The 68,209-nt window shown below is 37.9% G+C and overlaps 8 protein-coding genes across 17 annotated transcripts in view; 5 read left to right on the top strand and 3 right to left on the bottom strand.

Moving 5' to 3' along the window:
* LOC133717519 (uncharacterized) overlaps positions 1-128 on the top strand; it is a 2,800-nt gene extending 2,672 nt beyond the window's left edge. For all 3 annotated transcript variants that reach the window (XM_062144235.1, XM_062144234.1, XM_062144236.1), the window contains one exon: positions 1-128. This exon is cut by the window's left edge and continues 198 nt beyond it. The gene's annotated coding sequence lies outside the window, so the exon portion shown is untranslated.
* Positions 129-3,166: 3,038 nt separating this feature from the next.
* LOC133717808 (nifU-like protein 2, chloroplastic) lies at positions 3,167-6,360 on the top strand. Of its 3 annotated transcripts, none has more exons than XM_062144549.1 (5): positions 3,167-3,323; positions 3,880-4,030; positions 4,146-4,251; positions 5,069-5,379; positions 6,020-6,360. In XM_062144549.1, exons 2-5 carry the CDS (start codon positions 3,968-3,970, stop codon positions 6,206-6,208), a joined length of 669 nt encoding a protein of 222 aa, XP_062000533.1. In that variant the 5' UTR covers positions 3,167-3,323; positions 3,880-3,967; the 3' UTR covers positions 6,209-6,360. The 3 variants fall into 3 exon arrangements, with proteins under 3 accessions (XP_062000533.1, XP_062000535.1, XP_062000534.1); XM_062144551.1 differs by having other exon boundaries at positions 3,190-3,323; positions 3,862-4,030; XM_062144550.1 differs by having other exon boundaries at positions 3,197-3,323; positions 3,871-4,030.
* A 7,879-nt stretch (positions 6,361-14,239) lies between these two features.
* Positions 14,240-17,029, top strand: LOC133714630 (protein TEEBE). The gene is made up of 3 exons (XM_062140790.1): positions 14,240-14,465; positions 15,338-15,835; positions 16,201-17,029. Exons 1-3 carry the CDS (start codon positions 14,378-14,380, stop codon positions 16,719-16,721), a joined length of 1,107 nt encoding a protein of 368 aa, XP_061996774.1. The 5' UTR covers positions 14,240-14,377; the 3' UTR covers positions 16,722-17,029.
* Positions 17,030-17,184: 155 nt separating this feature from the next.
* LOC133714631 (cytochrome b5 domain-containing protein RLF) lies at positions 17,185-21,986 on the bottom strand. 4 transcript variants are annotated; one of them, XM_062140791.1, is made up of 6 exons: positions 21,853-21,986; positions 21,267-21,343; positions 20,721-21,081; positions 18,995-19,129; positions 18,232-18,282; positions 17,185-17,560 (listed from the first exon to the last, which is right to left on the bottom strand). In XM_062140791.1, exons 2-6 carry the CDS (start codon positions 21,297-21,299, stop codon positions 17,463-17,465), a joined length of 678 nt encoding a protein of 225 aa, XP_061996775.1. In that variant the 5' UTR covers positions 21,300-21,343; positions 21,853-21,986; the 3' UTR covers positions 17,185-17,462. The 4 variants fall into 4 exon arrangements, with proteins under 4 accessions (XP_061996775.1, XP_061996777.1, XP_061996776.1 ...); XM_062140793.1 differs by having other exon boundaries at positions 21,267-21,338; positions 21,853-21,924; XM_062140792.1 differs by lacking the exon at positions 21,853-21,986 and adding an exon at positions 21,629-21,810.
* Positions 21,987-27,698: 5,712 nt separating this feature from the next.
* Positions 27,699-35,031, top strand: LOC133715976 (DNA topoisomerase 2). 2 transcript variants are annotated; one of them, XM_062142699.1, is made up of 19 exons: positions 27,699-28,340; positions 29,166-29,458; positions 29,539-29,605; positions 29,693-29,963; positions 30,050-30,249; positions 30,330-30,539; positions 30,624-30,737; positions 30,821-30,931; positions 31,028-31,192; positions 31,308-31,649; positions 31,760-31,893; positions 31,981-32,335; positions 32,429-32,615; positions 32,707-32,756; positions 32,844-33,272; positions 33,358-33,547; positions 33,666-33,730; positions 33,844-33,940; positions 34,264-35,031. In XM_062142699.1, exons 1-19 carry the CDS (start codon positions 27,765-27,767, stop codon positions 34,824-34,826), a joined length of 4,419 nt encoding a protein of 1,472 aa, XP_061998683.1. In that variant the 5' UTR covers positions 27,699-27,764; the 3' UTR covers positions 34,827-35,031. The 2 variants fall into 2 exon arrangements, with proteins under 2 accessions (XP_061998683.1, XP_061998682.1); XM_062142698.1 differs by having other exon boundaries at positions 33,666-33,733.
* Positions 35,032-40,729: 5,698 nt separating this feature from the next.
* On the top strand, positions 40,730-45,762 carry LOC133717666 (protein OBERON 4). Its single transcript, XM_062144374.1, has 2 exons — positions 40,730-44,044; positions 44,833-45,762. Exons 1-2 carry the CDS (start codon positions 40,987-40,989, stop codon positions 45,390-45,392), a joined length of 3,618 nt encoding a protein of 1,205 aa, XP_062000358.1. The 5' UTR covers positions 40,730-40,986; the 3' UTR covers positions 45,393-45,762.
* A 1,236-nt stretch (positions 45,763-46,998) lies between these two features.
* LOC133717942 (peptidyl-prolyl cis-trans isomerase FKBP42) lies at positions 46,999-50,967 on the bottom strand. 2 transcript variants are annotated; one of them, XM_062144712.1, is made up of 8 exons: positions 50,815-50,967; positions 50,617-50,680; positions 49,482-49,664; positions 49,028-49,117; positions 48,573-48,757; positions 48,335-48,457; positions 48,059-48,211; positions 46,999-47,586 (listed from the first exon to the last, which is right to left on the bottom strand). In XM_062144712.1, the coding sequence occupies exons 2-8, from the start codon at positions 50,651-50,653 to the stop codon at positions 47,260-47,262; spliced, it is 1,098 nt and encodes a 365-aa protein (XP_062000696.1). In that variant the 5' UTR covers positions 50,654-50,680; positions 50,815-50,967; the 3' UTR covers positions 46,999-47,259. The 2 variants fall into 2 exon arrangements, with proteins under 2 accessions (XP_062000696.1, XP_062000697.1); XM_062144713.1 differs by having other exon boundaries at positions 50,787-50,876.
* A 1,143-nt stretch (positions 50,968-52,110) lies between these two features.
* LOC133713327 (protein SEMI-ROLLED LEAF 2) lies at positions 52,111-64,739 on the bottom strand. Its single transcript, XM_062139330.1, has 19 exons — positions 64,299-64,739; positions 63,785-63,859; positions 62,955-63,070; positions 61,763-61,877; positions 61,505-61,633; positions 60,551-60,598; positions 60,245-60,387; positions 59,940-60,136; positions 59,536-59,828; positions 59,113-59,262; positions 58,459-58,986; positions 58,220-58,366; positions 56,608-56,680; positions 56,039-56,163; positions 55,631-55,834; positions 55,412-55,549; positions 55,181-55,309; positions 52,628-52,855; positions 52,111-52,469 (listed from the first exon to the last, which is right to left on the bottom strand). The coding sequence occupies exons 1-19, from the start codon at positions 64,431-64,433 to the stop codon at positions 52,314-52,316; spliced, it is 3,129 nt and encodes a 1,042-aa protein (XP_061995314.1). The 5' UTR covers positions 64,434-64,739; the 3' UTR covers positions 52,111-52,313.
* Between the last annotated feature and the right edge of the window lie 3,470 nt (positions 64,740-68,209).

The following is a 68,209-nucleotide window of genomic DNA, read 5'->3' as shown; positions in this document are numbered from 1 at the left end:
CCTACTCTGTTTATTGCTGTGGATGAGTCTGCTTTACATTGTGAGACATGTGTTTTGGCCAAGAGTCATCGTGCTACTTATTCTCCAAGTGTTTCTAATAAAAGTGTTATTCCTTTTGAGTTGATTCATTTTGATGTTTGGGGACTTTCTAGAGAACTGACTGTGTCCGGTATGAGATATTTTGTATTGTTTATCGATGATTGTACGAGATTGTCATGGGTTGCTCTTCTTAAAACCAAAGATGAAGTTTTTCTAGCTTTTCAAACTTTTCATACTATTGTTCAAACACAATACCATAGCACCATTAAAGTCCTCCGTTCTGACAATGGGGGAGAATATGTTAATCATGTTTTTCAAGAGTTTTTCAAAACTCATGGGATTTTTCACCAAACCACATGTCCACAAACACCAGAACAAAATGGAGTGTCCGAAATAAAAAACCGTCATTTACTTGATATGGCTCGTGCCCTTCTCTTTAGTGCCCATATGCCTAAGTATCTTTGGGGTGATGCTATACACGCTTCCTCCCATCTTATCAATCGTCTTCCATCCAGTGTCCTTCAGGGAAGAATTCCATTTGAGGTTCTTGCATCTCATGTCTCCCTACCTTCATTTCATAATCTTTTAGCTCGTGTCTTTGGTTGTGTTGCTTTTGTCCATATTCCTAAAAACTAGAGGTCTAAGTTGGATGCCCGGGCGCTTAATTTGTTGTTCCCGCTGGTGTAGTTGTTATTTCCTGGTGTGGGGTTGGTCTTTTCTTATCAGCTTGCTGGCATCTGTTGTTCTTACTTTCATGGTAAGCATTTTGCTTCCAGGCTTATTAATCAGATTCTTTTATTTACCGAAAAGAAAAAAGGATTTCTTTTTCTATGCTTTTTCAGTTTCTGTCAGGGTGCTGATCATTGCTGTTACAGCCATTGTGTGTGCCATTATCAACTGTTTGAAATATTGTGCAAGTTCTGTTCTAGTTTCTGCCCGGATAATAAGCAGTAACAGTACCAATATCGTCTCCAAAAAAGTAGCAATGGACTTACGAATTGATTAATTTTCAGTAGTTTGTGACACATAAGTTGAGTTTCCGACAATCAAGTGGTTCCTGAGCAACATGCCAGGAGTGAAGCCTATAACTTTTGCTGCTAAGAAAATTGCAGAACTCACACATAACTATAGCTACTCCAACAATTTTAGGTTTAGGTGGTTTTGGAGTAGTATAAAAGAAGCTAGGCTTATCAAAAATGGAATACAAGTGGTTGCCAAGGTCCTTAGCAACAACAATTGATAGGGCCAAGATATTTGGAAGCAGTTTATGGCAGAAGTTGGGACCTTGGGAACAACTTTCCATATGTGATCTAGTTAGACTCTACCTTCACCCTGCAATTAAAGCCCTTTAAACTGCTACGATTCTACGAGTACATGAAGAATGATTCTCTTAATGAGTTCTTGGAGAAGTACAATTAGGGAAGACATACGCATATGCATACATACGAACATGAATTCAACAATTGTTGGAAGAAAAGACACTAGGACACTATTACTGTAAGTGAGTCATTGACTGGCTACCAAAGTGGACATGCATGGAACATGTTTAACAAAAAAAAGACTTGGCAGTAATGTCATTTGCTTCGTGTGATCGAAGAGGGAGATGAGAAAAGCACAGAGGATGATGCTACTGGTAGCTCTGTCGTGCATTCGTCATTCACCAGAAGCAATTGATCCCTCACGTAGTGCAGTTGTTGGGGGGCACAAGGAAATCACTCAAGCTTTCCATTTTGAACATGCATTTGCAATCTCCGGCACTCAGCAACAAATTTCACTCAACATAGTGGAACAGATGAAGAAACTAGTACTTCATGCACGCCAACGCCTTTTCTTATAGTGATGGGCATGAAATTGAGCTAGCCGTTAAGTCTAATAGGTAAAGAGACAGGGCTTCTTGGGTGCGGACGGTACGGATTTCCCGTTTTCCCCCACTTTCCGGCCACATTTTCACATCTTAACCGTTCAGTTTTTAGGTCATAATGTATAGATCACCTCTACAAAATTTCAGCCAATTTGGTGATCGTTAAGGCATCCAAAACTGCAATTACCATTATAAATACAAACGGTTCCGGTTCGACAGATTCGGTCCGTTCGTGTAAATTGCAATTTTGAATGCCTTAACGATCACCAAATTGGCTGAAATTTTGCAGAGGTGATCTATACATTAGGACCTAAAAACTTAACGGTTAAGATGTAAAAATATGGCCGGAAAGTGGTCAAAAACTACAATTTACCATTATAAATACGAACGGTTCCGGTTCGACAGATTCAGTCCGTTCGTGTAAATTGCAATTTTGAATGCCTTAACGATCACCAAATTGGCTAAAATTTTGCAGAGGTGATCTATACATTATGACCTAAAAACTGAACGGTTAAAATGTAAAAATATGGCCGGAAAGTGGTCGAAAACAGGAAATCCGTACCAAAATTTCGGTACGGACGTCCGCACCTGAGAAATATCCGGTAAAGAGATTGTTGTATTTCTTTTAGTTCACATATTGTCTTCATATTACTGTCATAGAAGCTACTAAAATCCTGCTAAAATAGGCGAATTTCAGTACTATATTTATGTCCAATATATGAGATACAAAGCCCATATTATCTAAACAACATTAGCAATAACGCCCATAAAATGGAGATCATATCCATAAGTTGTGATAACATTGTTGAACATGAGTAACAAGGTTTAGTCCATCTAACGCTCGAGGGTCAATCTTGATTACTTTACCTTATAATTCTAGATTTTGGTTAACAAACTCTCTTCTCTTAATATTAGATAAAACATCTAATCAAAAATAAATATTTTTTACACTTGTTCAAAAAAATATATATACATAATAACTTTTTACAATGTTAAAGTATGTTGATAATAACTTTGGGTGCGTTATTAGTTCCGTCAAGTGATGAGTTAATTTCGCATTCAATCATGCTTAACTGTTATTGGACCGTGAAAAATACGGATAGTTTTAAATGAAATTTATTATTTTATTTACATTACTATTCTCAATTCAAGAATTTAAATGAAAAATTTTAAAAATTGAGCACCAATGGGTCAAAGCCAGATTCCTCTTAATCGATGCTTCAAGTGTTCAACAGTTAGAGACTTGTGTCGTTTGGTTACTGTGAAAAGACGTATAAATAGGAAACAAAATTACAAGTAGAAACTAGAAACACAAAGACGTGGTGTATAAATCATCTCCAGCTTAAAGCTAGCCGACTCGCTTCCGTGTTCCAATTTCAGGCCAATCTCCCTCAAGCCCCCCCTCTTCTAATCTCATCAAATTGTAAGCTATCTACTTCCAATTAATTCGCTCATAATTTTAGGGTTAAACGCTGTTTTTAGTTAAATCTATTCTTACTGTTATATTCATCTAATTTGTTCTTAGTTTGGTCTCAAAAGATGAATACTTGATGCCTTGCTTCTGGGCATCTGGGCTTCTTTAATTAATCTTCAGTTCATTGAACCGGGGTCTAAAGCTCTAAACTTGATTTAAACCGGCGGCTGTTTTAATGTTTTGGTGGTTTTGGCTTTAGTATAAACAGAATCAGGAATCAGTTTCATGTTGAATTAGCTTATAAGAATATTAATTTCTAAGTATTAATGCTGAAAACCAAGCACCCAGAAACCGTGATTCAGTAATCAAAGAGTTTCAAGTTTTTAGGGACTTGTAGAGTTGGGTTTATTTTGTTTTCTAAATGTTGTATTGCATTTGAGGGGTAAGGTGCACTGCATCCCCCCCCTGACTAGGTGTATCTTTCTTTTTGAAATTAATAAATTTCTCTGGCACCGTAGAGGTTAATGTTTTTTTTTTTTTAACTAAGAAGTTTTAGCTCACCCAGGTTTGCATTCCTGGATTGCCGGTGGTGAAAGGCCACAAAAGTCCATTCGTCCTCTCGTCATCAATTTCAACTTGCATTTGAAGCAGGGATGAAAGCTATTCTTCAAAATCCGCCGTCGTACTACATGGCCCAACAAGCACTTCGGCAACCGGTATCCACAGTTTTCATTCATTTCCCATTCATTTGAAAGAAAGAAGGAAAGAAGAAAAAAACAGTTTCCCTCTTCTTGTTAGTCTGTAATTTTTAAAAATTTTGTTTCTTTGCAGAGTTGGAGCTTATTATCAGGAGGCTCCCTTGTTTCATTCACTAGAGGGCATAATTTGGTGCGGCAGAGCTCACGGCTTCAGTTACCTTCACCTTCACGCAATCTAGGTTGGTTCCTCTTAATTGAAATATATTATAGTATTTTCTTTGTTATATTACCCTCCGATGTAACCCCAAAAAAAAAAAAATTACATTCGGTGAAACTGATTGCTCTATCATTGATTTGAAAGCTTCAATTTGATGCACTGAAATTATTCAAACTTTTCTCATTTATTATTGAATTCAAAGAGTATTGAAAGGAATCAGGAAACAGAATATGCATGAAAATCTTCTAAAACCATCAGATACCAAAATTGGTTCTACTACTATATATTTAGAAGACATACTTCGTATATTCTTAGTACTTTTCACAACCATGAGTGTGTTTACCTTTGTTCACTATTTTCTAATAGTTATCTTCTATAAATTTCTTTTGGGTAGGAAAACTTCTCAAGCTGAAATTTGTGGTCTTAAAGGCTCTTTTATTTTGTGCTGTCTGGTCTATGCTTTTATAACTTGTTGCTCTCTTATATGTGTTTCTCCTCATTTCAGCATTAGTTTTGTTTGTCCTTCATGTAATTTACGCAAGTATATATCTTACCCGTGTAAAGGCTACCTAAGTGAAATTAGTGGAAACTCATATTATTATAGTTTCATATTCCAAAATTAACATATTCATACTCGCTAGTCCAAACAATGGTTGTTTAAAAGCCATTTGCAGCCTTTCATTACATCACAAGAGCATGTCCTTTTGTGAAAAAGCTTACTATTCAATATAGAAATATTCTTTTTACTGTAAAGGGGATGATGTTATTCATGTAGTATGTGCGGCTTGAGTCTGTTTTTACTTTAGTTTGGATAATGATCTGATCTATGAACTGCACAGTTGTTAAGGCGGTTGCTACTCCAGATTCAGCCGTGGAATTACCATTGACTGCAGAAAATGTGGAAAGTGTATTAGATGAAATCCGCCCATATCTCATTTCTGATGGGGGGAATGTGGCATTACATGAAATTGATGGCAATATAGTGCGGTTAAAGCTACAAGGAGCATGTGGATCATGTCCGAGCTCTGTTATGACAATGAAAATGGGTATTGAGCGTCGTTTAATGGAAAAAATCCCTGAAATAGTTGCTGTGGAACCAATAGCAGATGAAGAAACAGGCCTTGAGCTGAATGAAGAAAATATAGAGAAGGTAATGTCTTCATTTGACTATATGAGGCCTTTATAACTATTAAATTAGATGTACTTTTCTGTGAATGGTCCATGTAGATACTATATAGTATTGCACTACTGCTACTAAGAAGATTTTAGTTTGGAATTAGGTTGCCTATGTTTTGATTTTGTTTCTAGTGCCTCTGATGTCCTTGCATTTTTTGTTTAATTGAAAGCTTACTTGGAGTGAAATCTATGTCCCCTGCTTGTATTATCATTATTTCTCTCCCTCATCTGTTCTTAGGTGCCAAGCACTTCTTGAGTAGGTTGTTGGTGCTACAGTATTTTGGAATAATTGTAATTGAATAATGCCAAGTGAACAAATATTATGAGAATTTAAGAGGGGATGAATTGCACAGCTTGTGGGGTGGAGTTTGTTTTTGGGCTTCTCTATGGGCATCAATTTCTTCAGCTTTTAAAAAGTAGATTGTTCTTTGCTATTTATTTAGATTTGTCTGCTGCTGTTACGTCTCTAGTTGGGGTTTCTTGTTGGTGATGGTGTGTGAGGAGCTTGGATATATTGTCCACTTGTTTGTCATTGTTAGTTTTTTGGGTTTTCAATAATACCTGCTTCTCCCAAACAAAACAAAATTATCTTATGTATGTACAAACTCTTCCAGGTACTTGAAGAAATTAGACCCTACTTAGTAGGGGCAGCAGGTGGATCTCTAGAACTTGTGGCAATCGATGAGCCTATAGTCAAAGTCCGGATCACAGGTCCTGCTGCTGGGGTGATGACTGTTAGAGTTGCTGTCACACAGAAATTGCGTGAGAAAATCCCTACCATCGCAGCAGTTCAACTACTGTAAAATAAGAATCACATTCAAATTTGCAAGCTGGCTACTTTTCCAAGCTGGGGTTGTAATTAGTAGTATCTGCAGTTTAGGTGATTAAACAAAGAATATTTTGCATTGTACTTATTTTTCTTCTTGATAAATAAAAATATTACATATCATCTGCATTTCCTTGCTTTTTGGTGACAATATTCAACTCTCAATCCATATATACTGGTGCATAAATCTACCAACGCTCAAGGCCTGCAGCCTCTATGAGGAGGAAAAACTGGAGAGGCTATTCAATGGTATGAATGGTTACCAACTTCTGATGCTTAGATATGACATTTATGGTCCTAGATGAGCTTCTGAGTTTTGCAGTGTTTTTGGTTTCCTTGTTGACAAAATTCTGGTGGGTTTTATTTCTATTTTTTACTTTCTTTATTATTGTTATTTTATTTTTTCACAGGCCATAACATATGTGGTGACTTCATGTTCGAGTTGTTTGGGAAGTACAAGGACATGAATTTGGCTGTTAAAATTCATGCTACCTCTACTTAACATGGTAGGATATCTGATAAAGCTCAATCACTATGAAGAAGCCATTGAACAATGCAGTATTGTAAGTAAAATCCTTCACAAGAAATTGTCAGCCGTTGTATTACAGTTCCAGTTTCTAAGCAGCTAGGGAAGTAGAAGAGCATAGCTTCGGCTGTGTTAAAATCCATGCCACCGGCCTCTCCCTTAACATGGCAGCATCTCAATCGCTATATAGCCATCGGACAATGTAGTATTGTAAGTAGATGCAATCAAGAAATGTATTTCATTAGTTGTACCGGGCAGTTGAATTATAGTAAGCTCATTTGGGAACTGAAACACCGAAGTTGGAGTTGGACTATAAACATGTCTATATGTCTTCTTGCCTTCTGGGAATGGAGTCTTCCTTACTGATCAGTGTATCTCTAATTTAGTGTTTTCCTTATTGCTTCACTCTAAACCAATACGTGTGCATCAGGCACAATCACTTCTGATCAACTCCCTTTTCTTTAGTGATCTTCTGGAACAGGTACAGATTGACGGGATGTTCACTAACTTGTTAATTGAGTTGAGAAATCCCGTCAATCAACTTGTTAATTGAGTTGAGAAATACCTTGATGAAGGGACGAAGAAAAAACTAGTAATTACGTATCATAATCTCCATAATATTAGTAATTCCAAATAATAACATGCCACAACTTATCGACACGTGAGAGAGAAAGTCGAACTTACAACTAACCGACTTATATTTAGGGTTAAGCCCTAAACTCGCAACTAAAGCCTAAAGCTAATTAATCAACCTGTTAGGATCTATTATATATTGTCTTAGGCTAGTGTGTTGGTTTGCCTAAATGGCTGCCTATTGAACTAGGGTCGGGTCATCTTGTAAATAGACATTTAGGGTTGCTTACATAGAGAACTATATAAGGCAATTTGTCTCCAATGTAAGATCCATTGATATAATGAATGAACAATTTATCTTTTAATTTATTTGTTTTCTCTCGTAATTTCCTCTTTCGCATTAGAAATTTCTTAGACCTCAATTCATATGGGTGAGGTCGTTCTTCTAGCAGTGCAAAACTGAATCAGTTCGATGGAGAGAAATTCTTAGGTAGGGACTGACCTACCACGTGGCAGTAGGACAGTCCAATCAAAATTAAGAAAGAACTTTGCATATCCCAAAATTAGCCCTCTTTTAATAAAGCAATATACTCAAAACATCCCTCTATAAGATTCTGATTTGGCAGCCCTACCGCCACATGGTACGGCTGTCCTACCTAAGAATCTCCTGTTCGATGGATATTGAGGGTTTTGAGCGAACGGAGCCACAGAGGCATAAAAAAAATAGAAAATTACATAGTAGCACATGACCAAAGATGTAAACACAAAAAACCTACTTGCAAAAAGATTTATACAAATAAGGACATGAGCCCAGGCCCAAAAGCCAAATGAATCAAGCCTGATTCCCAATTTTAATGACAAATGACTAAAATACTTGAGTTTCATCATAATTTACGACACTGCCACTGTCCTAAATCGAGTTTCATCAATTTCCAAACTCACCGATTTGGAAATCCTTCAAATTCTCCTTCCACAGTGAGAATTTCAGCTAGAAGCTTTGAGGGAAGATGATCAGTGACTAGAGGCGCTCCTAATAGGATCAATTTCACTTCTGGAAGTGGCCGGAAAATGGAGAATTTTGCTGGAGAACACAACTGCTACAGTGACGGTTTGGTCAAAATTGATGGTTTTCTGGCCAAATCGCCGTGACCCACGGGTACCAACGTGTAGAGGAGAAAGAGACGGTTCTTTTATGGGTGGTGGCGCGCCGTTTGGTTGCCGGATGCCGGAGAAATCAAGGAAAAACGGGAGAGGGCCGACGCGGGGGAGAGAGAGGAAGAGTGAGAGATCGGGGAAGAAGAGAGAGAAAAGTGGCTGGGTAGGTTTCTGACCTACCCACAGTAACTTTCCAAATTACCATAAACAGTAACTTTCGTATTTCGCTTATAACTTTTGCATATGAAGTCCGATTTTTACGAACCAAATATGCACGCCCTCGGTTTAACGTCCTCTACGACTTTCATGAAGAAAAAATTTTCAAATTTTGACCCGGTCAAAAAGTAAACTTTCAGGGCCCCCTAAAATATCGAAACTTAAATAAATTGTATAGAAAATCGTCATTCCTCGTTTAATAACAACTAAACATGAAAATTTTGATTCCGGGCGTAACAAAGGTTCTGTAGTTTACTTTGATATACATGAGGAGCAGATTCATGAATTTAGTATCACTAAGGTTCTGTGGTTTACTTTGATATGATCGGCTACTGTCAATGATATGATCTGCTAATGTTCAAATTGAATTGATCCGCTACTTTATAGTTTATTGTTTATGTTAATGATATGATTTTCATTGTTTATGGTTCAAATTGGCTATTGTGTGGAGGTGCAAAAGGGTGATAATACAAGAAATAATCGAACAAAACCAGTGAGAAAAAAAGCTCCGGCACGTAGGAAAAAGTGCAGTATCAGAACTGGACGAGTATGAGTACAGTAGCAGGATTGGACGAGTGCAGTAGCAGGATTAGGTGATGACGAGTGCAGTAGCAGAACTGGACGAGTATGAGTACAGTAGCAGGATTGGACGAGTGCAGTAGCAGGATTAGGTGATGACGAGTGCAGTAGCAGAACTGGACGAGTATGAGTACAGTAGCAGGATTGGACGAGTGCAGTAGCAGGATTAGGTGATGACGAGTGCAGTAGCAGAACTGGACGAGTATGAGTACAGTAGCAGGATTGGACGAGTGCAGTAGCAGGATTAGGCGATGACGAGTGCAGTAGCAGAACTGGACAAGTATGAGTGCAGCGAGGGCAGTAGCAGGATTAGACGAGTGCAGTAGCAGAACTGGACGAGTATGAGTGCAGCGAGTGCAGTAGCAGGATTGGACGAGTGCAGTAGCAGGATTAGGCGATGAGATAAGAGTAGTAGGAGAGTGAAGTTTTGTGAAGTAACGTAAAGAGATTATTCTCAAGAACTGGACGAGTATGAATGCAGCGAGTGCAGTAGCACGATTAGACGAGTGCAGTAGCAGAATTGGACGAGTATGAGTACAGTAGCAGGATTGGACAAGTGCAGTAGCATGATTAGGCGATGACGAGTACAGTAGCAGAACTGGACGAGTATGAGTGCAGCGAGTGCAGTAGCAGAATTGGACGAGTGCAGTAGCAGGATTAGGCGATGAGATAAGAGTAGTAGGAGAGTGAAGTTTTGTGAAGTAACGTAAAGAGATTATTCTCAAGAACTGGACGAGTATGAATGCAGCGAGTGCAGTAGCACAATTAGACGAGTGCAGTAGCAGAATTGGACGAGTATGAGTACAGTAGCAGGATTGGACAAGTGCAGTAGCATGATTAGGCGATGACGAGTACAGTAGCAGAACTGGACGAGTATGAGTGCAGTAGCAGGATTAGGCGATCACAAGTGCAGTAGTAGAACACGAGTACAAGTGCAGTAGCAGAATTGGACGAGTATGAGTGCAGTAGCAGGATTAGGCGATGAGATAAGAGTAGTAGGAGAGTGAAGTTTTGTGAAGTAACGTAAAGAGATTATTCTCAAGAAAAAAAGAGAGTAACATAAACGGATTGTTCTCAGAAAAAAAAAAAAAAAAAAAAAAAAAGTAACATAAAAGGATTGTTCTTACAAAAAAAAAACATAAATGGATTGTTCTCAGAAGAAAAAAAAAATAAAAAGTAACATAAATGAATTATTCTCAGAAAAAAAAGTAACATAAATTGATTATTCTAAAAAAAAAAGTTACATAAAGGGATTAAAAGTCAAAAGAAGTAGTTAAAAATAAAAAAAATAAATTAAATCATGACATGTGGCAAATGGAGAGCATATTGTCCTTATTTGTAAGATTTAATCATTGTAAAGAGATTAGAAGTCAAAAGAAGTAGTTAAGGGTAAAAAAGTAAATTAGCTCATAACATGTGGCAAGTGGAGAGCACATTGTCCTTATTTGTAAGATTTAATCCTTATATGTTTAATTCAATCTTTAATGGATGTATTTGTTAAGTCATCTTTTATCAATAACTTATATGTAATTTGTTATAAAAAAAATGTTGGAAAAAGAAAAGGAAAGAAATGTTGGATTGTGGGAGGGGTCAAGGTGGGCTGGAGGTCACATGAACTGGGCCATCATTATGACCCATATTTCCTCTTTTGGTCAAAGTATGGTCACGTACCACCGACAGTGCACATGGAATTATGACATGCATGCACGTGGGGTAGAGCGTATCATTCAAAACAACTGTAACCCAAAAGATCCATCAGACCGTAGCTCGTGGCTATTTGTCAGAGTATTAACGAACACAACTCCAAAGCCGCTTTATTATTTCTTCTCTTCTGATAAGTCAGGAGCCCCATAAAATAGAGGCGGTCGCCTTATATGTTGTAACCCAAATCTTTATAATATGTATCAAGCTAATGTGATTGGTTTTGATTAGGGCTGTCACTCGGTTGGTTCGAATCGGTTATACCTATTACCAACTTCAAAACTAAAGCTTTCGGTTTCAAAACTGAGCTACCAATTACCAACCAAAATTTTCGGTTTTTAATTATATCTACCAAATTCGGTATTTCAGTTTTCGGTATTACCAACTTTAGAACAACTAATTCTTTATAATATAAATTAGAATGAACAAAACTAGGTTTTTAAATTTTATAGTCATAAACGTTGTATTCATCTACTAATTATAACTTTCTTTTGTATATATGACATCAAGTTTTAGCAATTTTCACTAAAACTAGGTTATTTAACCATCTTTGACCAAAATACATGTACTATTAATGTAGTATATGTAGTAATATTCATACTATTATAAAAGTTTTTATGTTTTTTTTCTTAATATATATACATGTATGTGTATTGAAAACTGTAGTATATAAATCTAATATTTAGATAATCGGTAGATTCGGTATTTACCAAAACCAAACAAACTTTTTCGGTAATTTTCGATTTCTGTTTTATCGGTTTCGGTTACCAAAAAGTCGGTTTACAAAACCTAAAACATTGGTTGGTATTCGGTCGGTTTGGTAATTACCAAACCAAGTGGCAGCCCTAATTTTGATTCTTTTTATTAGGAACCCCCTCTGTTTGTGGAGGAGGCGTTAAACTTTGATTGTAGAGTTTCTTAAATTTATGAAATCAATTTTTACCCATAAAAATATCATAGTAAAAATTTGTTGTCAATTGGTTTCTTAAGAATAAATTTTATTTTGTTCGCCAAAATGTGACAATTTTATTGGTTTGGGACTCAGGAAAGTTCAAAAAAAAAAAAAATTTAAAGTCCAACGGCTAACTTCTCTGATAGTCTGATGTTACTTTTTAGCCGGAGAGCTGGTCAAGATAGTCGGAGAGTGGAGACCTTGACAAAGTACCATGAACAACCTTTTTTTTATTTTTTTGACAGTGTTAGAGTATTCTAATAGGCCCAATAACTAATTCTCAGCACATGTGAAATGCTCTAATTGTGCATTGCAGCACAGTGTCTAACTACTTTGATTATCAAATGCGGATAAAGGGGTTCCCAACCCGGATGCTTAATTAACCCTTGCTGAGCCTCATTTGAAGATTTGAGCAACCAATTTTATAGTTGATGTCAACTAGCTAGTTTAATCAATCTCCTACCTCATTTGAAGATTGAGCAACCAATTAATTTTATAGCTAATGTCAACTAGCTAGTTTAATCAATTTCCGACCTCATTTTTTTTTTTTTTTTGGCAAACAATTTCCGACCTCATTTGAAGGTTCGTCTTCAAAAGGAATTAATGGAGTTGAAACCTGCTCTAAATACCTACTCTAAATTATTAATACACACGCAGCTAGCAAGAGTGAGTTTTGAATACAGCGCGCAACAGACATTATTAATTGTCTATATCGATCTAGAGAGACCAAGTGAAGCTTCCTTGATATAAATCTCCAACATCTCCCAACCAGTAAAATGATGATCCATGAACTAAATACGTACAATTTCATCAACTTTTTCTTTAATCCTCATAAATAAATATAGAAATGTTGTTAAAAGTCAATTAGCTAGGTTTAAGGTCGGCCATTAAGATGGACTTTATAAGATTTGTTTTGAGAACCTTTATTCATTTGTGCAGAGGTATCTGGGCAACTTAAAAGCACAATCTGATCTCCACTATCAATTTACCCAATCTTCTGTGTATCTAAAAAAAGTACTCACCTTTAAAAGTTATTAATTTCCTTGCCGTTCCGACTAGCTAAGTTTCAAATTAGTGACTTTATCCGACAATGTGAATAGGAAAGAGAAGTTCGAACCGGTGACTTTATCCGATAAGGTTATAGAATAGGATGATCGGACTTAATTCCTATCTAGTATGGTGAGTTAGACTGTTAGAGAGTGAAACAGTTCTAACCAGCAGTGATGGGTGCCCTAGTGAAAGGGATATTGTTCCATTGCGGGTCAAATGAAGACGATCTTGCTCGACCTCTTATAAAATCACTTATAATTTAGATATAAAGAATAAATGTAAATTGATATAATGAACCCAAACAGTTTCGTGTCACATATAATGCAATTAGCGGAAGCAAAATATTTCGCTTGACGTCCCAAATTAACCGTTACAAATGAGTTAATATCATATAATCATCTATTTACTTATTTTTTAAAAATTGAGAGATATATTATGATGTCTTTTCCCTACTACAACAACCAGCCAACCAGGAGCCACATATTGCCGACAAATTTTTAGGCTAAGTACCTTAAAGATTGTAGGGCTTGAGAGAGATGGTGGCTTGTAAACTAAAAATATGAATAATGAGCCCACACGGTTTAATTACAAGACATAATTTGCAGCGACAGAATCTGACAAACTTTCGCAGCTCATACCTACCAAATGCAGAATCTTGAAAGGACAACCATACCCCTCCACTCACTCCTAATATTCAAGTTTTTTCGGTGGGAAACATCTTCTTTCATCTTTTTATGACCTACAATTGACTAATGTTAATACCTTGTTCATGTGGTTGGAAAATCTATAGTTTTTTTCCAATAATTTCGGATGCGAGTAGAGTACGTCTGGACTCAGTACAGTATATCATATATCGATATATCAAATATACTAATTTGATTTAGAAATAGAGTAATAGACTGATTTCATATATTAATAGACTAATTTGATATTACTCTACTTATGTAAAGTTTAGCTATATATCGAACTGACTCAACTTAATGTATTGTTATATTAATATAAAATGTGTGACACTTTGCGACACCAGAACTTCAAGCCAACATACAATCATGCAGTAGATACATTATAAGTTATATAGGATTTGCCCAACAGAATTTGTAGTTTTTCTTCTGACGGTGGATTGAAGATTTTGTTTTTTCCTAATTTCAGTCATGGAAGATCTAAAAACCAAGTAATAATAATCAATAATGGAGTTCATTATGACAGTCGTACCATGAATTAAGGAGAAGAAAACGCTTCTGAGAAACAAAGGACAAACCCAACAGAGAAGGTAACGTGATTTCTGCAAAACTTACCCATTTCCCATCTTGTCCTCAACTCAGACTATAAATACCATATATAAGCACTGAACTGAACCACTACTCCCAACCGCCTCCATTTTCTTTTGGGTGAAAATGGCTCTGCTACTAGTCCCTTTTGTACTTGCTCTCTCCTTCATCTCCACTAGTCCTGCCTTTGCAGTTGCGCCTAGGCCTCTTGAAGGTAATATGCTGTTCCTCTCTCTCAAATCTGACCTCCCCCAGCTCAGTTTCTATGTGGAATATCTTAACCTGATCTACTCAGCAATGTCTTTACTATTTTGAACTATATATACTTTGCATTTCTTTAGAGATGGTTTTTGTGTATAAACACTGATCTTAGCTGTATAGAAAGGTCTATTCTTTGCTCCATTTTGTGCTCACTATCTTTGTCTCTGACCTCATTTGGTCTTAATGTACTTAATGGTGTATTGTAATGTGTTTGATTCATGCTGTTCTGTGAAAGTTGGGTTTTCTATAGTTGTGATACTTGGGAGTTTGTTGGACTGGCTTTAGATTCTGATCTGGTGGGATTTGTTAACATTGTTATTGTCCTTTTTCCCAAAAGCCACTCTCATTGATATAACCTCCCCCAGTTGTGTTGTTGTGGAGAATCTTACTTTGATCTGTTCAAATCAGCTATGTGCTTACTAACTTAACACTTTAGCGTTTTCTCTGAGCTGGTTTTTATGTAATAAACTGAATCTAGTATATACAAAAGTATGTTCTTTACTCCATTTTCTGCTCCTTATCTTTGTCTCTCTGACCCCTTTTGGGCTTACTGTACTGTGTATCTACTTGATGGAACATTCTGGTGTATTATTCAAAAGATGGGTCTTTCACATTTCTCGCATTTTCTTGAATGGCTTTAGATTCTGACCTGGGCTTGGTTTGTCCATTCATACTTAAGCACCTACAAACTGGTTTTAGATTTGATATATTTCTAGTAGATGTGTCCAGATACACATGTTAGCTACCACAACGATTTGTCAAGCTTTCTTGTTTTACTTTTTCCGAGTTCTTTACTCACCTCTTTGCTGTGCTTATTTTGTTCAGGACTCTTGGACAATGGAAATTTTGAAGAACCACCAAAACGAAGCAACCTCAAGAAAACAGTGCTCATAGGCAAAAATGCACTGCCCAAATGGGAAATCAATGGCTTTGTGGAGTACATCTCCGGCGGGCCTCAACCAGGCGGCATGTACTTTTCTGTAGCTCATGGTGTCCATGCAGTTAGGCTTGGCAATGAGGCCTCAATCTCTCAGACCATAAAGGTCAAACCAGGGTCTCTGTATGCCCTAACATTTGGGGCATCGAGAACTTGTGCACAAGAAGAGGTTTTGAGAGTATCAGTGCCTCCTCAGGCAGGAGACCTTCCTTTGCAGACTCTATACAGCAGTAATGGAGGTGATACTTATGCTTGGGGATTCAGAGCCACTTCAAACACGGCTAAAGTGACTTTCCACAATCCTGGAATTCAAGAAGACCCTGCTTGCGGTCCACTCTTGGATGCAATTGCTATCAAGGAGCTTCTCCCTGCACTGCCCACTAGAGGTACTTACCCTACAATGATTGTAACTATACTTGTGCTATTCTTTGGATAAATCTTTTGTTTTCTTATGTTTATAAGAATGGGTATAAATTTTGCCTGTGCTAATTTTGGCTCAGATCTATACGTTTCTTTGGCAATGTTATTAGGGTCTCCAAAGTGTGTGCAGTTGTTTCTGCTTTTCATCCAGCTATATCGTACATATACCTTGTATTATATTACTCATTTACATTGTTTGACATCTGAGAATCTGAATCTGAATCAAAACTCACTGCGATGTCATGACATTGTAATCTGTTTTGGATGAGTTTTGGTTTTTGGAATTACAGAGCGCATAAGGGTTTGTTAAAACTTTGAATGTCTTTTGCAGGTAACCTGGTCAGAAATCCTGGGTTTGAGGAGGGACCCCATAGGCTATTCAACTCTTCCCATGGTGTACTTCTTCCTCCGAAACAACTAGATGCAACATCCCCAATTCCTGGCTGGATCATCGAGTCCCTCAAAGCCGTAAAGTTCATTGATGCCAAGCACTTTAATGTCCCATTTGGAAAAGCTGCAGTTGAGCTTGTTGCTGGGAGAGAGAGTGCTATTGCCCAGGTTCTTAGAACAGTTCCCAACAAGCTCTACAGTCTCTCATTCACTGTCGGTGACGCAAGGAACGGCTGCCACGGATCAATGATGGTCGAAGCATTTGCAGGCAAGGATACCTTGAAAGTTCCTTTCAACTCTCAAGGAAAAGGCGGTTTCAAGGCTGCCAGTTTCAAGTTCAAAGCAGCTTCATTCAGGACCAGAATTACATTCTTCAGTTCTTTCTACCACACCAGGACTGATGACTACGGTGCTCTTTGCGGACCCATCCTAGATGAAGTTCGGGTTTCTCCTATTGCTTAGATGCTTAGAAGTTCGGGTTTAATTAGTTATATCACCATAAAACTTTAATATCCTTATAGAGATTGTGCAACGGATCTCATTCCTACGAGTTTTTGTATATTTGACCGTTGATGAGGGCAGATGTTTTACCATTATTGTAGTCTGGACAAGTCTAGAGTACTATATTTTATAACTCTGGTAATCTTTCCAATTTAAGAGAATATTGGGGGGAGATTTCTAGTCTATGTGAAGGTGTGAACCATGAATTACTGGCTTACTTTGGTCATAATCTACATCTAATAAGTAAAACAATGGTATGGTATATGTTACATCATTTGGCAATCTAAATATTAGAAGCTATCTGATAACTGTTTTATACTTGTAGTCATATTCCATAACTTGTCAAAAACCTTTTTCCCTTGCCTGGTAGAGCAGCTGAACTACTAAGCCTGCTGTGATAGCATTCATCATTTAGAATGTAGAATTTTGCTGTAACAAAATAATTTCATATTTGAATTATTTGAAAGTACAAATCATAATGTTCAATTGCATGTAGTTACAAGTCTATTAAGTTAATGAAAACAGGTTAAGATGAAGAAAAAAAAATCTGAATTTGACAGATTGATGCACAAATTATATGCAAAAGTAAAAATTGTTACAAAAATAAGATACAAAATCGGGTATGACAATATAATGTTAACTTGGTACACTTTGAATGAATTGCTGGACCAATCTGCCTGTATGAAGTACGAGTCTGTACTTTTAGTGACTGGAATTTTGCTGCCCTTGTCCATCATCTAAAGTACCAACGAGACACTTCTCAAGTAAAAAATCAGCATTGACCCAAGCATGGTATTTATCTAAAGCAATGTAGTAAGGACTGCAATAGTTAATAGCAATTCAACAGAGGTAAACTCCAAAGAAAGATGGAACCCAAACATATTTTGCTGACTTCTAGGCATTAGAGCCGTTTGAAGTGTCAACCTGCCTTGGGAAAACTATGAGGTTTACACTAAACAAATTTCAGGTACTTGAATGAGCTTTTCAGATTTCAATAGAAGCCAGCATTTAATTTGAAAGCTCATAATTGCTGAGAACAATATATTTTTATATCAGGACACAAAAAAAAAAAAAAAACAAAAATTTCGAAGCATTGTTAATTAGAATTTCATATAAAGTTAAACGAGGAGTAGATTCTAGGTAACCAGGCACCTATTCCCTCCCAAATGCAAATCCTTGATTTGGGGGTTCTAGATACCCATGGTAAAGCTGAAAAACTAATTTGCACATATCCATGGAAATGCATTTTTCGCAAATACTATATGTATGACAGACATGCACATTTTGAAGGAAAAGAAAAACCAGCCTAACCCCACTTGAGTGGGAATGGCAGGACTTTCATTTAGTTTGTTTGATAGAGAAATCTGACCGAAAAACAATATAAACAAAGGAGGGTTGCAATGAGTTTAAAATTGGGCTGAAAGTACTTAAAAAACCACTGGAACTTAAATAAATTATATATAAAGGATACTGAATAAAGAAGTGCAGTCTTTTCCCACAGCCTTCTTTAGAATATCAACACCTGAAAAGATGGTTTTGTCAGAAACAGGAAAATTGTTGTGTAGTTTATGCCAAACAAGATGTATGGAAACTCTGGACGGAGTTAACCAATTATGCTTAGCCATTAGACTACTAATTGACTCCATCGCTTAGCAGCTTTTAGATAACGGCATCATATCAATTGTAATATTTTGACGTAGTCAACATATTGGAGGGCAATGCATGCATATGTTTAAATGGAGATGATATCCTTAACATCATAGTGCCTTACCAATGCAACTGTGTTGCCTAACATCATAACTGATCCTATCACATTAACGAGTTCAGAACTGATGGTATGCATCTCTCAATGAACTAAAATCACTAGGCCTCCTGAGCCTCCTCCCTTATTATATTGAGCTAGCCTTCATCAGAAGCAAAAACGAATGCACAAATTTTTGGTATATTATTTCTCCTAAATGGCCCATACTCTTCATTTTACTGTCAGCACAGGCTACATGCTGGAGCAAAAGAATCATCAATAGGAGTGTGACTAGTGTCCTACCAAAAAATGCCTCCACAAAATTACTTATTTACTTAAGAGTATTTTAAGGTTCAGAAAGAATGTGTAGGTTGTCTACATGAGTAATACATAAATTCAGTGACTGAACTCACTCCTACAAACATTTGAACTTGAGCGGAACAACGAAAAACGAGAGACAAAAACTATCGAAATGCAGAAATCATGACCATACCTCCAGGGTGAAATCTCATGTATGGAGATAAATTGTACACACGGCCTTTTAGAACAGTCCACATAGAATCCCCTTTTTGGTGCTGTTTAACTTCATTCATGGAAATAAGCCTCTTATTTGACTGTCCCTTCAAACCTGAGACACGATAGTATATCAAGACGCTAACATTGATTAGCAATCACTGCACTTTATAATTATAAGAAATCATAAGTTACTTCCTGAATTTATAATAGCAAGCATCATAAGTTCACAATGAAAAGTTGAAAAACCTATCTCAGAACACGCTATATATGCAATTAAGTATCTTCATTCCCAGGTCCATATGAGCATTTTGATACAGGCAGACTAATCTAATAAGTTTAACTAAGAAAACAAGTACTTCCTTGAATGCAAGCAGTAAAGTTTTCTCACTTAGAAGTGTCTATTGTAGTTAGAAACCCTACGGATAATGAAGGATTAAAATTACCAGAATACATCAGTTCAGTTGGCTTGAAAGAGAAGATAAATTTATAGTTGTACTAGTATAGGATGGATATTTGGGTTGGCGCTATACTGCCACTCAAATGTAGTCACGAGCCCTGAACTATAGATGCACATCCTCAAGCTCAAACTGAGAATGGGATGTTATATCCAAATAATGGCAATTTTCAAGAAATTGAAAGTATTCCTCCCACCTGAAACAAAATGGCATCACATACCATCACTGCAAGTCACAACTATATCTACTAGATACAGATAAGACTTTATTCTTTGATAAAATGAGGCCATCCACAACATAATCCAACTTTAATTACAGATTATAGGAGTTGATGGTTTAAAATCTGAGTTCGCAATCGTCAAACTCTGTACATCGTACTGGTAGTCTTTTAATGTATGCTTATTAGAAATTAAAGATTTATACCATTAATCTTATTGCAGTTCATTATAGTTGCTTTTCTAGGTAAAAGGCATAATCCTTGGTTGCGTGCTGCTTACTTCGAAGGAAACTGGGATCGCTTCTTATTCAAAAGAAGAAAAGCAATAACATATATGAGGGTACAAAAATAAAAATAAAATCCATCAGCTGCCATATAGCATCTATCTAATAAAAGTAATTACACTGGCAATAACATATCCAAAACCAGACTTAATGGAGTATGTTATCACACTACCAATATAAACTATTCCTTGGTTCACGTCAGACAATGTGCACATAATGAAGGATCAGAAATGCCTTGAAATTATTTGCAAAACAACATTGGTAACAAGCCATCATAGAAACCTAAAAGCCCATCTTCACATTCTTAACGATTCTCAAGATAGCTAGACCTAAAAGCCCATGGCAGCTAACACTCTCTTGAAGTTGGTCCTTTAATTGAAAGGCCAAATAATCGTAAAGGCTAATGAAGGACACTAGTAAAAGAATATATGAATTAAATACCACATGCTTTCCATCAATCATCTATCAGGAAACTCAATATACTTCTCAAGTCAACCCACAACCAAATTGAGAACAGGCTTTAGGATTATCACAAGGTACACAGGCTTTTAATAAAGACAAAAGGAATTAGAACGGTTCTTGGCAAGAATCATAAACTGTACCAAAGAATAAGAAAAATTATAATTATGAATGCACCATTGCTAGCAAGATACAGTAGACAACAACAAAAGACGAAATGCGAGAAAGAAGAACGAATTTATGAAAGAGAATAAGCAATTTCAGCAGAACGAAATGTTCAACATGTACCTGCAAGGTCGGGATGTGTTCGAGTAAGCTTAAGCCAATCCATTTGGCTATACCCCTTCTCAAAAGGAACTTTGGCACGAGGTGCAGGCTTCACTGACTTTCCACCATCTCCTGATGGTACTTTTTTTGGAAATTGTGAGTATTCGTTCGTGGATGACGCATCAATAACAGTGACAGACAAAGATCCAACTGTTTTCTGTTTTTCAGAGGTGGCACCCCTTGGCACTCCACCTTTCCACATTGAACCACTATTCTGATTGCTCATAGTGCCATTCGACAATTCATCGTTTATGTTAATAGCATCTATATCTGAAGCAAGCTTCTTTGTTTCGAGAGCATCCTGGTTTTCAGGTGAGCCAACCTAAAATATATACAACAGACCTCACATTTATATATGTTACAAACTACTAAACATAATCAAAACCAAGATCAATCATGTTTGAGCAACACAAACTACTGCAAATGCCGCATTTATTCAAAAAACATACTTAAGAGTAAGAGTTCTTTCTTTTTTCTTGAGTGAAACGTAAATATCAAACTACTTGCCTGGCAAAAAGTGAAATCGTTATCAGTGTCCATTCCGAAGCTGAATGAAGTCCCCAGATTATTTTCAGCAATCTTTCCTGCCAAACAAATATTACCATAAAACATCACATTCTAATGTCGAAAACATCATTAGATGACTCTCCTAAATTATTCGATTACCAAATCGAAATGATAAGGCAATCCAAAAAAAGCGTAAGAATCGCAACATTGTTTGTTGAGAGAGAGAGAGAGCTGCAACAAGAATATTGATATTTCAAACGAACATTCTACTACGAAAATCGAATACACAGTACCAGAAGACAGTTATATGATGAGTATGAAATTAAATAGCTCAAAAATTATAAGTAAAATTCTTCAATTACCGAAAGAGGATGAGACTCTTTGACTCGATCAGGCTAATTCTGAGCTAACAAACAATGATCAATCTAACCTAATCTATGATAACTTGCGCAAGAGGGAATTAGACCAAATTGTGAATAACAGCAACAAATCAAACAGTAGCGAAAATCGAAATTGCGAAGATGGCAATCATAGCTGAGAGAATACGCAAATAGGAATAAGAAAGAGAGGAGAGAAGCTCAAGTACCGTGTAGAAATTCGCCGCCTCAAGTCTAGTTGGAGTTTCCAGGCGACCGAAACAGAGAATGTAAAATGAGAGGGGAAACAAAACGATGGTTGAAGGGGGGCCAACCCAGCCTACCCCGTCCTTGTCAACGTCAAAAATAAGCTACTGCAGAATATACACATTTTATTCGCATTATTTCTATATTCCATTTTTTTTCTTTCTTTTTAACATACTTTTGTTTCTCACTTTCTTTTATTAGAAATTTTTCTTCTAATGGGAGGTGTGACATGTTGCTAAATTATAATTTCAACATTGTAATTTGTAAAGATCATATGTTCGATTCTCACTAACATATGTAAATGTGTGGTGGGCTAAGAGTTTCAAATTTTTTTTTTTTTTTAAATTAACATTTTCTCTCTAATAAAAAAAGGTAACTTCTTTTGCCAAAAAAGTGACTTCATATTTTTAACTTTGGTCTTCACATTTTTTGTTCGAAAAGTAGGTTGTCAACTTGGAGTTGGGCTCTAAGCCTCTAACCTATATCTGGACAACTAGACCAACTTTAAAGTCTCAGTACATTAATGTGTCGATACATCAAGTAAACTAGTTCAATAAAGAGGTAGACTAGTCTACTTATGCATGGAGTTAGTCCACCCTTGTACCGAGCTAGTCTACCTCTGTATTGAATTAGTCTACTTGATGTATCGGTACATTAATGTACTAAAGTCTTTTCTAAATTTAAGATAGAAAAAAAAAATTTAAAAATATCTTGCCTATTAATAATATGTGGGTCATTTGCCTATAGACAATAGGATTTTGTTAAAGATCGGACAATTCTTAGGTTCACCCCTTGGATGAATGAGCATATTCACCCTCTCTTGCGATTAACGCATAATAACTTTATAAATTTTTAATCCAACTATTCATGTTGTATAACATAATATAAATATTAACTCTGTAAAAAGTCAATTAAATTGAAGACCTTTAGTTATTCATTTCTATAAAATAGATGGACGGTTCATCATTTCAATTAGATAATTAAACGATTTTCGATTCGATTGATTTTTTACAGAGATGATCTTTAAAGGCTTATTTAAGATATGGACTGTTGGATTATAAATTTATTAAGTAAGAGTATGTTAATCGACAATGAGGGTGAATATGCTTGTTCACCCCTAGGAATTATCCGTCCTTTGTTAAATGGACAGTTCTAAGTTCGACACATGGACTTGTTCTTGTGTATTTTCAATTGTTATGTAATTAAAACATTGTTTTATTTTTATTTTTTATTTTTTACTAGGGCGTTAGTCATTTTTATTCAATAAGAAAAAACAATATTACATAGCGACCTGCCTCAATTGGGCGGTCAGAAAGAGACACTGCTAAACATAATACCACTCAACCTATTGAGTGAAGCTCATAGAGGAGTAAACTAATAAGAAACTGACTGAATAATTTTTTCGCTGAATCCATCCGCATACTTGATTGAACCAATATTTTCTATGCTTAGTGTCATTTCTCCTACATTTTACTTAGTTATTCTCTTAACAATGTTATTTCTAACTTACTTTGTTGTAATACATTTGAGCTCCATACCCAGGAAATGAGCTAAGAAGAGCTGGAAATGAAAGAAATGAAGGCAAAGAGGAAATGTGGCGCAGAAATGGAGAACTGAAGCTTTCCTATTCCTACCAGAAAAAAGAATCCCAGTTGAAGTAGGAATCCTAATGCAACTAGGAGTGAGCTCGGAAAAGATGGTGTTCGGAAATGAGAAATGACAGAGTCCCAGTTGGACTAGGAAACCTGATCACACTAGGAGTCTTGATGCTGCTAGGAGACCTGGTGAGACTAGGAGATGTTGTGGCTTCAAGATGACTCAAGATAGTTCAAGAATGTTCAAGAATGCACAAGAAATTTCGGCAAAAGAAGAATGGGCTTTGAAATTGTCCAATTGACAAGTCTGGCCCAAAGATTGAAGCATGTGACTTGCACATGAGTTTCTAGATCATTCTTGACGTCTTGGAGGAATCCTAAATCAATTATTATTGATTTTTGCCGAAAATTAATAGAAGATTCATGAAGATTTTGGCAAGAGCATATGTGGAGAGTGTTTGGCTCCAATTTTGTTGCAGCTGGTCAACAGTCTCTTTTCTGCGCGGGCGTGCCAGCACCGTTCGGGTGCGGTCGTCGGGGGTGTCCCTTGACCTGACTTCTTTCAAGCAATTGTGGACGAGGAGAGCACCAACCTCGTCGTGGGATTCTTTGTGCCTCGTGGTGAGGACTTTTGCTAATCTTCTTGCGTCACCAAATCGATACTCGATGTTGTAGATCGAGCAGAGCGAGAACCACCGGGAAGTAGAGAGAACTTGCTAAAGCGTGACTTTAGCTTGGCTGGGTTGCTAGGGCGTTACCCTTGCTTGGCTGGTTCTGTAACCGTTGTGGTCGCGGCACTACCGTCGGCTCCCGAGGAGACTAGGACCGAAGCACGTTGACAGAGGGTTTGGTGGCACTGAAAGTCGGCTTCTGAGAAGACTAGGACTAGGAGTATGATCACCGGTAAGAGAAAAAGAAGGAGAGGAGTTGCTCTTAGAGAGGTTTGCTCTAAAGAGAACTTAGATCATCTTAGAGATGTTGTTGTTGAATGTGAATGTCTGAATTGTGTTTCAATGTAACCTCTATTTATAGGCTACCATGCCAACTACTTTGGCATTAAACAAATGAAAGTGGAGCACTAATTGGAGATAAGGGAGGTGGAGGTGTAGGTGGAGCACTAATAGGAATGATGAATTTGGGAGATAAGGGAGGTGGAGATGGAGGTGGAGCACTAATAGGAATGATGAATTTGGGAGATAAGGAAGCACTTTCGGCTCCTTTATTCCTTCATGTATATCTCCATCAGAAATTCAGATTCTGGCCATGATGTCTTCATAAAAAATGTTCCACTATGAATCTAGATCATGCTGACCAAATTTCAGAGCTTTCTTCCATGTGGTTCGGCCGAAAATGCTGCTGGACCTCTTACAGGTCCAGTTTTCCAGTTTTGCTTCTGTAGAAAATTGGGCTGATTGTTTGAAGGCCTTCCACTCAAAAAAAGCTCCTGCACTCTTCATAAGAAATGATCCTTGGGCTGTCTAGAATGGATCTGGAAAGTTTCAGCACATTTCGATTTCATTTGGTTAGTCTTCCACCCCTCCTTCCTTGTCTAGCTCGGTTTTTTCTAGCCGAAGTAGGAAAATATGCTAAAGTTGACTTGTCATACTTCCATAGTAGGCTTTATTTAGCCTCTAAATATATATTTCGAGCTTGTCGACAATATATAGCTTGAGCCACTGACATTGGCTCAATTTCTCCAAGACACGCCTTGTCAGGCCAAAATGTTCATTTTGGGTCCAAACAAAGAGTTTGTGAGAAATTCTACTTCGTGTGCAACCAAGAAAGGAAAATAAAATAAAATAAAATCATTTTAGGTTTCTTGGTTGTATTCTACATGCATGGTGGCCGAATCATGGCTAGGTACATGAAGGAATTTCGGCCAAGAGAAGTTTACTTGTTCTCTAATTCACATGGAATTTTCTCATTGGTCGGATGATGCAAACTTGGAGAATTCTTAGAGAATTAAACCCTAGGCCGTGCACTATATAAAGGAGGGATGTATTTCGTGAGAATCATCATAAAACCCTGAATCAAAATTGCAATTCCTTCCCTTTACTCTCTCAAAGTTTCGGCCTCTCCAAGTGTTCAAGATTTTGAAGCCGTGAAGCAAGTTCATCCTCCATTCATCCATCCTTGCCGTGAGCCTCATTGTTCTCCACCACCTTTGAAGACCTTCTTGCGTTCTTGAAGCTCTTTTAAAAGTGTAACCATGAACCTTAATCCTTGTTTTCGGTTTTCTTTATCTTGTAACTTAAAAATCGAATTCTTTAGCGTTCTTTGTTTTTGGTTTTCTTGGATGTTGCGATTTCATGTGAGATTAAAGTATATGTTTTGATGTTTAGTTTCCAATAGCCTTGAAGCATGAATTCGTTTTAGGATTTTCAGATTTATAGTTTTCAATTTCTTTATATGTTCTTGAATGTTTGTTGGTTTTGTTTTTCAATCCCACATATCATGTTTTCAATTTCTTTAGTGGCCACTTTAGGTTTCGAATTGCATGATTGAATCCATAATAAGATGCTAGCGTTCTAGGTCTTGTTAATTAAGGTGGAAAACCTATAATTACTTAGGTAAATCAACAAAGAGAATTGCATGCGTGATTAGCGTTCTAACTTGTGTGTTTTTTCTTAAATCAATCAAACTTTCAAAGTGCTTCTTGCGTTAATTGTGTATTGTTGATGAATTGATCACTCACTAGCTTTGCATGATTAATAGGGTTAACTATGGTGCGTTCATCTAGTTAATTTAACTAAGAAAAGTAAAAAGAACTTATGCATGCGTTCATAGTTTGTTCTTGATTGATTTCGTTCAAGTTGATATTTTGATTCGAAAATTATGAATTTTAGTCTTGAATTCGTGTTAAAGGTTGTTAACTTCATCAATGCATCTCATCCGTCCATTTCATCTTGATTCTTGGTTGATTGGTCAATGTAATTAGTTAATTAGATAATTAGTTAGTAAATAAACAATTTCGAAATCCCCTTTATTTCTTTGTAATTTTCGTAAATATTGTATACTTGTGATTAATATTTTTTTCTTTGACGTTTAAATGACAGGAGCACCCTCAATCCCCGGATAGAACGATCCTTACTTGCTAAATACTAACAATTGTCAACATAGTTAATTTTGAGAACTCACTTGTGAGCTAATCAAGACTCGCTGACAACCTCGGACCAATAATCCCAACAATTCATCGCATGTATTGATCCCGATTAAAATAAGGAGTTAGGTACCGAGACGAAAACTGTCTTGGATCCCAAGTCTTTATAAAAAATCCACTAGGGTCCCAAATCCGGATCCAGGCTTGAGTGACCCCAAGTGCCATTGCCCTAAGCCACCCAAACAGGCCCAAGCCCAAATCTGCAAAGCAAAATCAAAGCCCAAGCCCAATGAGGATGAACCGTAGCGGCCAATCCAGCCAAACGCTTGTCCAATCTGTTGCTGCCGCTCCAACTCCAGCCTGAACCTCTGACCAACCGACGACAAGGGTCCAAAATGTAGCCTCTGATTCTAGCCTCCAGAGGATCTGCAACCTCACAACTCCTCCACCGCCGCCATCTTGTATAGGCAACACCACAAATTTGATATTAGTCCCTGATCAAGTTGAAAACCACCTCGATCCTGCGAGAGCCACTGAAAGTACAAGTGTTGAAGGACAACTCAGTCCTAATCTGAGACTTGACCTCCATGATGCCTTCAGAGGCCCTGGCCGGATTCCAACTCCTCCATTCACCAGCATTAGCAAACACCCAGCCAGAAAGAGAGCAAACGAAGGGCTAATATCGCCAAATCATCTATATTAATTATACAAAAAATTGCAACTCAACACATTACCTTTAAATAAATGACTAGAGCTACATTTTGAGTATAAAGATTAATAATTCTACAAATTTGGTAAGGAAGTTTGTCTACATTGTATCACAATGATAATCGAAAAATTACAAACAATGTATCTCTTTTCTTTCTTTCCTAACGAAAAATGCATCCGTGTATACAAGAATTTTCGTCTCAATTTAGTAATAACAAAACTTGAAGCCCCATTTCACCCGCGATGCACCCGATCCCAACTCTCCTCCATCATCCCCGTGAAACCCTAACTCAAACCACAGCCGTCCGATCGTATTTCAAATTTCAAAATCCCGCTCAGACCCCAACGCATTTCAAATTTCAAATCCCCAGTACCGTTTCACTTTATATCTCCCCATTCTCTCTCTCTCTCTAACCTTCAATTTCCTCTCTCACTCTCTCTCCCCCAAAACGAATCGTTTTGGTCTCAAACCATGGTGGTCGAGAAGAAGCGCCCGCTGCAGAGCAGCAACAACGCCAACACGGCGGCGCCGCCTTCGACGGACGGCGGCCACGGCAAGACGATCGAGGAAATGTACCAGAAGAAGAGCCAGCTGGAGCACATCTTGCTCCGACCCGATACCTACATCGGATCCATAGAGAAGCACACCCAAACCCTCTGGGTCTTCGACAACGACGAGATGGTCCAGCGCTCCGTCTCCTACGTCCCCGGCCTCTACAAGATCTTCGACGAGATTCTCGTCAACGCCGCCGACAACAAACAGCGAGATCCGTCCATGGACGCTCTCAAGGTCACCATCGACGTCGAGCAGAACTGCATCAGTGTGTACAACAACGGCGACGGAGTTCCGGTGGAGATTCACCAGGAGGAGGGGGTTTATGTGCCGGAGTTGATCTTCGGGCACCTACTGACTAGTAGTAACTACGACGACACGGTGAAGAAGACCACCGGTGGACGCAACGGGTACGGCGCCAAGCTCACTAATATATTCTCCACCGAATTTGTCATCGAAACCGCCGACGGCAAGCGGCTGAAGAAGTACAAGCAGGTATATATATATATCTATCTATCTGTGTATATTCAATTATGTGTGTTTGCTTCTGTGTTCGTATTTTAGGGTTTCACAGTTGGTTGGAATTATTGAATTAGGAATTGTTGTTTGATTTGTGAATTTTGTTATGAATATTTGTATTCTGTGCTCAATTAGGGTTCATTTGTGGAATTGATTGACAAAGTGGTTTTCGATTGGTGATTTGTGATTGTTATAGGTCTTCTTCATATTTTGTTTTGATGAGGATTTAAAGGTCTTATAATTAGGGCCATATTTAGGGCTTTTTGAGAAGGTTACAGGGTCTATGGTTTTAATCATGTGCTTAAGTATACGATTTTAAGGCATGGTCATTTCGGGTTCTCCCATGGGCGTGGTTGTATATTTCCTTTTGGGCATTTGCTTAGTTGTAGATATCAACATAACATATATCAGTCTATTCCTGCTTTATTAGTCTCAAGTCTTTTGAAATTGCAGTGCATCATTGTATGGCAAGCAATATTTGATATAACAATTGTGATATAATGGTGGTAAGTGTAGCGGTTTTGTGAATCTTGCACATCCAGTTAGTTTTATAGCTTCTGAATGAATTGGTCTGTGATGTCTTGCTTTCGTATGTTAATAAGCATCTTTGGTTGTTACTCAGGATTTATTCCCTTAATGAATAGCACAATGCTGTGACTTCACTTGTTTTGGGTTTTGAAAGGGAGACATGGATTCAATACGTTCCATCTTTCTTTTTCTAAATGTTTTTCAAGAAACAAAAGGTAGCATCGGCTAAAGATTTGTCTCATAGATGAATAATGTGATTCTTGTTGATTCCAGGTGTTCACAAACAACATGGGGAAGAAATCTGAACCGGTCATCACTAAATGCAAAGAGAGTGAGAACTGGACCCGGGTGACGTATAAGCCTGATTTGACAAAATTTAACATGACACATCTTGAAGATGATGTGGTAGCATTGATGAAAAAGCGAGTGATTGACATGGCTGGATGCCTTGGAAAGACTGTGAAGGTCGATCTGAATGGAAAGAGGGTCCCTGTAAAGTCGTTTCTTGATTATGTTGATCTCTACTTGCAATCTGCCGGAAAATCTAAAGATACTAAACTTCCAAGGTGCTTGTTCTGAAACTGTTTATTCTCAATCTTCTAGGTCACTTAGGGGAACTTGCTAACTATATCTGTTCACTTGTCAGGATGACTGAGAAAGTCAATGATAGGTGGGAGATTTGTGTGAGTCTCAGTGACGGGCAGTTTCAACAGGTTTCTATAATATTTTTTTTTTGAATTTTAAATTAAAGTTTGCACTTGGAATTGTGTGTCTCATGTTGCTGGATTTAATTTTACCAGGTCAGCTTTGTGAATAGCATTGCTACAATCAAGGGGGGAACTCATGTTGATTATGTCACAAACCAGATTACTGCTCATGTGATGAATGTTGTAAATAAGAAGAACAAAAATGCCAACCTCAAGGCTCACAACGTGAAGAATTATCTTTGGGTCTTTGTCAATGCTCTTATTGACAACCCTGCCTTTGATTCCCAAACAAAGGAAACTTTGACGATTCGCCCAAGCAGTTTTGGGTCTAAATGTGAACTACCGCAAGAGTTCTTAAAGAAAGGTATGCTTACACTAGTTCAATTGCTCTACTGGTAGGCTAGTCTCAAAATGTTTAAAGTCGGTTCTCATATATTGATTATTTTGCAGTTGCAAAGTCTGGGGTTGTGGAAAGTCTTCTCTCTTGGGCAAGTTTTAAGCAGAACAAAGATCTGAAGAAAACTGATGGAACAAAAACGGAGAGGCTTCATAATATCAACAAGCTGGAGGATGCTAACTTAGCAGGAGGAAGGAACTCTGAAAAGTGTACCTTGATTTTAACAGAGGGAGATTCAGCTAAGGCTCTTGCAGTAAGTGTCATTTTGGTACCTTCAGCAATAATTTAATTTTTTTCATCCTTTCTATAATAACATAATCTGATCTACATCAGATGGCGGGACTGGCTGTTGTTGGTCGGGACCATTATGGTGTTTTTCCATTGAGAGGTAAATTGCTTAATGTAAGAGAAGCCAGCGCGACTCAAGTCAGGGATAATGAAGAAATCAAGAATATTAAGAAGATTCTTGGTCTGCAGCAAGATAAACAATATACCAACATCAAATCTTTAAGATATGGGCATCTGATGATCATGACCGATCAGGTTAAATTTCATGCTTCATTGGTTTTAGTTTTATATCTACTCTGAGATTCTAGTTGTAATATTAACAGCTTATCTGCTTTATAGGATCACGATGGCTCCCATATAAAAGGGCTGCTGATCAATTTCATTCATTCCTTCTGGCCCTCTCTGCTAAAAGTTCCATCATTTTTGGTTGAGTTTATAACGCCTATTGTTAAGGTTGGTTCTGGTTGAGTTAACCTTTATTTTTACTGGAGAAATTTCTTGAAGAATATCTTTAACTTGTAATGTGCTCTGCACAGGCAACTCAGAAGAATGGGAAAGAACTTGCTTTTTATTCAATGCCCGAGTATGAAGCTTGGAGGGAAAGCTTGAGGGGTAATGCAAGTGGGTGGACCATAAAATACTATAAGGTTTGCGTTTTATACTTCTGCAAGTAAGCCTTATTGTAGTATATTTATATTGTGAGTAGCTGTATGATTCTTATACTTACTTTCTTTACATCTTAGGGGTTGGGAACAAGTACTTCAAAGGAAGGCAGGGACTACTTTCAGAATCTAGATATGCACAAGAAAGACTTCGTTTGGATAGATGAACAGGATGGGGAAGCAATTGAACTCGCTTTTAGCAAGAAGAAAATAGAAGAGAGGAAGAATTGGCTTCGGCAGTTTGAGGTGGGAAGTTTTGGCTTAAAAATACAAATACATTTCTATAATTGTATTTTCAAAGTGACTCTTGTCTTATGAAATTATGCTTATATGGTAACTTACTGGCCTTTTTTGTTTGCAGCCTGGTACTCATCTTGATCAGAAGGCGAAGCTTGTAAAGTACAGTGACTTTGTTCACAAGGAGCTTATACAGTTTTCCATGGCGGATCTGCAAAGGTCAATACCATCAATGGTTGATGGGTTGAAGCCAGGACAGAGAAAGATACTATTCTGCTCTTTTAAGAGGAACTTTATCAAGGAAGCAAAAGTTGCCCAGTTTTCTGGTTATGTGTCTGAGCATTCTGCCTACCACCATGGTGAACAAAGTCTTGCCAGTACTATCATTGGAATGGCACAAGATTATGTGGGCAGTAACAACATTAATCTCCTTCAACCAAATGGTCAATTTGGGACCCGTAACTTGGTAAGAATTATTAATCTCGTTCAACGTATCAGTTATTTAAGAAGATTTCATCTTGCAGTGTAATTTTATTCAGAGATGTTTTACTTACATTTATGTTTTGCTCGATATAGGGAGGCAAAGACCATGCAAGTGCTCGTTATATATATACTAAGCTTTCTCCTATTACAAGGTTCCTTTTTCCAAAGGATGATGATAGACTTCTTGACTACTTGAATGAAGATGGGCAATCTATTGAGCCAACCTGGTATTTTTTTGGTATCAAAGGATTATTGCATATAATTTTAAGACATGGGTGGATAAGTATAGCTGAATGACTGATTTTGTTGTATAGGTATGTGCCAGTTATCCCAACGGTTCTTGTGAATGGTAGTGAAGGAATTGGGACAGGGTGGAGCTCTTACATCCCTAATTATAATCCAAGAGACATTGTTGCAAACGTTAGGCGGTTGCTCAATGGTGATGAAATGGTGCCAATGGATCCTTGGTATAGAGGCTTTACTGGATTTATTGAGAAAACTGTCAAGGAAACTGGTCCAAGCTACACAGTATGTGGGATTATTGAGGAAGTCAATGAGACAACACTCAGGATTTCGGAGTTACCAATCCGTAGGTGGACTCAAGATTATAAGGAATTTCTGGAGTCTATCTCTCAAGGGAATGACAAGGCCAAGGATCCTTTGATCGAGGTATAGTCGACTAAAGTACTTGACATCTGCAATATATATCAAACTTTGTTTCAGGTTTTTCTGAGTTTCTAATCAAAATTATTCATTCTGCAGGGTTTCACACAGCATAGTGATCATAGTACTGTAGAAATTCTAGTCCACTTGCCTGAGGAGAACCTGATGGCAGCCAGAAAAGAGGGTTTGCTGAAGAAGTTTAAATTGACCACTAGCATGGGCACAACAAACATGCATCTGTTTGATCCAAAGGGTGTGATTAAGAAATATGACACCCCAGAACAAAGTATGTGTTAAGGTGATCTAGTGTGGTTTGATTAATGCTTAGTGTTACAAATATATAACTAGACTTTGTTTTTGCCTTCTTCTTTCTGCAGTTCTTGAGGAGTTCTTTCACCTAAGACTTGAATTCTATGAGAAAAGAAAGGTTAGTTTATTTGTTGTCAGATATGAATGTAATACAACTTAACTGATTTTGTGGTACAACTTAACTAATTTAATATCATGTATGCAGAAAGTATTGTTGGATAACCTTGAGTTGGAATTGTTGAAATTGGAAAACAAGGTTAGATTCATCCTGGGTGTGGTGAATGGAGAAATTATTGTGAGTAATAGGAAGAGAGCTGATCTATTCCTTGAGCTCCAACAGAAAGGTTTCACTCCTTTTCCGAAGAAAACTAAGGCTGTGGAGCCAGAGGTTGCTGGGGCAACTGAAGATACAGATGAAACAGAAGAGAACTCAGAAGCTGTCATTGGTAATGGAGTACGAATTAGCGATTATGAGTACCTAATATCCATGGCAATTGGAACCTTGACCATTGAGAGGGTTCAAGCTTTATTGGCTGATAGGGATAAGGTCAATGAGCAGGTTACTGATTTGAGAGGTTCAACTCCAAAGTCACTGTGGTTGAAGGATCTTGATGCTCTTGAATTGGAACTTGATGTATGCATACTAACCACTCAGATTTCACTATTTTTTGTTGACTTCATTTGTAACCTTTGTGTCTGATATACTATGGTTATACCAGGAGCTGGAGAAAAGTGAGGCTCTGGCAGATGAGGCAAAAAGGAAATCAAGAAACAACCAAATCAAGAATGCGCCTGTTGGGAAGGTTTCTAAACAAGCACCTAAGCCACGAAAGAATACTAAAAAGGCTAACAATGCAGAAGCTATTGCAGACAGTAGGGAAACATCTTCCAGTTCTGCAATGGAAATGGGTAAGCTTGCTACACAAACAATAGATATTTAGTTTATATTTCCAATAGATATTTAGTTTATATTTCCATGTTTGGATTATGCACTTGCTGAACCAAGATCATCTGCCTGTTTTTTCAGAGAAAGCTCCTGAGGTGGTGAAACGGAGAGGTGCAGCGGCAGGTTCAAAGAAAGCTCCTGTTAAGAAGGTCTGTCTGAACACTTTTATTTATTTGGATTTTCATAATTCATATGCTGTACAAGAGTGAATGAATTAATGTCATCTGAAACTTATACTGTTGTTGTTCTTGTTTAACAGCAAGCAAAATCCACAGTAGTTTTGTCTGATGATGAAGATGAAGAAATGCTTGATTTGAAAGATCGACTGGCTGCCTATAATCTTGATTCATCTCCAGGTACTTATATGCATCTTTATAATTTTTTCCATTCTATTTTCTTATGGGGATGCTGGAAGTAATGATACTGTTTGGTATTAGTATTTATCTGTTGTACCATAATTGGGACTCATCTACTCAGTTAAAATTTTCACTATGTACTAATAATAATGATTTATGATTACAGTATGAATCTACCTTTTGTCTTATCAACTTTCAAATTATTTGGAAAGCTGCCTAACCAATGAGCTTCATGGTTAAAAAGAAGAAATTAGCATTGAAACAATTCCTTTATCCTCTTCTTTTGCCTCAATTTGAGCATTAACATAGTTTCAATGTGACAGACAAGGAAACTGAAGTGCCACCAAAAGCAGCCCAGAAGAAGGCAGCTACCAAAAAGGCCACAATAACAGACGATGAGGACGATGACGATGACGATTTTGAGGTGGAAATAGCAGCTGCCCCCGCAGCAGTTAAGAAGGGAGGTAGAAAGCCTGCTGGAGCTACGAAGGCAGCAGCAGCGGCTAAGCCCCCTGTGGCAGCCAAGAAGAGAGGTCCAGCGGCGAAGAAGGAGTCTCAAACATCATCATCTTCGGGCCAGAAGCTCTTAACTGATATGTTGAAGCCTGCTGCTGAGAGTTCTGGGGTTTCTCCCGACCCAAAAGTGAGAAAGATGAGGGAATCTCCATTCAACAAGAAGAGTGGTTCTGTGTTGAGCCGGGTTAACTTGGAAGATGAGATGAATGAAAGTGAAGAGAAAACCGAAGCTCCAGTAGCAGCCGGAAGAGCTAGACCGCAGAGGGCGGCTGCTCGTAACAGGAAAATGGTTCTGTCAAGTGACTCTGAGGATGCAAATGATAGTGATGAGTCTGAGGTGGAGGAAATTGATTCCGACGATTCTGAGTAAGCAAGTCATTTCGTTTCAGTTTAGTTGCTTGTTAAGAATTCTGAGAGTGGCGGTAAAACTTGATGCGGGGAAATTTCAGCTCATTCCCTGTTGTACGCATTTCAAGTTTGCTGCTTTATTATGGTAACTCATTATTGAACATCTTATTATCAACTATCAAGTTTGATTGGTGTTGAAAATATGCTAAAATGCTCTACTACTTTGAGTCTTTGAGTTTGCTTTGTTTTTCTCTACCTGCAGTGTCTAAAGCGTTGTCAAGAGAACAAAGCTTAGTTAGTGGTTATGATTTTGGACTAGCTTTCTTCTTGTTTGGACTTTTGTTGCCTTAGCCGTAGGTGAAGCAGTCATTTTCTAGGTACTGTTGTTGCCTCACTTTTAAGTAGTTTCTTGATTTGAATTTGGAAACTGTAAAAGCAAGTGGTATGGTGGGTGCGTAGTCCATGTCTTATTCCAATTGGTCTTTGTTTGGAATTCAACGACTAAGTTTGGTTTGCGTCCGAAGAATGGTTTACTCCTTGTTTTTTGTCTTTAATAAAAGAAGATCAATCTCCATATGTGTCTAGCTCAAGGTTTGAGTGTAGTTATATGTATCCAATATTTTTTAGGGACCGTGATCACTTACTCAATTTCAACAACAAAATTGCCCACTTACTCCACTAAGAGATTTTTAACCCCACTTACCCAATTTAATATCTATTGACAATTTTGCCCTATCAATTCACCTAAAACTCATCGATCTCTCTCTCCTCTCAAACTTTCTCTCCTCCCAGAGTGTCTCTCTCTCTCTCTCTCTAGCCGGCAGTGTCGACCACGCCTTCAACACCTTCATCGTCGACCTCGAGCCCGGCGCCGGCTAGCACATCCCAAGCCCCATCTTCGTCGACCTCAAGCCCACCGTCAATCGCCGAACACTGATCTGGACTCCTGGTAACTCTGATGATCAAAAGCTCGCACTTTCTGATGTGATTTAGGGACCGGTGACCGCAGTTTCTTTGCTTCTTTGCTCCCGGAGCTTACCGAATTCCACTTACCCAAAATCCCGCAGTTTCTTTGCTTCTTTGCTCCCGGAGCCTCTTTGCTTCTGGAGGCTCACTGATCTGGAGTTGGTCTCAGTTTCGCCCCTTAAATCCCCGGAGCCTCTTTAGATCGACTGGAGAAGACGAAGGCAGCCGGTCGGAATCGTACCGGAATCGAGCTGAAGGAGCATGGGTGGCCGGAGAAAAATTTTGACGGTTTTTTTTTTTTTTTTTTTTTCTGATTTATTCGGTTGCTGCGTGTTTTTTTTTTTTTTTTTTTAAGAATTGTTGTTCAGTTTTTTTTTTTGGCAACGAATAGCAATTTTTTTTTTTTTTTTGAATGTCTATTGGATTGGAGGCCAATGATCTACTATATGTTCAACAATATGAGTAATCTGACATTGCAATGTAACTGTGGGGTTTGTTTGATGGTCTACTGGGGGGCAGTAGACACATTATTGGCCCCCAGTAGACTTTGATACGATGGACAGGGATCACTATAGTGTGGTGTTTTGATAAGTTACCTGTTGTTTTCTGTGTATTAAAGTCAAATTATCTGTGAATCCTACAAAAATGTGCATTTTTGGTGGTCTATTGGGAGGCAGTAGAAACATTAGATTTTGTATTGGGGGGCAATAATATGATTACTGGGGGGCAGTAATATGATTATAAATTGATCAATTGTTCCTGTAGTGTATTCATTTTGGTTTTGGGAGTTCATACAATTCACTGGACGTCAATAATATGATTTTTGGGAGGCAATAATATGATTACTGGGGGGCAGTAATATAATTACTGGGGGGCAATAATAGCCGGATTCTGGAATCCGGTCACCGGTCGCCGGAATCCGGTCACTGTTCGCCGGAGTCCGGTCACCGTTCGCCGGAGTCCGGTCACCGGTCGCCGGAGTCCGGTCACCGGTCGCCGGAGTCCGGTCACCGGTCGCCGGAGTCCGGTCACCGGAGACCGCGCCGGCCACTGGTCACCGGAGCACAGTAAGGTGGAGGGTGACTTCTCTCTCTAAGTGAGAAAGAAGGAGAGGGCAAAAAAGTCTCAAAAAAAAAAAGAAAAAAGAATTAATTGGGTAAAGGGGAAATAATCCCTTAGAGTGTTTTGGGTAAATGGGGTTAAAAAACAGTTGGTGGAGCAAGTGGGCAATTTTTAGCCTAAAATTGGGTAAACGAGCATTTTCCCTATTTTTTATCCCCACTCCATCCATAATTGATACTAGGAGTAACCTTCGAAATGTGTTAGTTAGAGCTAAGCAAGTAGTTATGGAAGTTACTGTGTTTTGTGAAATGGTCCTTGTGTAAAAGCTAGTAGTAATTTAGTTGATTGGGCTGAAAATATGACTAGATCTTTGTTGTCGTTCTTAAGCATTACCCAAAAATTTGTTCAAGCGGTGGATTCAACAACCCCAAAAAGAGCTAGAGAATGGCTCTTGCTGTAGAGAACCCTAGCGAGGCAGACTCCGTTGTCGAGCAACTTGATCATTTCTCATTTATACAGATTCTAAAGTTTATGTTTTTATTTTTTTTTGAGTTGAAAAGGTCACACTTTTATAAAGTTCAGCAAGCAGTACAATAACGACTTGCCCATAGGGCCGTCAGAAGAAGCCATTATATAGAGCACACTACACTAGCACACCCCTCACACAAGCGTACTACTCAGCACACCCCTAGCACACTCACCTTTTAGTATTAAGCTCAGACAAAGAAAAATTAGAGCTCTGAAGAAAAGTAAAAAAGACAACAGAGCCCCAAGTATATTATTTTCTCCGTTCAAAATTCATGATATATGAGTATTTTGAACGGAGAAAATAATTAAGTTCAAGAGATTTGACTTGCTTTAGTTTCGTTTTAACCAAATCATCATTTTGTATTTGGCATAAAAGGTTACTTAGAGCATCTTTAACAATGTTCTTAGATGAACAAAACTTGTTCAAATATTTGGTTAAGAAGAAAACTCTCGAATCTTCTCCATAAAGATTTAGATATCAAAAGGAAGAAAAATCCAATTCTAGACCCGTTCAAATGAGGTCGAATGAATTAGGTTTGAGGAACAATAAATAGGATGAGATGAGATTAAAGAAGGGGAGCAAACGGTTCGTTTGACTCTTTGTTAGGCTCCTAGGGCAATTCTTCTTTGTCTCTTTTCCACGCTTATATGATATGGCCATTTTCATTCGTTCTTGGCCTTGTAGAGATTTTGATTTGTTCTATTCAATCCGTGGCTTACTCCAGTCAATGAAACAAATCTCATTGCTTGAAAGAATGGCTCTTGTTTTGGTTTTTACTGTTTTATGCATTGAAGAATATTATATATGGCCGTAGTTGGCTTTTACTCACGTTAGTCACCTAGAAAACTATTGCATGTTGACTTTGGTGTAGAATCCAACCCAAAATATTATTATGTAATTTGTAATTTTTGTTTATAGCTAGAAAATCTTTTACATAATTGTTTGAATTCCATAATTTATATTTGCGAATTAGTTCTCTGTGTTTGGTTTGTTGTAAATTAGAAATGACCACAACACATTGAAACAACTAGGGCTGGAATCGGTGCTTTGGGTGTTAAACTTAACAGGTTCAGTACGAGAGTGGGAGACCAAGTGGCCGAAGGGTCTACTAATTATTTTTTATATTTGTTTAGGTAAATATCTATTTTTCATTAAGATTTCTAATGTACATTTTTTTTTTTGTATAGAAAGAAAGAGCATCAAACAGTCCTAGAGCCACAGCTACAACCTTAACCTAAGTGTTTATAGTCGAAGACAGGCAGAATGAGTAAGAATGAGTTTTAGGTTGAATGACAGAAAACTCTGTTCTTCTTGATATCGGCCTCACCATTTTCTGTCCAAAAACCAATGTCTTCATTCATTCATTTATTCATTTTTTTTCTTCAATGAGAGTTTTTCATTTGATGGTTGTTGTAGCAAGATTCTTCCAAGGATGTTGGATGAACCACCTGCACAATAAAGAAAGACTATCGAATTCCTTTAGTAAGGAGCGCATCAATGTGGTATCGGCCAAAGGGGCTCCAATGCTCAAGTCACTCTTATTCCACTACCAGCACATTTGCTCACCTAAGGGACAGTTTTAAGGGATTGTGAGGGACAAATGCATCTTAACCACATGTATTAAATATAAAAGTAGAAATCATAATAACTTAAAACTGTGTATTTATTTTCAGCCGTCAGATTCACTTGTTCCTCACAGTCCCTTAAAAACTGTCCATTAGGTGAGTAGGCCTTCCACTACCAATAGACTAGTCAAAAGTGTAGATGTTACTTACTAGAGTGATGGAGAAAATGATGCTTATATATGACTATGTTGGAAACCCTAGGAGGCGTGTTGCCGATCTAAGCGAGGCTTTTATCGGATCCTATGCATTTTACCGTATAGTTAGGTGTAATTGGCGTCCTACGTGGTTGAGCAGACCTAGCTGGGTACACCACCAAACGCTCAGATCCATGAGAGGGTCATTAATCCGTTTCGGACGAACTCTTGGTGGAACCGTGGGTTCTCCTTGGTCCTTAGGCCAGTGCACGGAACGAGTTGAACTTAATCGATCCTCACTGGGAGGTACTTGTTCTTTGGATTCCTGGACCCAGGCCCCCCTTGCTAAAGGAATTCGGTAGTCTTTTTTTATTGTGCAGGTGGTTCATCTAACATCCTTAGAAGAATCTTGCTGCAACAACCATCAAATGAAAAACTCTCATTGAGAAAAAAAATGAATAAACGAATGAAGAGATTGGTTTATGTACAGAAAATGGTGAGGCCGATATCAAGAAAAACTACAAACAAGGAGTTTTCTGTCATTGAACTTATTGAGTCTTACACTAATGTAAAAATGATTTCTAATTTACATTTCTTTTCACCAACGATTTACAAAGACAATATTTGATTATTTATATAATTTTAGAAATACAGTTCAATTGGGGCTACTATATAGTATATAGTATGACTAAAATATTCTCTTTCCAATTGGTGAGAGATGCAAGAAAAATGAGTTAAGATTAGACTGTATTAGAAGTTCGATTATAGCAAAGCTCTAAGTTTTTGATTAAAAAATAAATTAGAGAAAATCTTCCACACTTCAATTTTGGTAAAAGAATTCCAATAAGGACAAGCAAAAAGTTTGTCCACACATTTGTTAAGACACTATTCTTTTCTTTACTTGTTTTACATGATTAAAAGAATAATTATGTGACAAAACAGATGCACAATTTTTGTGCCAAATCAATTGCGTCTCAGGGACCTCTCTTAAAAAGTTTTGGACAATTCTTAGGTTCACTCCTAGGGTGAATGAGCGGTCGATTAACATACTTTTACTTAATAAATTTATTATCTAACGATCCATATCTTAAATTAGCCTTTAAAGATCATCTTTATAAAAAATCAATCGAATTGGAAATCGTTTAATTATCTAATTGAATCAAACAAATGGATGGTTCTAACAACACTTACTACTATTATGATGAACCGTCCATGTATTTCAAAGAAATAAATAACTAAAAGATCTTCAATTTGATTGATTTTTTACAGAGCTAATCTTTGTGTTACGTTATACAACATGAATGGTTGAATTAGAAAACTATAAAATTATTATGCATAATCACAAGAGATGGTGAATATACTCATTCACCCAAATGGTGAACATAAGAATTATCCAAAAGTTTTAGTCGTAACAAAACTCTATTTAAATTCAACTTTTTCAGATTTTATTGCCGAAAGATAAAAAAGAAAGAAATTAGAAACTAAAACTCGAGCGTAGCCACACGCGCGTCCTTTTCAAACACAGATTTCAATGCATTTCCACGCAGTTTGCGTATTCAACTCACCATCTCGCTTTCTCTCTCCTCAGTAGTTAAAAACTGCGTTGACTCCCAAAGTTTGAACCCAAAGATACCAACCTTCCTTTCTCTTCCTTCTCTTCTCTTCTCTTCTCTTCTCTTCTCGCTCCCATTTTCCTCAATTTCCAATTATGCCCCTGTCCCCCGCCGCCTCCTCCGCTCTGTGACTCTGCAACAACAACCAACCGACTTCCCACTTCCGGTGGCACTCGCCGTAATTTCAACTCCACCTCCGGGGCAAATTCACAACCGACTTTGTAGCTAATCCCTTTTTTTTTGGGGGGTCGAAATGAAGAGGCTGAGATCCAGCGAGGATCTCGATTCTTACGGTAAGGATCCGAGCCCGAACCCGAACCCGAACCCGAGCCGGACCTCCTCCTCCTCTTCCCACCGAAGCTTCTACTACAACAAACCAGACACCGCCCGCAAGGGCTTGCTCTCTTCGTCCTCCTCCGCCTCTTCTCTGGCGGCCGCGGCGGCGAGGTCGTACGACCGGGATAGGGGAGACGACGATCGCGAGTTGGCGGCCGGCGGCGGAGGGTCGAGGATGGTGAGGAAGAGGCCGGCGGACCTCGACGGAGGGTTTGATCGGAGGAAGGGGGTGGATCGGTATAACAGAGACGGCGGCGGCGGAGGGTACGATCGTAATTTGATGCACCGGTCGGAGAGCTTCTGCGGCGGCGGGTCGAGGAGCAGGGGGTCGGAGTTTCCGAAAGGGTTCCGATCGGAGAGGGACCGGTCGCGGCGGGAAGGGAGCAGCGCGCTGTCGTGGCGGCGGTTCGGGAAGGAGTTTGAGGAAGGAGGGAGGAGTAGTGGTAGTAGTAGGTTGGAGGAGAGAGGGAAAGGAGGTGGAGGGTTTAGCGTCCGGTCGCCGTCGTGGTCGAATTCGAGGGATTCCGGCAGCGAGCAATCGAGGGTTAGGTCTCCGCCGAGGAGATTTAAAGACGGGAAATCGTCGAAATCGAAATCAAAGTCTAAGTCGCCGACTTGGTCCAAAGATTCTGTTGGGAGTGAGCAATCCAAGAGTGTTGAGGTGAAGAAGAGTGAGCCTGAGACCGAGCCGGAGCCGGAGCCCGAACCTGAGAGGGAGCCGGAGCCCGAACCTGAACCTGAGCCGGAGCCGGAACCTATGCCAGAGCCTGAGGCCGAGGCTGTGGTGGAGGAGGTTCAGGGTGAGAGTGGAAGTAGGACTAGTAGTGAAATGGAGGAAGGAGAGCTTGAGCCCGAAGCCGAACCGGAAGATGGGGATGGAGGTGAAGAGCTAGAGGTGGTGCCTGAAGGTGGAGCTGAAATGGAAGAAGGCCAAGTTCAGATTGGGAGCGAAACGGAGACTACGGTAATGGAGGAGAGAGATGGGTGCTTAGATAAAGAAAAGGTGAAAGAGGGAGTGTGTGAGGGGAAAGAGGAGGAAAAGAAAGAAGATGAGTTGCCTTCGGTTGATGAGACCAGAAATGTAGGGAGGCAGGAAGAAGGGAATGAGTGCAAGGAGGAAGTGAGCAAGGAAGTGGTTTCGGAGAGGTCGTTGGAAGTGGACGAGGAGCCAAGGCAAGACAAGGGGATAGACCTTGAAGTGAAGGCTGAGGATGACGAAATGACAGAGTCTGATAGGGAAGTGACAGAGGACACTGGAGTTCATACACTGAATCTGAGTGCGGATTTGACTCGGAATTTCAAGGACAAAGGGAAAAGCGTGGCCCATGTGGAGGATTCAGCAGAAAATAGTAGATGGGTTGAGAGAGAATCCAGAGAACTACTAACTTGCATGGACAATGATATGGAAGGACCGAGCACTAGGGGTTTCGAGTTGTTTACATCCTCTCCTGTTAGGAGGCAGGAGAAAGCTGATTCTGGTGTTAATATGAAAGATGAGAAGTTGGTACTTGAGCCGCTTGACCTTTCACTAAGCTTGCCTAATGTTTTGTTACCTATTGGTGCCACTCCTGGTTCTCCTGATCAAGCAATGAGTGTTCAGTCTTTAAGTAACACTTTCTGTACCAACTCGGATGGATTTACTCAATCAGTATCTTTTTCAGGTTCTCAGTCATTTTATCACAATCCTAGCTGTTCTTTAACGACCCAGAATTCGATGGACTTTGAGCAATCGGTTAAAAGTCGTCCCCTTTTCCAGGGAATTGATTGGCAGGCGCTAGCTCAGAATGAGGCTAAGAATAAGGAGGTTCCATTTTATCAAAAAACTTTGATGACTGGCAATGGTTCTCATCCACAGTCGGGCGTTACAAATGGTCAATCTGTGCAAGGGCAACAAGTTAAACATTCGGAAGGAAGCTCTAAAGTGGCAAATGGATTTGAAAGGCAGCTAAGCTTCCATAAGCAGTTGTCAGGAGGGCACCCAAAGCACCATGAGGATGTTAGGTCACCTTCGCATAGTGTTGGATCTCAAGAAATGGGTTCAAATTATAGTTTTGACAGGAAACGACTAATGAGAGAGAGAAGTAGTGGTAGTTTATATAGGACTAGCAGCCAGAAGGAAAAAGAGCAGTTGCTCCTCGGTGGGGCTGATTTTGTTGAGACAATCATTGCCAGGATAGTATCTGATCCAGTCCATGTAATGGCCAAGAAGTTTCATGAAATGACAGGACAATCTGCAGCATGTGTGAAGGAGAGCATTCGCGAGATTATGTTAAATGTGGATAAGCGCATGCAACTATTTGCATTTCAGAAGGCACTGCAGAACAGGTCTGACATAACCTTGGAGATGCTACTAAAAGCCCATCGGGCACAATTGGAAATATTGGTTGCTCTCAAGACTGGTCTACCAGATTTTCTTCAGCAAGAGAGCAGTGTGTCATCTTCTGATTTGGCTGAGATTTTTCTGTACTTGAGATGCAGAAATCCTTCTTGTCGGAGTCCTGTGCCTGCGGATGAATGTGATTGCAAGGTCTGTTCGCAAAAGAATGGATTTTGCAGCGCTTGTATGTGTCTTGTGTGCTCAAAGTTTGATATGGCCTCAAATACATGTAGTTGGATTGGGTGTGATGTTTGTCTTCATTGGTGCCATGCTGATTGTGCATTGCGGGAATCTTATATTAGAAATGGACGCAGTGCAACTGGATCTCAAGGGACGACTGAGATGCAATTTCATTGTGTTGCTTGTGATCATCCTTCTGAGATGTTTGGCTTTGTGAAGGAGGTTTTTCAGCATTTTGCCAAGGATTGGACGATTGAAAATCTTGCCAGGGAACTTGAATATGTTAAGAGAATTTTCCTTGTCAGCAAGGACATGAGAGGGAGACGGCTGTATGATATTGCTGATCAATCGCTGGTTAGATTGGCAAATAAGTCTGGCCTTCCGGAGGTTTACAGTTACATAATGGCTTTTCTTGAGGGTAAGTTCTTTGTTTTATGACTTTTATCTGCAAAATAAATTTTGTGTTCTGTTTTCCTAATGGTTCTGAGGTCATAATACGTACACTTTGTCATAATACTTCAGTTTGGTATTGTGCTTTTTATCTATGAGTAATATTGCTAGGAATGATTTTAAGATGGTCTTGCCAAAAATATCTATGCAGAATGTTATATGCTATTGATGTATAAAAAGCCAATTCTTCGGCCTTTTATACCAATTGGCCTTTTATACCTCAAAAAAAGTCAAAGTTTCTCAAACGGACTTACTTGCCTATTTGAAATTTCCATCTGTCCATCGTTTATAAGATATGGATATACTAATGCAATTTTTCAGGAATACTCATGAAAAATTGTCAAATTGTCTTCAGTAGTATTTTTTGATTTCACAGATATGGCAACACTCGGATAATAAAGAAGCAGTTAAGCCTTTTATTTATATGTTGAAGCTTGAAAATACGAAGTCTTGGGGGGAAATTTTTCTGCTTTATATAATAGGGAGCTACTAATACCAGAGTGCAAAAATAAATGATATAATTTTGGACATATAAACTGTAACAATGATTTCTGTATTTTATGCATTTTGTTTTTAGCATTCTGGGATCCAGGCATCTGTAGTGGCAATAAGTAAATCTGAACTGCTTTTGAATGCTTATATGAGATTCAGATATATGGTGATTTAGTTGTATCTTATTTCCATCAAATGACATGAGTTTGCAGTTTCCAATATGTATCGGAATCTGAGTGTTTTCTGTGTGATTCTTGGCTGCAGATACTGACAGTTCCAAGTTGGGCAAAACTCCCATCTTACCTGGGAAGGATCTAGGTAAAGGAAGCAGTGGTGTTGCTGGGCCAAGCCAGGAACCAGCATGGCTAAAGTCTGTATATACAGAAAAGGCCCCTCAGTTGGAATCTGCTCCTAGCGTTCTTCCTAGCTACAACTATGAGCAGCACGATAAACGCATTATGGAGTCAGGGTTGCACATGAGTTCTCAAAAAGAACCTGTTTTCGATGAGTTGGAGAGTATTGTGAGGATCAAGCAGGCCGAGGCTAAAATGTTCCAAACACGTGCGGACGAAGCAAGAAAAGAAGCTGAGGGGCTGAAACGCATAGCACTGGCAAAGAATGAGAAAATTGAAGAAGAATATAGGAATAGAATAACAAAACTCCGTTTTGTTGAAGCTGAGGAAATGCGGAAACAGAAACTTGAGGAACTGCAGTCTCTAGATCGAGCTCATCGAGAATATTCCAATATGAAGATGAGGATGGAAGCGGATATTAAAGATCTTTTATTAAAAATGGAAGCAACAAAGCGAAACCTTTCCTTGTGATTTGCAAGATGAACAGGATTTGCTGTAGAATTTGTCAGTGTGGCAGGTAATTCTAACCTTGTGTCCGCTGAAAATTGTATGTGTACTATTGTAGCATCGAGGCTCCAATTTGATGAAGCCGGTGATCTCTAGGCTTATTTTCAAGGTAGTTCCTGTGGTATTTGTAGTCGTTTTTGTTGTACCTGTATTTGCGCTGCTAACCAGAATCTGTACAGAGAGTGCCCTATTTCCAGTTATGTGTTGTAAGTTAGATCTTCCCCCCTTTTACGAATCTGGGGATAAATCGTGGATCAAATTTTTGATATATCTTGGGGATGTTGCCTGTTTGTAATGTGGTTAAGCAATAGCAGGTGCTCACTTTTAATTTCCAGTAGTGTGCTGAACTTAATGGAGCAATCAAATCATTTACCTTAAATTTTTAATTTTTAATTTTAGTTTTTTACACTTCCTTCCTTTGCATTTGGGTTTTGGTCAGTCGCCTATGCTTGAGGTATCTAGTGTGTTACATCAGTCAACAGTATTATTATTGGCCTGCAAGCAAGAATCTTGTTTAGAATAATGTGGATGGCAACTCGTTGCACGAGGACAACGTGGCGTCAAGCCATAGGTTTATCCTGCCGGAATATTGGAAATGGAGGTATTTGCACCATAGACCAGGTCACCAGACACCAGATGAATGCTCAGCCTTGACCTTTCCCTTCTGCAATTGCTGTCTGATAGGGTTATGTCGGACTGAAAGGGAGACTACTACTACGAAGGTAGTGAGAAAGGTACTAGACTACACACGTGTAAGGTAGAGAGGTGAGAAACTTATAGTCAGGATAGGGCGAGACTCTGGACCTCAAACGTCAACGCAAACCGGCAATGCATTCTCTGGTCTCATGGTATTACAAAGAAAAAAAACATGTAAATAAGTAAATAACAATATTTCTATGCTAAGAACCTCCTTAGATTTGGATTTTTTTTTAATAGATTCACTTTTCGATCGCATATCTACATCTTGACCGTTCAGTTTTTAGGTATATATGAGTAGATGCAAATTTTCAGCAAAATTGATGATCATTAAGACATTCAAAACTGTGATTTACAATTATGAACACAAAACAGTTCAGGTTGGACAGATTTAATTCGTTCATTGATTTAATCTAAATCGATACCTTAACAATCATCAATTTGGCTGAAAATTTGCAGAATTGATCTATACATTAGAACTTAAAAATTGAACGGTCGAGATGTGAATATGCGATCGAAAAATGACTATTCAAGAAAATCCTTAAATTTTAAAATCTAAAGAGGTCCTTAAGATAGAAAGACCGAATAAAAACCAACTGTAGTAATTCTGAATATGATTTATCATACAACTTTTTACAACTACCACTTTCACAATGTAATTTCCATTTTCCTTTTGCAATTATGATCGTCAAAGGGGTACGTTATAGCCCTATGGTTGTGTACTACAGCGTACCACAACGAAAGGCTGCTTTCTGTTACTGATGTCCGGTCTGGGAGATCAACAACGCACACGAACATAAAATCTCCACCATGACTATAAGAATGGCTTTGATTAATTTCTTGTTCTTGTTCTTTTTTTTTTTTTGAGAATGAATTTCTTGTTCTTTTAACAAGGTGAAAATGAGAAATAAATTCCTGCCGAAAAGTTTAGAATCATACATTCAGTCCATGTATCTTAGAACTGAAAACTGTTGCCATCCAAGATTTAATAGAATCCTCCCCTCACAATTGAGTGAAACCTTTAGGATCACAACAAGTCTTCAGTGTTTATTCAAAACACCAGTACACGAAGTCTCCTCACGTATGTTACAATTCAAGAGTCTCTTTGGTCAAAAAAAAAGAAAAAGAGTTTTGACTACTCAGCTTTTCGATTCTCACGCCTGAAGATACTGTAGAACAATGACAACAGCCATTGCCAAATAATGATCAACCATTTTGTTCGCTTGGGTTTAGGATCTGGTGTTGGTCCGAAAATTCCCTTGTAGATCTCCTTCTGTTTCTGATAAACAGCCTTGTCATGTTCAGCAAGCAGGCGTAACTCTCTTGCAATAGCTTTGTCTTGAGGAGCAAACTTACGTGCCTTTAGAAAATCTTCGCGGGCAGCATCTGTCTGCCCAAGCTCTGCTCTGGCTTTTGCTCGCCTAAATAGGGCTTTGACATTGTTTTCATCTTCTGCCAGTACCTGCACTCATTCGAAGATAGTTATCACAGAGGTTTCAAAAACTCTATTATCAGGTATCTTTGAAAAAAAGCAAGCATGATGAGTCAACAATGCAAGAGAATCGTGACAAGGACAAAAACGGCTGGGTTGGAGTGTCATAGACACATACTAGTATACTACAAAGATCATGGTGCAGTATTTTTAATTTTGTTATAGGAACAACGGTTCAAATAAAGTAAGGACTTTCTGACTGTGATTATTGATTAAAACTCTGCCAGTAAGCCTTCAAAGTCATTGCATTGGACTGTGGCCAACTAGCCATACTAAAGACCAACCATTTTTCAAGCACTATAAGGTTACTATGACTCGAACTTCTGGTATCTCAGTCCCCAAATAAGCTTAATATAATTCAACTTCCTAGTATCTTAGGGATGAATAATACAATTGCCGGTAATAAATGAAACACACTTTTCTTGTGATTTGATATACTTACAACAGTGCATTGTCCAATGGCTTCTTCATATCGCTTAAGCTTTATCAGGGAGGCTGCCATGTTAAGGTGGCATGGATTTTTAACAGCCAAAGCCATGTCCCTGTACTTCCCAAACAATTGGAACATGAAGTCATCACCCATATATGCTATTGCCTGACAAAAAACAGAGAACACCCATCAGATTGTTGTCACATGAAACCGAGCTGAAGAAACTGTGCAACTCAGGAACTCATCTGGAACCATAAATGTAATATCTAAGAATCACAAGTTCGTAACCATTTCATACTGTTGCATAGCCTCCTCCAGTTTTTCCTCCTTAAATAAAGCATTTCCATCCATCTTTCTTCTATCTGCTGCTCCAATCCTCTCCTCCACAGTCATATCACCGCGAGCTTTCCCCTATGAAGGAAAGACCCACAGATATACATTTAGCATATTACTCAAGTCAAGTCCTTAAAAAGAAATTGAACCTTCTATTGATAATTACTTGGGAGGACAATTGAAAGCAACTTACTTCTTTGGTCTCATCAAATCCAATAAGCTCAACTTCATACAATATATCTGCTGAGGGTGGAACGTTTGGGAAAGAAAAGTTTCCTTCTTTTCCGTATCCCAACTCCCAGCCTACATGTAATAGGGCACGTTCTCCAGCCTTCATGCTGGATACGCCAACAGCCAAGCCAGTCATTTCTTTTTTCTCTGTGTTGCAGTAACAAAAATATTACTAATTAGAAGAAGTTCATTTCCTATTTTGGCCACTTGTCTATGACTCCATATAGATACTGGTGTAGAATCTTTAATTACATAATAATCAGGATGATGAAAGAAAATTGAGTGAATTAATGCAACATACAAATTTCAAAACTAAATGCAGGTTGAACACGTAAGAACAAGTAACTCATCAACATTTCCATATATTTAGAATCCATCAATTATTTATAGCAATAGATTACTTAGCATGGCAAATACCTTTTCCTAAAATCATTTCAAGTGGTCGTTGTTCGTCCCACGTGTCTTCAAACTTATGCTGTGTGCTTTCAGTCCATGCCCTGTAATGCACTATCACACGTATGAAGACGTCAGATATTGATAAATTACTTAATTATTGACAACAAAAAACTAAAATTTAAAGTAAAATATCTGGCTAATCTACACTATATGTAAACCTCCCAATGATATAGTATGTGTACTTTGTGTGTGATTGCTTTTTCTTCAAAACCAACCATACGAGATACATATGGTGTGTGCTTGTCTTGTCTGTATATTTTATAAATGTACTTTTTATTAGATGTTCCAAATATGAATTTTGATGCAGTAAGTGAGATGTCTCGCTTGAAACTTATCAGAAAGAGAAGAATATCTATGAGTACTCAAAGGTTACCACATCAAAAGTACTAGAATAAGCAAACCATCTGACACTTACAGAAGCATGTTGAATATTTGGATGGTATCGGACCATGGCCTTCCTTAATGACTTGCTTCTTGACTTTGTCATGAAGAATTTCTTCCTTGGAATCAACTTTTGGGGGGCCATTAGCATCCTGAGGAGGTTCCCCATGAACAGATGCAGCATTTTCAATGACTATTTCGTTTTCACCATCTTGACCTAGAAAAGATACAGACATTAGCATGTCTTGCAATGTTTCCAAAGCTCACATGACTTGCTATAGACCACTCGAAGAGCACAAAATATGGTCATCTGTAATCTGCTCCACTCATAAGCAGAGGGGAAAATAAACACCGTACTTTTATGCTTAACAATACATGTATCATGTAGCTGAAATCCTTGCATATAGCTACTATATTAATTTTGAAATACACGCAATTCAAGGTAAAGTTAAGGAGGAATGACAAATCAAAGTATGGATGGCACAAAAACATAGTCATTGTTGTCCAAGTATTTTGTCTTTTCTCTGGATTTACATAAATTTCAGAAGCTAATCAAGTCGTGAAAAACAGAAGATGCCATAATCAAGTAACCAATCATAAGAATGAGACCTAAATATGTTTGTCAAAAATTGAGTAGAAAAGGATATAAAAAACATCTTTACATATGCAGTCCAACTCAATGACTCAAAAAACCACCTTATCTGAAGGTTGTTGAATCACAAACATGACTTGAAGCTAAGAAACCACTTTCTAACAAAGTTTGACCCGAGTGCTAACAAAACTACTACCACTACCTAGTGGAACAGTATCAAGTAAGGTAGTGGCATCCCCGAAGTTTAGAGTCTATTTATACCTTAAGATCGAACTCAGTCGCTACTGAATTCCATTCCATCAAAAATAAACTGATGATCTCTTGATTGTTATTACACTACAAAACGAAATTCCTCTTAAGATTATTACTTATACAAATACTGGTCATTGTAGATTTCCCTTGAATTTCAAAATTGCTATATTACTCTATATTCACATAAAACCAAACTTGGTGGTGTGATTTCAGCTTCAGATAATCAAGCATCAATGATTAACAACATGAAAAAGGTAACCAACATCACAACTAGAGCTGTAAAAATTTCATAACTGAAAATGAAGGGCAGAGTAGGATGAAGTACCAAGTGATTGACTTTGCTGCTCCTGGACATCCTCCATTATATATCACAGCCTTTGCAATCCAATCTGCACAGACCCAATTCAATTCATGAGGGCGTCAGTGAAACAAAGAAACAGACTTTACTATATTAGATGAAATCAGATGGAACACTTGAAAAATGCAAATGCAAACCCAGAAAAGAAAAGGGTTTTTCACTTACTGATTGGAGTTTGTTTGAGAGCTGCAAAGATCTGAGCTTTATTGCTTCTCTGGTTCAATTGGAATCAATTTTCAACGATCGAAGAAGATTCCAGAGAGAGAGAGAGAGAGAGAGAGGGAGATGGAGGTAATTAAATACGTAAGATATTATAATTGCATTTTGGTGCCTCTGAATGACTGTTTTTATCACTATTCAGTCCCTGAATCTGACCATCTTAGCAAACTTGTCATTTTCATAATTTTAACTTTTAAAAAACCAACATACTTTGAAAGGGGCGGATCCGGTTTCATTGGTCGGTTTTTTGATACTAAAAACTCAACTAGTCGTGACATTTTGTGAACAGTATTTGACTGGTCAAGCTCAATAGTGAAAATACAAGGAAAAAAAGCAGTGAATAGTCTTGACCGATCAAGCTCAACGGGTGAAATTGCTCTAAGTGAATTCGCTATGGTATTAGAAGTGTTGAGATTTACGAACTCAATTTAGATTCAATTAATATGTCAAAAACATCAAACTCAAAACTGTTGTTATTAGAGAGATGGGCACAACCTTATTACCCCTCCAATTTAGTAAACAGTCTTGTCGAATTAAGTTGAAGTTGATTCTTTAATTTTTATGAACAGAGGGTTGACTCATAAAATCTAAAAATCCTTTTTTGCAAACCACTCTCACCTTTTTTTTTTCTTTCTATTATATGTATAACATACAAAATTAACTCATCATGTCAAAAGAAAAAGAACAAGGGTGTCAATTCCACTCTAAAATCAATTGCATAACTTCACAAGATTTATAAAAAGGACGATTGTTGCAAAATGGCTGAATATACACAAAATTTACACAATTTCAATACATATATACCAAATTTACAATTTCCTCAAAATATAAGAACAAAACTGCAATTAGTCTCTTGACCAACAATATAAAATAAATAAATAAACCTGCAATTAGCTTTGAAAAACTATGGTAATTAGCTTCTGAGACACATGACATTCTGGTGTAGGAATGAGCAAATGTGTGGTTTAAGGAATAAACATGCCTGCAAATGTGTGAAAGCCGTATACTTAAAACTTTAAGAACAGGTCGAGGAGGAATGAGCAAGATTACAATAGGTGAAAATTCAAGTGTGTAGTTGTAAAGGTAAAAGTACTACGACTAGCTGCACCTAGTTAGGAAAAACCTGATCATTTTCTTACTTGCATTGCAGATTCTTCTTCTACCCAATATGTAATCTGTACTTTTCTTCACTTCACCGTAATGGAATGAATAAGCCCTGGCCATACCAAATACATGTACAAGGGAGACCATCAAATGGAAACCTCCCATTGAAAAAAAGAATAAATGAATGAAGGCATTGGTTTATGGACAAAAAATGGTGAGGCCGATATCAGGAGCAACAACTACAAACAGTTAAGGAGTTTTCTGTGATTGAACTTGAGACTGATTCTTTACTCCAATGCAAAACTCAATTCTTACAATGGCTACCAACCTATGTCTAAAAATCAGCAACCAGCAGCCTTTAAAAAGTTATCATATGGGCTCGACGCAGGTAGCTGAAAGCGGGGATAATGTTGGGATTCAGTTGCACAAAGCTTCGGACCATTGCCCGCAGGTTGGTTAACCGGAACAGCATTTGCATCAAGGAATGGATTGCCACTCTGCAGTTCCAGATGGGTTCAAAACTCAGAACATTTTATAAAAGACACTAAGAGGCTAAGACAAGATCAAATAAGAACAATATGCATGCTATAGAAGGACTAGAATGTAGAATCCAACATTTTCGATTTAATATGTCAATCAAAGAGAAAGGAAGTACCGTAGGAACACCCAGGACAACCGAAGAAGGCGCTTTGTTTACTACATTGGAATCCTGAGCAGAAAATCTAATCAAACTTTCTTGCCTTTGTTGGGCAACCATGAAAGAAGACATCTTCTGCTGCTTCCCCATCTGAAGGGCTTCACATTGGCCAGCCATTTCCATGTAAGGCATATCTGAAGCAGTTGAGACTGACATTCTTCCTACTTGGTGTGTTGTCTCCACAACCTGCATACAAATTCACTTGCTTAGAAATATGTACAAGTTGAGCAACTTATAACTCTTAAGGATCTCTTCTATTAAAAATTTGAGCAAGAATAAATGAATATAAAATTTGTATATTTTAATTTATGCTTTACTTTCGCAGAATCTTCAATTAAATTTCTGTTATTAATCAGAGTTATATTCTAGAAGAAATTCCCTTTTCCAGCTCCCAATCCAAGAGTCGAAGCTAGCTGGAGCCGTTTTGTCACCACTGCCATTATGGCACCACCACCATTGTGATTAGTAGCACAACCTTACAGCAACCTTAAGAGAAAACTAACATGACAGCCCACAACACCACTTCATTTATGCCTTGGTTGCAGCCACTACCAACCCATTGTCAGTGTTTTTACCAATGACATCCAGTTGCAATGGACACCTAATCACGTAGCAACTACCTCCCTTCCTTCTCAAAATCATCATCATAACTACAGTAGCCATCATATTCTCTATGTAACCCATTGTCACTTTTTCCTATGACCATGTGTTATAGTCTGGTCTGGACTCTGCATCTGCAAATAGGTTTAGGGAATGCTTGGGAGTGCTCTTTGAAATGCTAAAAGTGCTTCCACATAGCTAGAAACGGTTTTCATTGAACTCAACAGATATAGAAAGTGTTTTCTAGCACTCCATAAGCACATTAAGTATTCCATGAAGAAGACCCTGAAAACTGAATGCTTCTTCAAAAAGTCTTACACTTTACAAGTGACTATGTAAGAAGCATAACTAACAAAAGCGGGGTCTTATGTAAAGCACATGGTACAGAGGCACTCCAAAAAATGCCTTTACTTAGTAATGAATCTAAATATTTTGTGATCTCTAATAAGTGAAAACCACACAAGATTTTAGATTAAGAAGCTGTTTGCCATAATTTCACATTTTCTAATGAAAACCAAATCACTCGTAGACACCTGCTCTGTCACAAACATTACTCAAAAACAGATTGTTCATGTCATGCATATCTAATATTCCCCCAGCCTGTACACGTACCTCTTCAAAGTCCAACAAATATACAAAGCATTTTCAGAGCGGCTTCAAAGGATTTCCAAAAATGCAATGAAAAAGGCAAACTGCAGACTCAGATACCTTAGAAGTATGCCAAAATACCTTAAAAATATTGGTCGAGGTTGCAAGTTCTAGTTGACTTTCCAAATAGATTTATTATACTGGGTTGTAATAACAAACAACAGAAAGCACATATATCCTAAAAGTTTGAGGAAAAGGGACACTCAAATACTGATACTCACTTGATAGAACTCAACACCTAATAGATATTCTATATATGTATGCAGTTAACCTATTTGTAAAGTTTGACTTGTAAATATGGCATGGATATGCGAGGGGCACACCATGTATATGCTAGACAACGTCATTTCCCAAGACTATCTGTGAGGGGTTATTATTTCAGACAAAATGGGGTTTAAATGTAGTTTAGAAAGAATTGTTTGGTAATGTTTTTATTTTTGAATTCTCATTTTTCTTTTCCTAAAGAGAGAGAGAGTAGATGTGTAGGAGAAATGAGGGAGAGACATGAGATATGAGAGAAAATGCATATAATGAATGCTTAACTGTTCAAAATTGTTATCATGTTACAAATTTTTATTGCAAATCATTCGGTATAGTTTATCCACACAAAAGATAAGCAAGAGAGATAAAAATCTATGAGAAGTCACTTCTTGTCTACCTCTAGGAATCCTGAGTATCCAAAGCACATATGTAAGAAAACTTTTAAAGTGGATTGCCCTTTATCTACTCATCACTTTTGTCCACACTTTCCTAAGAAGAGGATTGTTCATATTGCAGATTGACTTATACGCAGACACATTACTTTATTGTCATATCCATGTCATTGCCTATTCTAGATTCTCTGTTCATATTAGAAGAAGGAATCAGAAGGTATGGAAGAATCTAGAAATTCTAACATAGCTCTCTTGCGATCCTTCTTTTTGGTTTCACTCTGATGAGTTGAACACTAATATATTATTCTTTGATGAGTGGTGATGAAGAAAATGTTTATTGTTCTTTGGTACAAATCTATTACTTGGTGTGATCGATCACTACTATTTACTAGCATTACCAGTGTAGGATAATGCCCATACAGGTCCTGCAATCATAGAGAAATAATATAACCCAAGTCTATTGCAGCCAGAACTAGTAAGAATCAGTTCTCAATACGGTTAGCATTTAGATAATCAGTAACTCATTTATTTTCATTAACTAATGTATTCATCAAAGGCAGATTGACACAATCCAATGACACTATATCAGTGAGCATGATAGCGTACTTACCGAATCTAAAAGCTCATTGACACTAATGAGGCTCAGACTTTCTGCGGCCAATTTTGTGTTAGGATCTGTTTGACTTTCAGATGCATTGGGTAAAGCGTCATCATCAATTATGAACATTGGAGGCTCAACCTGCACAGTAAAATTGAAAATGATTCAAGTAACTTACAGTATTTATTTTGTCTGCAGATATAGACAAAGAAAAAAAAATTGAAAATGATTCAAGTAACTTACAGTATCAGGAGCTGCATTATCTGGTAAGCGAGATCGGTCGATTTGTATGGGTGTCTCCGTGCTCAACGGAGCTCCCAATGGACATGTATCATCAGGAAGAAAATCGGTAAGTAACTGCTGCCTCATAGTTGACAATTCCTGCAGTACAACTAAACAGTCAGCATCACAATTCTAATAACAAAGAAGATATGGCTCATCTGTTCAAGTATGGATATTTACATCTGAGGACTTTGCCACTGTCTTCACTATCATGGTAGTGAATGATTCCTTAGTGTGAGTATTATCAGCTTTTTCTAAACCCGAAAGTGACCTTAAAGCATCTTCATCATCTTCTTTTGATCCATAAACTTTCCTTGGTTGGTCAGGGCTAGATTCAACAGCCTGTAACTTGGAGTCATCAACTAACCGTAGAAATGGATCAACCTGATAAGAAGACATTATAGCATGCAGATCAGTATCAAGTGATGTTAAATTTGGAAACCAAACGGACGTGTGTCGAAGACTAAGAAACTCTCTATTCCTCTATCTCGCCATCTCTCTCTCTCTGGATGGGGGTTGTTCCACGACAATGAAGAAGTTAGAGCATAATTAAGCAAAATAAAGATCAACCGGTTCTGTTACACCTACTGTTTCATTTGTAAGTGCTGCTTTAGCAGAAGGAGCAAGGGCAACAATGTTGTACGCATTAGCCGAGAAGATAATCATTGATGTTGCCAAGGTAAAGAGAGATCTGCGTCTTGACGGCTGCAACCCTGAAAATGTGAAAAGAAACCCCCCTACTTAAGAAAAACGGCGCCACGAAAATATTACAATTACCATAGTGATTCTTAGCAGTCATTTACATTTCAAAGCAACGGGATTAGTATATATTATCCAATCCAGAGTAGCAAACTAAAGTTTTAAAATCTCATCCTCATCAAAATCATACCCTCTTGGCCTCTGAAAAGAAGAATCAAATGTAACAAGAGAGAAGTAATAATACTTCCAAACCTCAATCACTAATTAAAACTTTTCATACCATTGCTAAATGTACAATTATTAAATAAGTATAATTATGACCTATGTAATCAAACTTTGATACTGATCGAATTCAATACCATGAGTCATGGATTTATACGATTAAAGAACTGCCAAGAATTTTATAAGTTGCCAGAAGTTATTATTCTATGTAAATTATTTGGACCTGAGTGCTTTACCTCCTCCAAGAGAAATGCTCCTTAACGAAAATGCTAACTGAAAACTTCGGATCAGAGTCTCATGGGATGTGTTCTACATGAAACAGCAGATCAAAAGAAACAAACAAAGTGAAAATGGGGACCAAAAAGAATTATGACAAGAGACATAGCATAATCCAAGCAACGGAAAAATAATAGTTGATTCATTCCGACCGAATGGTAGTTCTGAACTTCTGATTACCAGGAATTGATGTTTTATTTCTTTTGTACGTAAATCAAATACAGCAATTCTTTGTTTCAAAATCTCTTCTATTCAACATGGTAACAGCGATATGCTCCTGAAACTAAACCCAGTACAGCCCTTACCCTTACTCTCAGTTTTTTGACCTCCCTAGCTAGCCTATCCCCTCCTCACAGAATGCACTAGCCTTGCTTCTTCTCAGCAAGCCCAAGGAGAGGCCTCCCATTTTGACTGCCAATAATATTAAGGAGCAAGTAGTTTAGGGGCTAATCAGATTGGATATTTGGTATAAGAGTGAATCAACTTGGATATCTGGTACAGGAATTATAGAAACATTTTCATCCGAAATGAAGAATCTAATAAACTGTACACCAGTTTTTCATCTTAGGACAATTTTGACTATCAAGTCAAAGAGTTCTCAAGTAGCTTCCAGGAGTCCTAGGTGTGTCTTCTTGAACTTGGACTTGGCACAAGTTCACTAAAGTTGAATGGAGTATAGATTGCTTTGTTAAACAAGTTTTCCTTCAGTTGTTTCTTGAATTTTTATTTAGTAAAGATTGGCTATTTTTCTAGATTTAACCCCAAAGAATGAAGCACAGAGTCAACCTTTCTTCTTCTTAATTGTAAAAAATTGCTTCAAGTAGAGGATGATATATATGATGAGGTGAAGTATACTATCTATATTTCTCAGTGAAGCTGAAAGTTTAAGTTCTCTCTAGTACCATTCCTAAAATAAAATAAAAAGAAGAAAAAACTGCAAATGGAGCTCTACGGTAGGATTCTCCGCTTTCCTTTTCTCCTTTCCTCTGGGTAAGGCCACGACACAAGCCACGAGGATTTCAATATATTAGCACAGAGGAGAGACCGAAGACTCAAAAACCAGGGCAATTGTTTTTATTTGAGTCCAAATTTGAGGTCACACACAGAATAGTGAATTTTTTTATCTCTCATCTATGATAAGCAAGACTTTGCCAAACCACAGCCTTTAAATGAAATTTAACATTTTATGCTTGCTCCAACTTGCCCTAGCCTGTTTGATAGTTTTAGGAGCTGACAGTGGTAATATATACTGGAAATAGAGTCGGTGTATACTTGTGTATATGCGTTGTGCACCCTTGGAGATTTCTTCGTTAAATCCTTGTAACTTGTATAAAAATACTAAATTTTCCCCCAAATGCCGACTTGTTTTTGGAAAGTACGTTATGAAGACTATGTAATACATCATCAGCTTATTGTATTTAAAAAGTAAAGCCAAGAAAAGACTTCAGATGATATGGATATAATATGAAAAGAGAAATCTTAATTTGAAAAGAAAGAATGGATATATAAAGCAGCATAACTGCAAATATTGTCATTAATGTATAACTAAACCTACAAGACTGGAAGTTATACCTTAGTCCGAGCATATAGCAACACAAGGCTGTAGGTATGAGCAATTGCTTGATAGTTTTCAGGCGTATTTAAAGGGGAGATGGACTGTGCCCAGATAGATGAAAGCAGAAGGGTAATCTGGCGACTGCTTAACCTAAGGGACATTGTCTGCAAAAATTAGTGAGAAGAAAAATGGTCATAACAGAAGACAATAAGGAATGAATCTATTCAACATAGATAACAGAACCAACAATCCATACCGATTCATTATGTGGAACACTTGGAGCTGTTGTATCAGCAGTCATAGTTGATGGTTGCCTTTTCATACTGTAGTTTCGGCTTAAAGTTGACTTCAATCTGTGCATTGTAGGATGGTTGTTGTGTGTAGCTTCCTCAGCACCTAGCGGTTCATTTGAAGCTGCTGCGTGTCTTTTTGAACTGAATTTGGATTTCAATCTGTGCAACATCGAGCCGTTAGTAACCTTTGCTTCTTCACCAAAGACAGCATTGTTCTTGGTCTCATGAGTAATGTTTTCTTGCGAGTGAGATGGCTCCTTCTTTAATTTCTCAAAGAGAGCAGCTGAAGAAGAAAACACAGATACAGTTCTTGAGAGTGTCCTTCCAATAGGACTTTTCTTTGAAGTGTGGGGAGTAGCAGCAAGAGGACGGGGGCAAACAGAAGATGGAACAAGAACAACAGACAATATACGGTGTGCACCGACCCTGGTTTCATGGTCAGCACAGACCATAGCTACGAGTAATTGATGAAATAATGCCTCAGGAAAAGTCTACAGATTTCCAAACATTCAAACCAGGAAATGAAAAAAAAGAAAAGAGAATTAGAAACGTTGCTTGGTAAGTTTGTGACAAATAAATGTAAATCAATCGAAGTGAAAGAGTTGATGAACTCGTGCCTTGTTTTTATATGACAAATCAGGTATTGTTGCCACAATTTGACCAGTACGGTAAACAGCAGAAATTGAGGTTCTCGCCATAACAGTAATATTAGACATGTTTTCTAACATCACAGCCATCATGTCAAGAACAGGACCTGCGTCTCCTACCTGGTAAAAATAACAATATAGAAAACTATCTTATGAGACTAATTGACTTCAAGTACCACATTATTTACAAATTTTTTTTTAGTTGTAAGTATAATTATTACTAATAAGGCATTTATTAGGCATCATTTTTTTTTTCCCTTGTGTAAAAAGAAACAGGATTTATTAAACAGAAGAGAAATACAAACACAGGACAGGGAACGAGAAGTCCACACTTCTTGTCCACTGAACAAGGCACTGATCGACTAATGGAAATATGAAAGATGTTACCATCACCTTATGTGTTAACTCAACAAGGCAGTCATCCACTGCTGCTCGAAATTTTCGGTTCCATTCAATAACTTCTGTCCCCAAATTTGAATCATCAAGTGAGCAATGTATACTTTTCCGCAGATGTCTCATCATATCACTCAATGCACCAATTATAGCAACTGATGATTGAACCTTTGTTTCTCGAGCAAGCGAGGTGGCAACATCAACAATGTCCAGCTGCATATTTGGGTTTTTAAGAACATTCTTGTGATCAAGATGCTTAATTAAGATGGACAAAATGAAATGCCTGTTCTGTCCTGCAAGAAATTACAAAGTCATCAAAATATCAATTAAAGATTGCAGGAGAAAGACCAGAAATGCTCCCCAAGGGGCAAAAAAATATAAGAAATCTAAAGGTATTCAAATACCAGAATTTTCAATTATTAACTGCATATTCATCAAGACAGACAGAGCAAGCCCATGTTTAGGAGACCAGAGATTGCCATTATCAAAATATCTGAACAAAGATTCCAAAACCCGCCGTACAGTTGTAGCTTCCTTGGCTAACTTGGCAATGTTATGAAGGCAAACCCTTGACCAAAATCCAGGGTTGTGCATATCCTCCCTGTAACAACAACAACAACAACAACAACAAGAAAGGTAAATGTTAGGTATGAAAGGGATACATGGCTGCAATTACTGAACACTGTAAAAGAAAAAAAGAAAAAATTACCCCAAGACATTGACGCCTCCTTTTTCACCCACTATCAACCTCCAGGATGGAATCCTTCTCATGGGTTCTACTGAAGGAGAAACTTCTTCTTGTTCTGAATTTTTCTGTACACCTCCATAATTTTCCAAGACAACTGAAACAACCTGATTTAAAAATCAAAATAAAAAGTTATTGGAGGCTAAATATCAGGATCAATAATGTGAACAGAGCATGATCCCACCTTTTTGATTACGGAATCAGCAATCAAGAAAAGTGTTTAAAAACAAATTATATAAGAAATATCAGGATCAAAGCCAAATAACTTACATTGTCAAATTCTGTTGAAATGTGAGAGAATTCACCCATGAACCAAACCTGCACATGAAATGATCTTACATTGTCAAATTCTACTGAAGTGTGAGAGTGCTTGTGACATGGAATCCAGCAGGGAAAGGTCGAGATAAGGATTTGGGATAACAATTAGAAAAGGAAATGCCTAATGCCAATTTTAACAGCCAGAAAGCAGCATGAGATTATTTCTGGATTTGTATGCCAGATAAGGGACTCATTTCAACATGCCAAGTCTAGCACTTAATCCTTCACTTCTGAAAGTATGTCTTTGCTATTCCAGGACCATTGTACAAACCCAAAAGTCACATTTCTCAAAACATTCTCAGTGCAGGTAAAGTTAAACCAATTTGTGTTGATTTGATTAATGCAAAGTCCAATATTTGTATGCCATTTAAGGACCATTTATATATGTCACGTCAACATTTACTTCACTTCCTGAAAGTATGACTTTGTTATTCCAGGACCATTCTGTAAACCCAGAACAGGCAGCAGAATCATTGTTGTAGAACATATTATAGATGCCAAGTTCTACTATCTAATGGACTCACATAAAAGTTAAAGGGAGGTATATATGTATGATACATACAGCAGCTATGACATTGCATTACCCCATTAGAGTCTTCTCTTTTTGTTTTGTGCGTGTGAACGTGGGAGTGGACAAGGGGCAAGGACTAAACAGTTACATACATCCAGAAAAATATGGGTGGAAGAAAAAACACTTAATTTGCTTTAATTGTCATTACCAAATTTTAAGCCTTACAATTCTCATTTTTTTGGTCGGGGTCTAACAGTTGTCAGTTATGTATGACATTTCAAACAAAACTTTCATAGGTTGGTAACAAAGTCAGAATTATCAAAATTTTGATAACATATGCCAAAACAAGGGTCACAGCATGAAGTAATTACAAAAAGATAATGAGGATAGATTACCATTGATGAAAGAGCTTGAAGCCCAGCTGCCCGCAAATTCATTGCTGTCCCATCCTCCCTCATTTCTTGAGCTATTTGACAAAGTTTTGGAATCATGCTGTCTAAGTTAAACATATATGTACCATCCTTCTGCACAATCAAAAAGGTCACATGATCGTAAAAATTAATTATCTTCAATTGAGTACTACCAAAGGGCCAAAAAAAAAAAGATGAAAGACAAACTACAATCTGAAAGATAAAGAACACACCAACTCCCACCTGATTATTCACAAAGTCGAAAAGAGTTTGGCATCCTAAAATACGTATTTCATCATGTCGTGTTTGATCAAGCAGAATTTGAGCAATGCTAAGTAGACTACTTGCAAACAATGGCCTGCAAACATAAACAGATCAAAGCTTGTATAGCTATGCATAAAATAAGCTTGAAACGACTTCAGAAAGTAGTTGTGTTACCTCTTCCCAATAAATCACTCATCATCTAGACAGAAAAGTATTGCACAAAAGACTACTGGAAAAAATAGATGAAAAACCCACAGAATGCAAGTAATTTTGATGTGTCTCATATTCATTATACACTCTACAATGAGACACATGAAGATTACTCTAATGGTCATGGTAGACAAAATGAGTCTGACAAAAAAAGCTAAGCTGCATGATACACAAAGATGTTTAGTTTGTATGTTTCCATCTTCATGCATGCTTGCAAGTTATATATATATATATATGAGATCTTTTATTATCTCTGTAAGTTTATATCAATTCTTAAATGTCATTGATATGTACTTCCATCCACCTTATCTAATGTTTGCTTGAAAGTAGTGTTACCTATTAAGAAAAGCTCAAGAGTGTGTTTGAGTTGTCTCTATGTGTGTATGCACATCATACAGGCTCTTAGGCAAACAAAAACACTGGAAAACACCAATATATGACCACATTCATGGCATATATCATATGAGAAAATTCATAAAATGAGTCTCAAGATTTTGCATCAGCCAATACCATAAAAAATTTAATAAAATAAGCATCATCCTGCATCTCATAGTTATGTGCATTTATTCCAGTCAACTAGCCTCTTGTGAAATCTATGCAAAGATAAAATTCAGACACCAGATATGTTAAACTGTGCGGTGGCTTGTTGAAATTCCAAATCTGCTCATGTCATTATTTATTTGGTGTAATAATGGTTGATACAGTAGTGTCATTTTCATAGAGTAAAAACTCAATTAATATCTCATAAGCTAGGTAGTTAGTGGAAGTTATAAGCCACAATTGCTTTGCTTCAATCTGATTATCTGGCTATAGGAAATTCTAGCAAGAAATAATTGTCTCCGTTAGAAAGCCAAAATTAACTTAGCACTCCAACCAACAGATCCAGTTTTCCTCATAACTGAAGAAACAAATATGCTAGGCAATAACCGTAATCTGTACTTTTACGTACTAAAGAACTCACATTTGATCCTTACAAGAAATCAACAACTTCCGGTAGATACACATGACCACTTTCACAGAGTGGAAGTTCTCAGTTCTCAAGTCCTTGTAACATCTTTGCTCCAGAGTAGATGTGATCTGAAATATATGAACTTCTATCAATGCAAGAGAAGAATACATGAATGAAAAGTAAAATAATACCTATAACCTAAAACACCAGACGATAAAGAAACACTGTTTTCAACAGGCTAGAAAATGATTTGCCAGCATAAGATCCAAGTACAGTAAACAAAATTATAACTATCAAAGCATCTTTTGCAATTACGTATCCTCTCTATGTAGCATTCAGTTCAAATTAAATCCCCTGCATAGGTCCGATGCAAAGAGATGCGAAACTCTGTTCCATGTACCTTTAGTTACCACTCTTGATGATCTTAGTAAACTGTGCATCTTACAATTTAAGCTTCCTCATCTTCCATCTGTATGATTTGTATTAATCTCTCACATGCAAGAGTCCCTTCCCATCCCCTTTACTATATACAGACTTAATCTAGAGCATTGCCTTAAACAATGTAGTTTTCTGACTCTATAACAGATGATGATCATATCTTCCAAGTTCCACCTTAATAGTACTGTACCGAAAACTTTGAGATTAAGCTTTTAGTCATCTTTTTAATTAGTTTAAACTCATGTAATATTCTAAAGAGATCTGTCATCACCCAAATTTGCTTATACGAGTAGCTCCATTTATAAGATGTTCCACAATCCAAACTCAGATGATCACTTAAGTTCACAAGCAGCAACATGAACCACATATAGATGGGTTTCAAGCATTAAAACAAGAGCTAGCACCTTTGGAATACGGAGAGGAGTTTTTGAGGCATATTCACATAGTTTACTGATCTTGCGGTCATTTGGTTCTTCATCCTGCCAAAATATTTTGGGATAGTTAAGTGACACGACGACTGAGGAACAATCATAATATTAAAATTTTAACACATGAGAACCAAAATCTAAATGATCGATGATGAAACCAAAATAAAAGAACAACGTAACCGGAAATCACAATTTTCCTTTGGTTTCGCCTCATTTTCTAACCTCATAACAAATTCATAGTAAGAGGGTTTCTCATTTCTTGAGACGCAAGTTACCCTTAAACATGAACATAATTTCCGATCCTTTTATTCACAAAAATCCCTAAAACCTAAAAATCTGAAAAATTTCACAATTACCATTCCTTTCGCTTTAAACATTTACAGCAGAAATTAATCTATCTACGTAGAAATTTCCAGTACTCCCCACCCAAAATTAAACATGACAAAAAAAAATTTAAAAAATTAAAAATAAGAAAAGGGAAATTAATTACCGGAGAGCGAGGAAAAATCTCGGCGAGCAACTTCTTGTAACGCTTGACGGGATGGCGTGATCTGGCGCGCAATGCAGGACAAAAGAAGCAGAGGCTTTCACAAACAGGGAAAACTTGCCTTGAGATCATCCCCATCTTTTTATTTTGATTTTTCCTAACTCCCTCTTAATGATTCTCATAAGCCAGCTCTCAAATATTTGCCTCAAAATGATCAGAAAACTGAAAAATTATCAAGTTTTGGATTAAATTTTTGGGTTTTTGGTGTGAGAGAGATGGGAATTGGGGTGAAGGAGCCTCCGGGGATCGGATGGTGGAGGGAGAAGAACAAATGGGCGCGAGAGAGCGCCGGATCACCGAGGTTCCGCCACCGGAGGAGGAATGTTTTAGAAGGGAAAACAAATATATCAAACTTAAAAATTTGTTAATCTCCCTCTCTCCTCTTTCACCGTTTCATATTTACTAGTTTTGGGGCTTTTATACCAAACTGTTATCGCTGCAACGGCTATATTTGGCACTCTTTCTTCACATCGTTCATACAGGTGGAGATTATTCTTTAAAGGGAAAATTTCGCAAACAGTACACCAAGTAAAGGCCACTAATAATTCTTATACATAAAGTTCCAAACCAAACATTTCGGTACACGAAATCTGAAACTTGACCCACTATCAGTACGACGTCAATTTTTGACACCAAAATGTCCATTATGCCCTCAGTTCTTTTTTTTTTTAATAAATTTTTTTTTCTGTTATTTTTTTTTTCCTTCGTTTTTTCTGTTATTTTGTTTCCTTCGTTTTTTCTGTTATTTTTTTTTTCTTCCTTCGTTTTTTTTTCCTTCGTTTTTATCTCTTTCTTTCTTTTCACATGACTAAATATAGGCTGAGTTACAAATATAAGCTGTAGGACCATAAATCTCACCAATTGGAGGGCAAGGGCGGCGTTGGAAGCGAGGGAGTGAGCGTGGAGGTGAGGAAGGCGGCGTTGGAAGCGAGGGAGTGAGCCCGGAAGAAGGAAGAAGAAAGAGATAAAAATGAAGGAAAAAAAATAACAGAAAAAACGAAGGAAAAAAAATTATTAAAAAAAAAAAGAACTGAGGGCATAATGGACATTTTGGTGTCAAAAATTGACGTCGTGTACTGATAGTGGGTCGAGTTTCAGATTTCGTGTACCGAAATGTTTGGTTTGGAACTTTATGTATAAGTATTATTAGTGGCCTTTACTTGGTATACTGTTTGCGAAATTTTCCCTTCTTTAAATTATCTTGGACAATTGATATTGAGACTATCAAATCTACCAAGGAGGAGGTGATTTTTTTTTTTTTTGTTCAAAGCAAATGGGTGTCAATCTATTAATAGCGGTGAAACAATATTACACAATGACCCATCTATAGTTGGCTATGTTACAATCGAGTCACCATTTAGACAACCTAAATGAAGCTTAGATAGCTTTGCTTTGGATGCGTTAACTTCATGTAACCAAGTAACTTTAACACTATTAAAGTTCAAACTAAGTAATTCAAGTTCAAATCCTAATGTATTCATATTTTCTCTTAGACCAAAGTACGTTGAGGGGGGCTTTCTCAAGGACATTATTACACATTATTTCCTTGACCTTTTCTGACCTTGTCTCCTTTAGGATTGGCCACACGACACGCTTCTTCTTAGATGTGCTGATCAACTTCAATTTCTTAAGTTTCATACCTTCAGCTTTGGACTAAATACGCATGCTGAATAATAAGTATTTTTTTGACCTAGCCGCTCTGCTAGGGTTACTCGTTGGCTTTTCGTCCTTGATAAAATTCCCAAATCTTATGGCTAACGCCATAGATGGTATCGCTGCTGTGCTTGCCCCCTACGACGTTGTCGACCTGGGGAGGGCTGACGGTGCAGCGTCGCAGGATGGCTACCGCCCTTTGGTGCGTCGTGGTTTTCTGCATTTCTTTCTGGTGCTTGCCATGTTCAGTCTCGGCGGAGGTAAGTTTGATCTGGGCTTGGATCTAGCTCGAGCTGGTAGTGGTATACGTCCTATGTGGGCTGTATCTGTGAGTGAGAGCGGTGGTTTTGCCGTTCTCGTGGGTGAGAAATTGATGGGGCTGAGAAGTCAGGCTGATCTGCTGGTCGGTGGCGGTGGGTGTCATCGGAGTCGTGTGGGTATAAGGCGGGGCTTTCCTCATGTTACTGAGGACGGGCTCGTTTCTTTAAAACCACGGAGGAGGGCAATGGTTCTCGAATTGGGTACGACTGGTGATGCAAATGGCAGCGGTTTGGCTGCCGAAGTTGGAGATCACTACGCTGATCATGGTGGCGGCAGCTTCGGCAGTAGTGATGGTTGTGGTGGTGGAGTCTGGCGAGGTGGCCCTAGGCTTGCTGGTTTGGGCTTGGGACCTAGGAGTGTTTGGGCCTCGAACTGGATGAGTTGGCTACTTCACGGGATTCTGCTTAGGTCCACCCATCTGGGGTGGGGCTGGTTGGGTGGCGGCGTGACCTGCGACTTTTGGTTGGAAAGGTACCGGTGGTCTCAATGGGCTAGGGTTTTGGCCTACCCTACTGCTTGGGCCTGCGTTGGAAGTAGTTGGGCCTCTTGGGTATTAATCTGGTCTGTGGGCCTCAAGTTTGGGCTCACTGGTCTAGGGGCCCAAGTGGGCTGGCGTACCCTGTTGCTAAGGGGCTGGATGAATTGGGCCTATATGGCCTATAGTATTGTTTAATTTCAGTTTGGGTCGCAAAAACAGGGCCTTAGTTGGAACCTTTTTATGTAAGCTTCGAGGTTTCTAGGTTTTTATTAGAATAAAGGTGCGTGAATTTACCAAAAGGTGGGTGTACTAGGGATTTTTTGGGATTTTATTCGTTTAGAATAGGGTTTCATGAGGTTCTAAGGAACGATTCTTTCTGTCGACCCCAAAGGGGTGTTTCGTTTTTGTACTGCTTGCTGAATTATAATGAAAGGGTTGACCTATTACCATAAAAAAAAAAAAAATACCTTCAGCTTTGGACTTGTCCTTATTTACCGCCACTAAGAAAGGAGAGATCCAATAGGAAAGAAATTACGAAAAAGGACCGGACGTCTGAAAAAACCTCAATAGGAAAGAAATTTTGAAACTCTTGTAACATGAAAATGCTGAAGACTTGTTTGGAGCATGTTGGATGTTTTTTTTTTTTTTGATCAAGTGCATGTTGGATGTTAGTGGAGTGTAACTAAAATTGTAAGAACCATATAAATATGGAATTTTTTTTTTTACCTCTTTTGTATATGTTTAGGATTTTCAGTTACTTCTTATGATTATATTGCTAGATATTCAAATGTTTATAATAATTTGCCCAATCTTTTCCACAAAAAAAAAAAAAAAAAACAATTTATCATGAATAAATGTTATTCAATACATTACTTTAGAACGTTGTTCGATGCATCTAAAGATTTGCTAGTCATGAAAAAGGACTTCGAGAAAACCTCAATAGGAAAGAGATTTTGGAACTCTTGTAAAATGAAAATGCTGAAGACCTATTTGGAGTATGTTAGATGTGGGTGGAATGTGACTAAAATTTTAGAACCATAAAAATATGCGTTTTTTTTTACCCTCTTTTGTTTATTTTTAGGATTTGGATGTGGGTGGAATGTGACTAAAATTTTAAGAACCATATAAATATTGGCCTTTTTTTACCCTCTTTTGTTTACGTTTAGGATTGTCAGTTGCTTCTTATGATTATATTAAGACATTGCTAGATAGTCAAATGTTCCTAACAAGTTTGCTCCTGCCCTTTCCACACAAAAAAAAAATCATGAATAAATGTTATTCTATACATTGCTTTAGAACGTTGTTCGATGCATCTAAAGGTGCTAGTCATGAAAAAGGACTACATGTCTGAAAAAACCTCAATAAGAAAGATATTTTGAAACTCTTGTAAAATCAAAATGCT

This window comes from Rosa rugosa, chromosome 6, assembly GCF_958449725.1.
Source record: "Rosa rugosa chromosome 6, drRosRugo1.1, whole genome shotgun sequence".
Lineage (NCBI taxonomy): Eukaryota > Viridiplantae > Streptophyta > Magnoliopsida > Rosales > Rosaceae > Rosa > Rosa rugosa.
This window is presented reverse-complemented; position numbering and strand designations above follow the sequence as displayed.

What these genes read in the sequence shown, in the direction of transcription:
- LOC133717808 (XM_062144549.1), top strand. Translation starts at nt 3,968, where the DNA reads ATGAAAGCTATTCTTCAAAATCCGCCGTCGTACTACATGGCCCAACAA. An exon ending in AACAAGCACTTCGGCAACCG is followed by an intron (nt 4,031 to 4,145) that starts GTATCCACAGTT and finishes GTTTCTTTGCAG; the next exon opens with AGTTGGAGCTTATTATCAGG. An exon ending in TTCACCTTCACGCAATCTAG is followed by an intron (nt 4,252 to 5,068) that starts GTTGGTTCCTCT and finishes TGAACTGCACAG; the next exon opens with TTGTTAAGGCGGTTGCTACT.
- LOC133714630 (XM_062140790.1), top strand. Translation starts at nt 14,378, where the DNA reads ATGGCTCTGCTACTAGTCCCTTTTGTACTTGCTCTCTCCTTCATCTCC. An exon ending in TGCGCCTAGGCCTCTTGAAG is followed by an intron (nt 14,466 to 15,337) that starts GTAATATGCTGT and finishes TATTTTGTTCAG; the next exon opens with GACTCTTGGACAATGGAAAT. An exon ending in CCCTGCACTGCCCACTAGAG is followed by an intron (nt 15,836 to 16,200) that starts GTACTTACCCTA and finishes TGTCTTTTGCAG; the next exon opens with GTAACCTGGTCAGAAATCCT.
- LOC133714631 (XM_062140791.1), bottom strand. Translation starts at nt 21,299, where the DNA reads ATGGACACTGATAACGATTTCACTTTTTGCCAG. An exon ending in ACGATTTCACTTTTTGCCAG is followed by an intron (nt 21,082 to 21,266) that starts GCAAGTAGTTTG and finishes TATATATTTTAG; the next exon opens with GTTGGCTCACCTGAAAACCA. An exon ending in AACACATCCCGACCTTGCAG is followed by an intron (nt 19,130 to 20,720) that starts GTACATGTTGAA and finishes ATCGTGTCTCAG; the next exon opens with GTTTGAAGGGACAGTCAAAT.
- LOC133715976 (XM_062142698.1), top strand. Translation starts at nt 27,765, where the DNA reads ATGGTGGTCGAGAAGAAGCGCCCGCTGCAGAGCAGCAACAACGCCAAC. An exon ending in GCAAGAGTTCTTAAAGAAAG is followed by an intron (nt 29,964 to 30,049) that starts GTATGCTTACAC and finishes ATTATTTTGCAG; the next exon opens with TTGCAAAGTCTGGGGTTGTG. An exon ending in ATATGACACCCCAGAACAAA is followed by an intron (nt 32,616 to 32,706) that starts GTATGTGTTAAG and finishes TTCTTTCTGCAG; the next exon opens with TTCTTGAGGAGTTCTTTCAC.
- LOC133717666 (XM_062144374.1), top strand. Translation starts at nt 40,987, where the DNA reads ATGAAGAGGCTGAGATCCAGCGAGGATCTCGATTCTTACGGTAAGGAT. An exon ending in CATAATGGCTTTTCTTGAGG is followed by an intron (nt 44,045 to 44,832) that starts GTAAGTTCTTTG and finishes TCTTGGCTGCAG; the next exon opens with ATACTGACAGTTCCAAGTTG.
- LOC133717942 (XM_062144712.1), bottom strand. Translation starts at nt 50,653, where the DNA reads ATGGAGGATGTCCAGGAGCAGCAAAGTCAATCACTTG. An exon ending in TGAAATGATTTTAGGAAAAG is followed by an intron (nt 48,758 to 49,027) that starts GTATTTGCCATG and finishes ACTGCAACACAG; the next exon opens with AGAAAAAAGAAATGACTGGC. An exon ending in CCATTGGACAATGCACTGTT is followed by an intron (nt 47,587 to 48,058) that starts GTAAGTATATCA and finishes GAATGAGTGCAG; the next exon opens with GTACTGGCAGAAGATGAAAA.
- LOC133713327 (XM_062139330.1), bottom strand. Translation starts at nt 64,433, where the DNA reads ATGGGGATGATCTCAAGGCAAGTTTTCCCTGTTTGTGAAAGCCTCTGC. An exon ending in TCGACTTTGTGAATAATCAG is followed by an intron (nt 61,634 to 61,762) that starts GTGGGAGTTGGT and finishes TTGATTGTGCAG; the next exon opens with AAGGATGGTACATATATGTT. An exon ending in TTCAAGCTCTTTCATCAATG is followed by an intron (nt 60,599 to 61,504) that starts GTAATCTATCCT and finishes TTTCATGTGCAG; the next exon opens with GTTTGGTTCATGGGTGAATT.